Below are 72,089 nucleotides of genomic sequence, written 5' to 3' on the forward strand. Positions count from 1 at the left end.
GAAGCCAATCTGAAAATGCATTATAGTGTATGACTCCAACCGTATGACATTCCGGAAAAGGCAAAACGATTGAGTCAGTAAAAAGATTAACGATTGTCATGGGTTAGGGGAGAGGAAGGGATGAATAGGCAGAGCACAGTGAGTTTTTAGGTCAGTGAAACTATTCTGTATGATACTGTAAATATGGATACATGTCATTATACATTTGTCAAAACCCATAGAATGTGCAATACCAAGAGTGAACCATAATGTAAACTATAGACCTCGAGTGATAATGACATATCAGTATAGGTTCATCGATTGTAACAAATGTACCATTTGGGTACGGGATGCTGATAGTGGGAGAAGCCATATGTGTGGGGAGGGGATATATAGAAACTCTGTTTTCAGCTCAGTTTTGCTGTGAAACTAAAAGTACTCTGAAAAATAAAGTCTATTAAAAAAATTGAAACAGTTTCAAAAGATGGCATTAAAAAGCCATACATTCCTTAAATATTTCTCGTTGTCTCTTCTATGAAAGAAAGCAAGAAGCAGGAGTCAATAAAAATCAAGATTTATATGTCAGTGTAAAAATATCTTTACACTGCTACTTTAATTATAATCTTCCTTGCCATAGTTATAAAACATCTCATGTATATTACATATTTATACAAACTCTCATTTTCAGTGCAGACTTCATGGTAAAGGTGTTTTCACATACACTAGCTTTTTAAATATTTTCAACAAATTAATTGTGGTTTCCCAGTGTCACTTAGTTCTTATATGATAAAGGTGAGGCTCAAACTCGGGTTAACTGACCCATTTCTCATGAGGAACCATGTGAAATTCAGTTCAGACATAGAATCTGTCTCAGACTCTGGCAGATAATAGGTATGCAATAAAATTTCACTGTACTTGCTGAATACATTCAACTGTCTGTCTGTTTTGACTTTCTATATATGAGCCACAGGTGGACATTTGCTGGTAGATGAACATAATTTGGACACCTAAACTATGTTAATACATACATATGCCTATTAAGTTGTTTAGCATTTCCAAATTTCATAAATGCTAATTTTAATTAAATAATACTCTGAAGGAAAGTGAGTTCCCTTAGACAGCAAATGTTACAGTTCAGCTAGTTTTGAATATTATACAGAAGCTTTATAAAGACTGCTTGCTAAAATGTCATATTATTTCCCAAATTGCTGGTCTGATGCCAACTAGTATGACTTGCTACCATTTGGTTCACAAGCCTAGGGAAAATGTCAGATTCTCTCTAAATTATGCAGTTTCAATTCTGTAACTGCCTCCTTTACCTTGACATCAATTTTCTGTGCCATTATGTTGAAATCATTAGAAAATGAAACGTGTTACTTAGTTTTGAAGTCTCCACTGATTTTTTAACTAAAGAAATTCCTTAATTAAAAATCTTCATTCTTTCATGCCTTCAAATGATATATTATGGGTTATTTGACACATACATTATATGGTGGAATACATGAAAAATACCTCTACCTTCACAATCTAATAGAATTATTCAGAGATTAATGTCATGAACATTTATTGAATTCCTACTATGTGTTAAAGCACAAGTGTAGCATTAGCCCTCTACTAGGTAATTGAGGAAGCTTGGGTTTATAGCCAAAGGAATATTTAAATGTCTGACTGTGGTTGTAGGAGACCACAAGGGATAGTGCAAAACCTTCAAATTTATAGAAACTATGATATTTCTACCCCTGGGCCAAAAGGGATGTAGCAAAATCGGAAATCAGAAAGAGACAGTCATATCATAACTTGCGAGTCAAAATATGGTTTACACAGTTGCAATATTGGTATCACCTTGAAGCTAAATAGAAAGGAAAATTCTCAGGTCCAACCCTAAACCTAAGAATTAGAACTGCATTTTCATAAACTCCCAAGGTAATTTGTAGGCATGTTAATGTTTGAAAAATACTGGTGTATAGGATGCCCCTTTGGAAGTAGTAATCCCAGGTGACCTGGGACACAACCAACTCAAGGTGATCTCATAGGGAAAATACTGGGGAATAAGTATCTGACCTCACTGTCCCACTGAAGTCCTTTGATCCCTGATGGGGGTCCTCACTGGCCAAATTTAATAGGAAACAAAGAGCAAGGAGAACTGTCGTTGTGATTTATGAAGATCAACTACCCAGGGCAGAGGATTGAAGGGGGTGAAGCAGCAAATGGACTTGGAGTGGGAGCTGGAAAAGGTCTGGCACAACTAGGCGAAGCCCCACAGATATAAAGATGGATGATGTGGTCCCCTGACCTCAAATACCCCAACACAATTTTTGCAAAATCATTTTTTATATTACAATCACTCTTTTTTTTAATAAATTTATTTATTTATTGGCTGCGTTAGGTCTTTGTTGCTGCACGCGGGCTTTCTCTAGTTGCGGTGAGCGGGGACTACTCTTCGTTGCGGTGCGCGGGTTTCTCATTGCGGTGGCTTCCCTTGTTGTGAAGCACGGGCTCTAGGTGTGCGGACTTCAGTAGTTGTGGCACGTGGGCTCAGTAGTTGTGGCTCACAGGTTCTAGAGCACAGGATCAGTAGTTGTGGTGCAAGGGCTTAGTTGCTCCACGGCATGTGGGATCTTCCCGGACCAGGGCTCGAACCTATGTCCCCTGAATGGGCAGGCAGATTCTTAACTACTGCGCTACCAGGGAAGCCCTATTACAGTCAGTCTTAATATTGAAATTGTGAACAAAGTTGATACTATTCTAATGTACTGTCCAACAGACTATTCATCTTGAAGACATTTTACATAATCCTTTGGTTCTAAGTAAAGATACTAAAAATTGTTCTGTCAGAACTAGCTGGCCTGGCTAGGATTCTCATATATTTTTCTGTTCACCTTTACTATCAGAATCATAGCAAATTTTTCCCTTACCGTTCGGTAGCGAGTCCCTCATTACTATGTGATTTCTGATGTCCTGGATTTCCTGCTTTGTCTGAAGCCTATTATGTTAGATTAAAAATCTTACATAATTTTATCAAGTGAAATTGAAAGTCTGGTAATATGGTGGCATTTCCCACTGTTTGAGTTCAAGACTAATCAGTTTCTCAAAGACTGAATTTACTAAATGAGAGCTTTTGAAAGCACAAAACGCATCCCATAGTTATCTGTGCTAGTAAATTAGAGGTGGTGCTGCCCTGCTATGAAACCCTGGGGTCCCAGGCATACTGCTGCCCGTAATAAAATGTGGCTTTTGTACAAACCATAAATCCTCAGAAGCTGAGGATGAGTGGGAATGAGGTCCCAGTGAGGACTTACGTAATAAGACCCTGAGCCCTCAGAAGAATTGGAGCAGGTATCTGAACACCCTGTACTGCAGAAACGTAATGTTATAATAGGACATAAAAAATAACTACAGTATTATTGTGTGAGATTTATGTCAAGCACTGTGGAAAAAGCTTTATGTACATTACCTCTTATACTACTTAAAACAATCCTATGTTATAGGGACCGTCACGCAGTCAAAGGAATCCTAGAAGGACACCAGCAGCGTCTATGAGGGACCATTCTCACTTGGCTACGTTCACTTGCTTCTCACATTATGCTTATTCCATCCAGGTGCAGCTTCTTGCAAACCAATCAATCAATCCACGTTCGTAACAAAAAATAAATTTTCCTTCTACAAGATGGAATCAAGTTGAATTTTTATATATTTGTTTTTAGTTTTTGGGGAGCATTCTTCATATAGCATCTTGTTTGAACCGTATTCTCCAATGAATATAGCCATGAAGACTAGACTCTTTATCTTACACGGTCCTTGAGTGATGAAGAAGACCCTCCAGTCCTCAGCAAATTTTCCTGTAAAAAAATATGCATTATTTTCTTTTTCTTATGTCATTGTTATTCAAAAATGATAATAGAAAGTAATATAATGTGTTAGCCACATTTAAATTTTTAAGGGCAGTTCAGTACTCTTTTTCTCAGGGAGATGTTCAGGTAGAAAAAGTTTCCTTAAGATCAGTTAAACTCGTTTATAAGGTGAATGTATAGAGAACTAGTTAACTGATTAAAATAGTCTATTTTACAGATAAAGCACAGAGATATTAAAGTGAGTTAAGTTTCCTCATTTGGTAAATGAAAAATTTAGCTTTACTTTTGTATTAGAATATTTTGAAGTAATATTTACTTTAGAGGTTTAACAACGTACCTTCTGGAATTGTGATTATGGAATTATACTAATTCTTTCCTCCCTCTTCTTCTGTAAGAAAACTTTCTGGCAGACTGGTGGTGGTGGGATATGTATGAGAATGGTTACTGAGTTAGATGGTGAAAATCATTATGTTTGGATTTTAGAGAGTTGTCAGTGTTACCCTAAACACAATATCCATCATCACTGTTTCCTTGTTTTCTGATCCATTGGAATTATCAGAAAATTGAGGACTACAAAGTAAATGCATCATGTACAAGGAGTAAGGACAGAAAGTTCCGTTCACCAGTTGTTTATCCCAGAGATTTATTGTTTATTTTTTCATAAATAATAGACAAAGAGCAAAGATCTAGACACGAGAGGGAAAAAACCCTGTATTTCCCACTAAAAACATAATAAAAATAGGATAGTGGTTACGAGTCTGGGTTTAATGGCTTCTGATTATAGCTTTGCCATTTCCTAGTGATAAAACCCTGGACGTTGCACTGAAATTGTCAATACTGCCATTGTTTATATTTGAGTCTCTTGAAAACACTTGATCTTCAAGTAGTGGGCGCCTTCTTTGCAGCAAACGATAAGTATTAGTGGTGTGGCAGTGAGAAATCAAGTTCTCTGACTTATGGGAGCTACACATTTTAATGGAGGGAGAGATTTTGATATTTTTAATTTTCATCTGTCAGGTGGTGATAAAGGCTACAATAAGGCTAGTCAAGAAAGACGTTTCTGATAAGGAGACACCTGAACACATCCCTCAGCCCCGGTCTGGTGGCTGACAGCCTCCCCCATCTCAGGCAATGGGCCCTCATCGAGTACCATGGATGTAAAGGAACGGCAAGAAGGTAAGTTTTGCTGAAGCTCAGTACAAGCTTTCTGTGTTTTTAATTGCTTAATCTGGCAACCTTACTTGGAGGCTTACCATGCAGTAAGGGCCTTGACCTCTACTCTGAGTGAGATAGGGAGCTATGAAAGTATTTTTAGCGTCCTGTTTTGAAAAGATCACTCTGTGTCCTATTGACAGTAGTCTATAGGTGGTTAACCACAGAAGCAGGAAAGCATATTAGGAAACATGGAATGATGGCAAGTTTGATCAAGGTCTTGTCGTATATTTTGCAAGGGGATGGGACAAGATTTAATGATGGTTTGGCTGTGAAGTTGTGGGAAAATAAGGTGTCAAGGACAGTATCAATTAATTTGTTTGAACAGTTGTGTCACACAGTTTTCCTCACCTAACCACTAAACACTCTGCAGCTTTATATGTCGTGCTAGACCTTTTGCTCCCAGGCTGGAAGACCGTTCTCCTTTCTCTCAATTTCCTTCTCAAAGTTTTATGGTGTGAACCTTGGTATCTTCCTGTATAGGTTGCAAAAGTTGGGCGAAATTGGCCCAGCTATTACAAGATGATTAGTGGGCTGGAAAGGGTTAATGGTTGATTCTGTGGCTACTCTCTCTGTGTATATATATGTACATATGCATATATAAATATCTATCTATAGATATAGTTATAATTCTGTCTCACTTTCTTTCAAAAGTATTTTTCATACCTTCAGGAGGATGGTTGATTTTATCTAAAAATGAATATAAAAGTCTTATCTAAATATTTTTATTTCACTTATATTAACCCTCAAAATTATAGTCACTAACATGTTTGTTTAAATGCGATTGTTTTGTGTAAGTAGTAGCTGGAGTTGTTTAGAAGACTCTTTGAAGTATACATAAAAAAAATACAATAGACATACATATTTATCTGAAGTACTTATGGATGATTATAAAATACCTATCATTGAAGTATCTTCCAAGTGGCATTTCATGTTTAAATTAAAAGAAAACAGCATGGGTATTTGATAATTAACAACATACATGGATCTTCAGATTGGAAATAAGTTTAAATACAATTATTAGTATCACCGACAGTCATTCAAAGGTTGAATTCAGATGAAAAACAGTGATAAGCTATTGACTTCTCAGGAAAAAAGGAGAAAGAAGTTCCTGAAGAAGAGGGAGTATCTAAGGGTTGATGAGCTTGGGTTTTGAAGACCAGTAAGTCTCTGCAGGTCTCCCTTCAGTGAAGCTGAGTATTGTTTATCATTTGGGAGGAAAACTGAAGCCATGAGAATGCATCCTGCTCTCTGGGGGTTGGCTCAAGCTATCCCAGAGGGCGGGGGAACATTTCTAACGTGGTTGATACAGGAGTGTGGAGAAACGGTCATGCTTCGCCTCCTTCAAGGCGCATGGAAAGGGGAGAGAGAAGAAGAGAAGGGGAAGGAAATGAATAGCACAGCTTGGATTATGAAGAAATAGAGTTAACAGGCAGAGTTTTAGAGGGAACTTTGTGCTGATTGGCCAAATGCCCTGACCATTGTCCAGTATTTAATTATATATATATATGTTCTTTTCTACTGATAAAACTAGTTATTACAGATTTTATTTGATGGGTTGGTGCGGGGGGGGGGGGCTGGCTGTATCTCTCTTTATTTGCAGTGTAAGTGGAATTTTTTTTCAAGGGCACATCTCAAAAGAGACGATATTGGGTTTACTCGTTTCTTTATGTACCTATGTGTGTATACCTTCCTTTTACTGAAAACCGTATATGCCAGGTTCAGGCATTGTGCATGCAGGATTCAGTTAATCTTCACAACAATCTTAATGTGGAAGTCAGAGCTGTCTTTTTTACATTTATTTATGAAGAAGCAGAACCCCAGAGAAGTTTAAAACTTTGTCAAGATTATGCAACCAGTAAGTGGTAGCTAAAATTAAACTCAGGACTGCGTGACTCTAAGACCTAAGCAAATTCTAAAAGGCTGTACTGCCTTTTGAATGCTGTATACATTATTTGTGCTTTGTACAAAATGACCGTATAATTTGTATTTCTATCTGAGATATTTTTGTCCGGGACAAATACTAAAGAGGAGGACAACAGATGTGAACTAAGACCGTTCCCGACAAATTGGGATGTGCAGTCACCCTAACTGTATGTAATGAGTGTGTTACTGAGTAAGATAATATAATACACCCACTTGTAGGGTTCTTCTTGAACTATTACCTAATCTACATTTATAAAATGTAGTCTTGCATCCCATTTGCAGGAATTATTCATCACAAATGGTCGATTTCCTGCCTTTACTCAGATTTGTGTAAGTGACTCAATTATAATCAAGACACAGCAGAGCAGGCAGTGTAACTATGCAATCATCAGTATGGATCTCATGCTCTGATGGGACGCTTCTCTGATATTAAGTGAAAGCTGAAAAGAAGGCGGAGAGTAAATGAAGGATTTGCGCTTCACCATTTCTGAGAAACCAATAGTGCACGTTTTTCATTTCACTGGGCCAGTTCCCCATATTTGCTATCTTGGCACATCTAGGTATTTTGGTGAAAAACGTCAGTGTGGAAATAATAAATAGGCCCTGGTCGTGAACATTGCAGTTGTAAATACTTTAATGCACATGCGAAATAAGGCTCATCAGTAGTAGAAGTTGATCATTGGCAGATAGATTTTCCTCTGGTCGTGTTTTGGTGGCATCTTACAGAAGAGCTGAGAAAGCTGTGGTGGCCTAGCGTCAAGTCCCAGGTTGCTGCCTTCCTGTTGAGCCTTGGGAATATGACTTCCACTCTCTGGACTTTTATAAAATAAGGCATTCGTTCAGCAAGGAAGAGGGGTGCAACCTAGAAAACAGGCTGTCTGGACTGCTCTCATCCCAGGTGCCCTTATCCACGTGAGATCAAGGGTTTCCCAGTGCATGTTTTCTTCCACATCAAGATACCCATCAGTTGAAACAGGCACAGCAGTGTGGGTACAACTGCGGGATTCATTCGCTGTAATGACTGGCACAGAGCCAGCGGCTCTTCTCAAGGAGTTGGCAAATATGCAGGCTTGGATTTCTAAATTATACAACCTCCTCTAAAGGTTCTTACTCTGAATAGAGTAGAGGGAAGAAAGTGCTTCTTGCCAAATGCAATCTGCCTTGAGTACCACCAACATCTGTGCCAAAACCAGACTTGTAGTTACACCCCTTTGCACTAACCATGTCATACCAATGTAGGAGATGGTCTGTAAGCAACTTTGTAACTATAGGCTTTCTTCAGTTGCAACTTTTAGTATCCTTAAGGTCAGTTGTTACCAATTGGTATTAAAATCATTCTAGTTTTCCTCTCCCCCCCCCATATATATATACACACACACACACACACACACACACATATGTGTGTGTGTATATATATGCATATATATATATTTAGCTTTTTGATATACCCCTGTTTTTCTTACTTTTTAAAAAACTTCTCATTCATTCTAAAACAACCTAGGACCTACTTTAAATATATTTTATTTACTATTTGTGGGATGTTTACCTGAAAGAAGGAGATAGTTCCAAGATCCTTTCGGTCAGAGGATTAAAAACCCAGAGAGATTAATTACTTTGCCTGTAGGAACACAGTGATGGATGGCAGGTTTGGAATTGGATAAAATGTCAGGAGTCAGGATATTCCAGAAAGTCTGTGGGCTTCCTAACTTACCATGACATCTCTAGGTGCTGAAAGTAGGCCATTTCTTCTGATTCCTTTTTGGCTATATTCTTAGGACTAGAAAAGACTGTAGCATATGTGAGTGCTCAATAAATATTTGTTAAAACTGGAACAGTTTCACAGTGTCAGTCAAAAGAGGAATGCAAATGCTCAGATCACAAATAAGAACGTATTGAAGCAAAATGTTAGGAAGCTAATATAACCCCAAGAATATGTTCTTTTTTAATATTTGCCTTAAAGTTGAATGCATATTTTCTGGATACATATTTGTACATTTTTGCATACATTTCATAAAACATACTAACTATGAATATATTGTAATATCTGCAGCTTTCAAAAAGAATCCATCCTATAATGGAACATAGAGACAATTTACAATTTTACAGGTTTGTATTTGGGAGAAAAAAAATAAAAAGACCTGTTTCTTTCATTGGTACCATGTTTTATATATACGCTTATAAGCAGTTGGAGGGTAATGACAGAGACCAAAGAAGATAGTGTGACAGGAAATTTAAAAGGACTTGGGATGTATGGCTCTACCATGCTCCCCAGAAAAGAAATTAGCCTTCACCTGATGAAACTATACGACTTGGGGGTTTAAGAAGAAACTTCCAAATAATAACCAGAAGAAATTGTTTAAAAAAACTTAAAATTGATTCCTTCTGGGGAATAGATATATCTAGATGATTGATTGGAAAAGGGCAGAAAATTTCATATTCTATAATATGTTCTTCCTTCTATCTTTTATTTTTAGTATTTTAAATCATGTGTGTATATTGCAGTGATTAAATATATTTATAAAGTGTTTAAAAGAAGACTACAGAGTAAATAATTATTTCCACTGTCAATAAATGGTTCTTTTAGTTTAACTTAGTTTTTTGTGAAATTGAGTAGTGTATAGCATAGATCTAAAGGCAGAATCACCTCTCGTTAGTGACCAGTGAAAATGGAACTCTAAAACCTGAGAGAGCTAGTTCTGGACTTCTTCTCACCCGTAGCCTGGTTATCCTATGATATTTTTTTCATGTGAAGTTGGTTCCATACATTGGCTTGCACTTAGAGAGAAGTGATTCTTGAGCTCCAGGAAGTAGCTGAATCATAGTAGTGACCTGAAGAGGTTTTATTTGCAACACTTTAAGAAAAGACATCTCTCTGTCTCTCACCACTTTTCTCAAGGAATCGCTAAAGTTGATGCTTATTCAACTTTCCATACTCCAGCCTTTGCAAAGTATCTCTATACCTTTATGATATTCTTTTGGGACCTGTATGATGGGTTCTGTAGTAGGCTACTTCAGTACCATGAATCATACCCAAATCTGCTGATGCCCATACTTGTGTTCTTACGTTCATAGCAGTAGTTCTCAAACTTAACCATGGGTCAGAATCACCTAGGAGCCTTTTTAATATGCGTATTTCTGACTCCCATCTCCAGAGTTTCTGATTCTGTTAAGTCTCAAGTGTGGCCAAAGGATATGCATTTTTAATGTGTTCCTAGGTGGTGCTGCCGCTGCTTCTCTGGGGGGTCCCACTTTGAGAACCACTGGTTTACAAGATGCTGCTGTTCTTCTTAATTTTAATCCTTAGTATACTTGTAAAGGGCTTGTTATCTGTGGATTAGAGTTGCTATAATGGTTCTTTAGGGGACATGAGAGTATTATCATGATGCCTCGTGCCCACTTTCTCACCTGTGCCCGAGACATGGAAGCACTTCTCAGAGACATGCAGCATCTGCCTTAGCCGCTTCTGAGAAAAAGTTCAATGAAAATCGTTCAGCTCTATCCCTTTGGCAACAATGTTAACCACACACCCACCTCTGTCAGACTTCACTCACACTCAGCAAGCAAAGAATTTCTGTTTGTCTCATCTGGTATTTTTAAACCTTTAACACATATTGACTTCCCACTGTCAAGGACTTAAGAATTAAAAAGTCAATGGACAAACAGTGGGAAATCTATGTTCCAGAAATTGCCCAAGAAAAGCCATTCAAACAAGGTAGCCATGCCCTATAGAATAATGGGAATAAACAAATTATTTCCTGTAGGAGGAAAAACAGAGTTGGTTATATATCTTAAGGGGAACAGAAACAGCCTTGCTCTTTCTTAGGTAAGGAATGCAAAACAAATGATTCTTTATATCTCATCCAAAAGGTACCTCTCGACTTTCTATTCTATATTATTTTTATATTGGATAAATTTTCAATTTTTAACAAATTTATTGAGATATACTTTACTTACCACAAAATTCACTAATTATAAGTATATATCAAGGATTTTTAGCATGTTTACTGAGTCATTCAACATTCACCATAATCCAGTTTTAGATTTTAATCATGTCAGTTTATGATGTCTTCATTATCATCACTAGTCTCTAAGCAACTACTAATTTACTTTCTGACTTTATAGATTTGCCTTTCCTGAACTAAATTTTATACAAATTAAATGTACAGTATATGTTCTTTCATGTCTGGTTTCTTTCACATAGCGTGTTTTTCATGTTCATCCACCTTGCAGCATGTATCAGTACTTCATTCATTTTTATTTCTGTTTGATATTCCCAATGGTTATTTTAAATAAAATATTGTAATAGTAATATTTCCTTCTTCCAAAGAGCTTAATTTCTAGATTACTATTTCTCAGATTTTATTACCAAAAACAAGAGGTGAGGGAAGATAGGGGTAAGCATTTCACCCAAACTCCGTGCCATCTTTTTCAAGAGAATGTCCTAAAATGGCATTCCTATATTCTGCGCTACAGGAGGCAACAGGGTATCCTTTGTATGGATAAGGGATTCAGCCCAAAAGTTAGTGAGTGATAGAAAATGACTGAAAATGTACTCAATATGGTCCTGAAGGGTTTAAGTAAGAGGAGGTTGAAGCTTGTTTATCAGGGCTTCGTATCTTTTTTTTTTTTTTTTTTTTTTTTTTTTGCAGTGCGAGGGCCTCTCACTGTTGTGGCCTCTCCCGTTGCGGAGCACAGGCTCCGGACGCGCAGGCTTAGTGGCCATGGCTCACGGGCCCAGCCGCTCCGCGGCATGTGGGATCTTCCCGGACCGGGGCACGAACCCGCGTCCCCTGCATCAGCAGGCGGACTCTCAACCACTGTGCCACCAGGGAAGCCCAGGGCTTCGTATCTTATGTTGGGCAGGTCTTCCTCTACACATAAAGAGATTTTTATTCTATGACATTAGAAGCAGGAAGTTATACTGTGCTGCTCTTGAAGTCCCACCATGTTCCTCCCTCTGCATTTAATTCTCATCTTTGTTTAAAACCCACAATGACTCTCCATTGCATATTAGATACAGTCCCAAATCCTTTATGTGGTTTACAAGACACTCCATGTGGTCTAAGTCTCCAGAATCATTAGTTTGTCTCTCTCCACTTTATTCTTTCTGCTCACACCATTAGGAACTCTTTCAATTTCTGAACTCTTCCTTTCTGCACTTGGAATTATTAGTTTAAACACTGCAACCTGGTATCGATGCCAGTAGTCTGGATGTGATATCACATTACAGTTTTGCAAATTGTTACTGTTGGGAGAAACTGCGTAAAGTGTACACAGAATCTCTTTGTATTATTTCTTACAACTGTATGTGTATCTACAGTGTTCTCAATAAAAATTTCAGTTTAAAGAAGAAAAAAACCTGAAACCCTCACTGTGTAAACACGATGAGTCAGGGACTGCATGTCTCTTGCTCATTGTTATATCTTTACTGGTTGGCCCAGCACCTAGGAAAAGTTGTAACTCAAGTAATATTTGCAGAATTAAATACATAAATACTGGTGTACATAGCTAGTGTACATAGCTAGTTGGTGTACATAGCTAGTTGGTACCAAAGATGATTCAACTAGGCTCTGGTTCTAAAGAACTTGGTCTTCTGTTACAACTCTTTTTGTAGGCATAGATTTCTGATTTTTAAAACTCATTCATTTATTCAAAGTATCTGCCAGATTCTTGGGTAGGTCTGAGATGTAATGGTGAAAAAGATAAATCCCTGCTATATGGACTTGCAGTCTGATTGCAGAGCCATATCCATCACATATATGCCATAAAGAATATAGTACAGACTGAAATGAGTGCAGGGAGGAAATGGGACCAGAGTCAATGAAAGTAAATAGCGAAGGAAGTGACCTAGACTGGGCGGTGAGAAAGAAATTGCTGGAGAGTGAGACAAGTTAACTCAGATCTGAATATTGAGTAGAACGTAACCTTCCAGACAGAGGGAACTGCACGTGCAAGGACCTTCTGGCTGGAGGAAACAGAGAGAGAAAGAAAGCCACTGGGGTTGCCACACAAGTGTGAAGAGGAAGGTAGCTGACAGGTTATCGCAGGGCATCATGGTCCTGCCAACCAAGAACTTTGGTTTTGTACTGAGAACTATAAATTAAAGACTGTTTGAAAACAAAGACGATGAGGAATGCTTGGCATGATCCGTTTTCTATTTTAAGGTATTCACTGCGGCTTCTGTGGAGAAAATGCATTGAGGCGGGCAAGTGAGAGTGAATGCAGGGAATTTATTCGAATGCAGTTGTGGTGGTCCAGGTGAGAGATGGTGACGGCTTAGGTGGACCAGTGGTTCTCAACCGTGAAGTCTGGTTTATATTAAGACTTGCATAGTAGCTGAATGCTCTCTCAGAGTTACTCTAATAGGAGATGTGTTCTTGGCATAGCAAATCTCAGAGGGAGGACTTCTTCCAAGTCTTATCTTGCCCCCATTTTGCCTCCTGGATCTGCCACAGTAACATCAAATGCTACATACTGGGAAAGCACAGCTTTTGGAATCAGACAAACCGAAATTCAAATTACGTCTCCACCTCTTACTAGCTTTTTGACACGGGTCAGTTACTTTTCTGCACGTCAGAGTTCTTGGGGATAATAAGATCTAAGTCATAACTTTACTGTGATAATAAATTGAGATAAAGTAAAAATGTGTATAACACAGTGTCTGTTATCTCACAGTCAGTTATCCTATGTTGGTTGAATTTCGAAATGAGAAAAATAGCTAGCAAATCAGGTATACTACATGACTCTAACTTTGCCTGTATTCTTCCCAAGATCTTTTGACATCAGAGTACCACTTAGAAAAGTTCTTGAAGATGAATAAATATTTATTAATGGTACAGAACAGAATTTTAAAACTAAGTATGCAGTTTCAACCAGAGAAACAGTGAATTTCTAAGTGTCCATTTAATCCTCGTTAATAGGCTCATCATAGATATTTAAGGGAGAGGCAGTGTGGAAGAAAATCTTACTCTAGTGTATCCATCCTAACAGTTAGATCCGAGGATTCAATTTACGTCTCTGTTTATAAATGAATACCACACATTAAACAAAGAAGACTGTGGAGTTCACACTTTCTTAATTATGGGTTCATGGGGGTGCTAGATTTGACTATGCTAGATTCATTTTCATTACTGTGTGCTGACATTCTCCTGTAACCTCACCGTAGGTAAGTTTTCTTCCTAGTCGTGTACTTTTCTTCCTAGTCATGTTGCTAACCTAGACAGGTTAGGAACAACTCCAACTTCATGCTCCACTTTCTCTGCCTACTGAGGCAATTTGCTATCCCTGCACTTTATTTCCTCTGCTTTGTGGCTCCAACCTGTAAGGTGTTTTTTGATGGGAACTGCACTTTGAATACCAACACTTTCATTGCTCTCCTGGCTGAGTACTATCTATGCCACCTTAGGGGGAGGATGTTAATAGATAGGTCATCCTCTTAGATTAAATAGCTGGTCAAGACTGTGGGCTCAGTTGTTTTAAAATTGTATCTCATTGTACTTCCCGGGCTTTTGGCAGTTTACCATCATGATACTCTAGTTCCTCCGTGATCTGGCCTCTGCCCACCTCTTAAGGCTCACCTTCTGTCACTCCTTGATATTTATGATGGGGGATATTGAACTGTGTCGTATAGCCTAAGTTCACTATGCCATTTTGTGCTTCCGTTCCCTCAGCAGAGGTCATTCTCTCTGCCTGTAATACTCAGCCCTCTCCCGATTCTCTTTTCTTGCCTAAGTGCCTGCTCTGCTTCCAAGGTCCCTTTGGGTGTCGCCTCCACTGGGTGGCCTTCATCCTACTTTCTACCTCTTCACTCTCAGTGGCAGTGGAATTCTCTTTATACTCCCAAAGTTCCCTGGGCATCACTGTATCATAGAATCACTACACTGTTTGGAAGCTATCCATTTCTAAATCTATTTCTACACCTGAACAATAAATTCTCGAGTCCATGTCTAATCCATACCTGCATATCTAGCACTTCTATGCTTGGAGCACAGGCAAGTTAGTACATGCTTATTGAAATGACTGATGCATTTAAAGAAAGCAAAGAAGGGAAGCAAGGAAAACAGTCAAACATTTATTCACCCTGTTGCAGGCACTTTGTTAGGTGCTAAGAAACTCAGAGTTCTTAGCATAAGCATAAGCCTTGCCTCTAGCTGTTTAAAATCTAAAGGAAAAGAGAGATGTGAAAATTGGCCATCATAATTCTATGACGAAGGTAACTGTGGAATCAGGGAAGGTGCCCTGGGCAAAAACGTATAAGCTTTGAATTGCTACTGTTATTATTATTAATTACACTTAAATAACATTCAATAATTGTTACACTGGACTGGCTTACTGAGTGCTTACTATGTACTACACTCATTCGATGCATTCTCTATGTCTCACAGAAATCTTAGGGAGTGAACACTATTATTGCTATTTTAAGGGGGGGAGGGGACACTGAGGCATAGAGAGGTTATGAATCTGTTCCCAGGTTACGCATCAGGAAGGTGATATATCTGGAAACAGAATATGGTCCTTTCAAATGCCAAAGGCACTTCTGCTCTAATTGGTCTGTTACAAAGTGGACCCCCCCCCCACTATTGAAAAAACTGATCGGAGAAAGAAGAGAAAGAAACATACACAAAAAGTGAAAGAATCATCACGGAAGTGAAGGGCCATGCTCTATTTTGGGCAGCTGTAAGCAGCTCAGTGTTGCTGGGGAGTGCAGACACCATAGGAAGTGAAAGGAAAAACAAAAAGCCTCAGATACATTCCCAATTCCAAGCTTGCTCAGTCTCTCTGTTCAAGGGGCAGCCCTTACATTCCCAGGGGTAGCAAAATGTAGTGGGCAGCACTGAAGAAAATAACTATTGGTTTTCTTATTTAGAAAGTGCTACACTGTTCAGGTATGTTGGAAAATGACAAAGTACCTGGGCCCTTCATCTTCCTCCTTCACTGAAGCTAAAAGGGAGAGAATAAATAACAGCTGGGAGAAAAGATCAATGAAGGCCTTGCCTGCAATAACAGATAGAAAGTACCTGGCAAGGGGAAACCGTAAATGCTATAGAACCTCATTCTTCATCTTTGAACTAAAGGTCTCCTCTGACTAGAACATTACAGATCAACTGCAGCTGTTCCCTTGAGCACAGGTGTTTGCTTTACTTATCTTAATGCCCAGCTATTCGGGGTGGCTTTGAAAACCTTTCTGCAAATACAGTGAAGGCTCTTCCTGATGGCTCATCTATAAACTTCATAAATGTTACACTTATCTATCAAGACTCATGCTGTTGATATTATACACAATAGGACATTTACTGTCCCCTTCTTCCATTAGTAATAATCTCAAATATTATTGAGTTGGTGGAGACTGAAGTGCTCAGGACACCCATCCGGTCATCTTCCTGCCTTTCACTTGTGTTGGATGGAAGTGATGGTGTGTTTCATTCTGAGCTGCCTGGTTCCTGTAGACTGTGCTGTAAGATGACAGGGCTCTTGCCAGAGCAGTTTCTTGAGTATGATGGAGTGAGGTGGTTTCCAGCTGGGCCCAGGACCCTTTAGGAATTTGATGGAGGCTTGGGGTCCATTCTAGAGAAGGAGCTGAGCGACTGGGGGCAGGGCTCCAGAGGAGTCTCAGATTTTAGGTTTGTACTACCACATAGGCTTTTATATGAAGAATGATCTCTTCAAATAACAGACTTAAAATCTACCAGATTGTGAAGAGAAACATTGGCCTTGTAGACTGAGAACTTCTGTCAAAATTTGCTCAGTCGCTAATAGAGCTGGTGCCAGATCTAAGGTGCTTCTCTTCCTTTCAACTATATTAGTCCTATCTCTAAAATGGGCATAAGGATACGTGTTCACAGGAGTCTTAGGAGGGTCAGCTGAGATCTTATAAATACAAGCACATGTACGTTAAGTGTAGCATGCTGAGGAGCTGTTACCATTTTGGCGTACTCCTGTTTTTAATCTCTCTTAATTGACCCAGACATTCTATAAGATAGGTATTAGAGAACACAGTTACTTTACCTTGTCTTGGTTTTCTTATCTGAGTCATCGTGGAGTGTGTGTATGGGGGATGGTGGGTAGAAAGATGCTCACTCTGAAGAAAGACAGTTGCTGTATCATATGGACAGTCAAGAACCTGTGGAGCAACCCATGTGGGGAGAAACTGAGACTACCTGCCCACAACCAGCACCAATTTGTCATCCATGCTAGTGAGCTATCTTGGAAGCCCAGTCAAGCATTCAGAGCACTGAAACTCCAGCCAGCATCCTGACTGCAACCTCATGTGTGACTCTAAGCCGGAAGTACTCTCTTTTTTTTATAAATTTATTTATTTTATTTAATTTATTTTTGGCTGCGTTCAGTCTTCGTTGCTGCACACGGGCCTTCTCCAGCTGTAGCGAGCAGGGGGCCACCCTTTGTTGCAGTGCACAGGCTTCTCATTGTGGTGGCTTCTCTTGTTGTAGAGCACGGGCTCCAGACGTGTGGGCTTCAGTAGTTGTGGCACATGGGCATAGTTGCTCCGTGGCAACTAGGAGCAATGTGGGATCCTCCTGAACCAGGGATCAAACCCGTGTCCCCTGCATTGGCAGGCGGATTCTCCACCACTGCACCACCAGGGAGGTCCCTGGAAGCACTCTTTAAGCCACTTCCAAATTCCCAGCCCACGGAAACTATGAGATGATAGATGATTATTTGGTTTTCGGCTTCTCTGTTTTGGGATAATTTGTTACGTAGCATAGGTTACTAATAAACTTACTAGTTAATGCCCTAAAAACATGGCCAGAGATGTAGACAAACATCTGGGGAAAACATGAAGTAGAATTTCAAATGTGTCCCTGTCACCAAATTTCTTGTCACCAGGCCACATTTGGCTCTGAGAGGACATTCCATCCTTGGTAAGAGTATGGAGTTAGAATAAAAAGGCTTGGATGCAATCCCTGCTTTTTCTCTTGCTAGCTTTGCCAGTGAGTACGTTTATTAACCTCTCTAATACTTGATCTTCACTTTTGTAAAATGAGAAAAATAATCAAATCCTCACAGTCACCCTATGAGTTAGATTCTATGAGATGATGAAATAAGACTTTGCAAAATAATGCCTGATAAAGATTCACCATCACTTTTGTTTTATATTCTGAGTCTTCAGTGTGAATGTGGGTCGTTTTCTACATATAAAATATGTAACCGGAACGCCTATCACTCTCTGTTGTCATGGGGTTTGATTTCCAAATGCATAGTGGTGAGGAAGTGGTGATCTCCAATCTTTGCCATGCTGAGGAAGGCTATTCCACGTGACCCTAGATGAACAAAGAGGGACAGGGGGTTATCTGGATCTAACCTAGAGTGAAAAGCGCAAGTCATCTGTCTTCTTTGAGAATTCTCACAAAAACGATGTAAGGTAGAATCCTCACCAAAACTTAATAAAGTATATGATGTTATGCCTGTTTTGTAGAAGTTGAACGTAAGGATCAGTTTAAGCAATTTATGGAAGATCACACAGCTAAGAAATACTAGAACCAAGATTCCAATCTGTGCTATGTATTTCAGACTACATAGCCTCTCACATTAGATGACTATGCCAGGATTAGTCTAAATCGCTATTTTAAGACCTCAGGAATTTAAAATAAATATTACAATTATTTTTCTAGTAACCATACAAACTCATGGTCAAGTGAATGAAAATGTCTCTACCTCAGAATCTATTTTGATTTGTTTATTTATTTATTTATTTTTTTTTTTGCGGTACACGGGCCTCTCACTGCTGTGGCCTCACCCGTTGTGGAGCACAGGCTCCGAACGCGCAGGCTCAGCAGCCATGGCTCACGGGCCCAGCTGCTCCGCGGCATGTGGGATCTTCCCGGACCGGGGCACGAACCCGTGTCCCCTGCATCTACAGGTGGACTCTCTACCACTGCGCCACCAGGGAAGCCCATTTGTTTATTTTTTTACCCTTAAAAAAATAATCTTTTGATAAAGATTTATCACCATACACTCAGCCATTTCCATTTTTGTTGCAATGGTTCTTTCTTTCTTTCTCTTCTTTTCTCTTTTTTATTCTTTTTTCTTTCTGTCTTTTTTTTTTTCTTTTTGCCCTTCCCTACATAAACATTGATTATTTGGTGAGTCTGCACATCCCCTGACAAATATAGAACTCCTAAAGAAACTTACACTCTAATTAACAAGGCAAATTAACTTGTAACTTCTAGTGAATGTCATAATACAATATATTAATAATAACAGTAGGCTCTGGGATCAGATTGATTTAGGTCTGAATCCTGCTACCTCCTCTCACTAATGTGTACGAGTGGTGTGACTTTACTCAAATTATTTAAACTTGAAAGTTAACAATAGTCCTACTCATAGAGTTGATGAGCAGATTAAATTACATAATCCATGCAACAAGCATAGTAATGAGGTATGAAATGGCTGGCAAGAACTAACATTTATGAAGTCTTCCTGAGTCATATGATAGTTGTATACAGAGTCATTATCATTTCTTTCTGTTGGAGGAGTTTTAGAAACAATCAAAGAACTCATCCTGAATAATGAAACTAAGGACTAAAACTGGAGCAGCAAAAGCAGTGGGTTCATTACAATAACAGCATGGCTTTCCTGAAACTCTAGGCAGGGAACCCTAAATTGTGCTCAGTGCTAACTGCATATATTACTGGAATTACATTACAATTAGGTTGCTACTATAGCTAATGTCTCCGGTCACTGTGCTGGGTACTGAGTCAATTCCAGCTCTAGACTGATTTCCAAGGTGGCCTACGCTGGTTCAATGGAATAGGAAAACCATACCTTAGGGAATTAGAAAATGTGTTTAATTTCTGCTGCTAGAAATTAAACTGCCAGTTGATTGCAACTCTTGGTTTTTGTTTTTTATTTTTTTAAGATTTTTCACTGGGTTTTATTCAAGACTGCCTTTCAAGAAAATATTGGATTTTTTTTTTTTTTACAATATGCATTTGTATTTACACTATGCATTTATACTCTCATTTCATTGTGAGTAAATAGAAACCACCCACTTACAATAGGAAGGAGGTTTGGGGTATGCATCCCTAAAAAGAGTATCTGCAGTAGGACCAAGTTCTGTTCTATTGAAATAAAGTACATTAATGAAATAAAATCTGAATTAATTCCCTGTGCCTTGCCACCCCCTCTCCCCCACTCATGGATTGATTGCAGGGCAGTTCAACACTCTGTTCTAAAGAGATTTTCTTGAAAAGACACCAGTTAGATAAAAAAGCCAAATGTTCAAGCTAAGGCTTTCCTTGACTTGATCCCATCCTAACAATCCAGGCTTCCCTCTCACTAAATCAACGTATGCATCCTGTTCTTCCACCAAACTAACCAAGTTGCCAATATGTTCTGAACTTAACTTTCTTGCAGCTTTGCCCTGTGGGTTTTGTTTTTTTTTTTAAATTTTTATTGGAGTATAGTCAATTTACAATGTCGTGTTAGTTTCAGGCGTACAGCAGTGAATCAGTATACATATACATGTATCTATTATTTTTTCAAATTCTTTGCCCATTTAGATTATCAGAGAATATTGAACAGAGTTCCCTATGCGATACAGTAGGTCCTTGTTGATTATTTTATATATAGTAATGTGTACATGTCAATCCCAATCTCCCAATTTATCCCTCCCCCACCTTTCCCCCCTGGTAACCATAGGTTTGTTTTCTACATCTGTAACTCTCTTTCTGTTTTGTAAAAACAAATGGTACAAATGAAACTTATTTACGCTGTGTTTTTGCTGTTCCCTCTGCATCCAGCGTCTGCCATTCACCCCTAACCTGTTCTGGAGTTGTATCTATCAGCAAGAATGCCAGCTTCCTTCAGTCTCCTTTCCCAGAACCTCCTCTTTGCCTGACTCTTTGATGATGAGTTCCTCAGGGCCCAGTTTTAGCTCTTCAAATTTTATCCTCCTTGCCTAGATGATTTCATTCATTCTCTCAGCTAAATTACCATCAGTATGCTGATGACTCAAAAATGTATGTGTCCAGATCAGACATTTATAGAGCTTTATATCCAACTACTGACTTAATACAATCATCCGAGTATGTCTTCCAGACCCGTAAAACTCACAAATGTGACTCCTGGTGCATCTCACACCCCAGATCTGAATGAATGTCCACCTGTGGTCCTTAAGTCAGCAAAAGACACTTCCACTTACCTAGTAGCTCATCCTGGAAATGTGAAAGTTTTCTTTGATATCCCTTTTTCCTCACCCTTGTACTAAATCTGATTCTTAGAGAGGGAGTGTCCAACATATTTCTCACCCTCAGCCTCATTTCTGTATTCCACCAACATCACTCTAACCCAGGTTACTATCATATCTTATTTTAAACAGTTGAATGTACTAATTATCTCCTTTGCAATCTATTTTGTCTCCACTTAATCTGTTCTCCACAGGGCAGGGGATCTTTCTAAATACCTCTCTGATCATGTCAACCTCTGAATAAAACCTTTCAGTGACTTCATATTGCCCTTAAAACATGGTCTAAAATCAAAGCCAGAATCTGCAGAGTTCTACACAATCAGATCCTTCTCAGCTGGTCTGCATCCCCTGACACTCTTCCTTCACACTCTCATGCTGAATTCCTGCAATATGATACTCTCTCCAGCTTCCAGTCTTTTTATATGCTTTTCCCTCTGCATGGAATGTGCTTTTCCCCCTCTTTGTGTGTCTAATATCATGTCGTTTGGTCTTCTGGGGGCATCTTAAATGTTATTTCTTCAGAGAAGCTTTCTCTAAACCCTGGACCTAGAAAGAATGCCTTATTTTAGTTCCTAGAGTATTCTGTGCTTCGCCTAAGAAGGGCTATACTCTATAAACAGATCCCTTATAATAACTGTATTAAAATCTACCTTGCCCAGTAGACTGTAGCGTCTATGAGACCCAGAGCTTTGCCTAATCTGCTGACCATTCCCCACCCAGCACAATGCCTGTCCGATGATCAGCACATAATACATTTTTTGTCCCCGTCTTTAGGGTTGAATTGTGTCCCTTCTAAACATATATTGAAGTTCTAACCTCCAGTACCTCAGAATGTGACCTTATTCAGAAATAGGGTCTTTGCAGACGTAATTAGTTCAGATAAGGTCATATCGGAGTAGGGTAGGCCCTTAATCCAATGTGACTAGTGTCCTTGAAGACAAAGGAGAATAGAAGAGAGGCAGAGACTGAAGTGCTACAACTGCAAGCCAGGGAAAGCTGAAGACTGCTGGCCACCCCCAGAAGCTAGGAGGAGAACAGGAAGGCTTTTACTCAGGGTCTCAGAGGGAGCAGGACCTTGCTGACACCTTGCTTCCACTACGGAACACCGTCCGCTGTTCTAAGCCACTCATTTTGTGGTACTTTGTTACGGCAGCCCTAGAAAATGAATACACTGCTTATATTCATGCACTCATGCATTTATTTAACGCATAATGCATTATTCATCTCTGGGTCCTCCGTGCCTGGCACTGCCTGGAACAGAATATGTATTTAGTGACAAAATGCTAATAGAGTAATTATGTATAAACACAGTCGGAATCTATCCATCTGCTTACCTGCAGATAAAAACAAGTAGTTAACAGCCAAAAGTTAAATTTGCACTTATAACATGACCCCAAAATCTCACTCCTCAGTCTTTATCCAAAACAAAGGTAAATTTATATATACATGTGTTTATAGCAGCACTGTTCATAATAGCAAAAAACTGGAATCAAGCAAAATGTCCTTTAACGTGTGAATTTATGAAGTGTGGTATATTACCCAGCAATAAAGAGGAATGAACTGTTGATACACAAACAACATAGATGAATCTCAGGTGCCTTCTGCTGAGTGAAAGAAGCCAGACTCATAAAGTTATACACTACATGAAAATAAAAGTAAAATTCTCTGGGGGAAAAAAAAATACACAGGAAATGGACTCAGTATGACTAACAGGGACCCTAAACGAAACAGAGCCAGGCAACCATGACAGGCCTGGGGTTCAGTCATGTACTCTGTGTTCTCAGAAAAGCCACAGACTAGAACTGTATGAACTTTTGACAAAGTTCCTGCCTAGAATGCCCCCCATGGACAACCCAGGCAATGACCAACCACCAGGAACTTGCGCTCAAGTCATAAAGGTCACCCAAACCCCATCCAAGTTTCCCAGATGTGGTTTTTACCTTTATAAGCATCACTGTAGCTTTCATCTCGTGGAACACAGCTTAGTTTTATGATCGGGTCTGTGTCTCCAGAGCTGCAATCTTCATACACTCCTGAATAAAATTCCCTCTTCCATCATTTTGTTACTCAGAAGTTTTATAAGTTGACAACTGTATGAATTCATTTATGCAACGTTCCAGAAAAGGCAAAACTATAGTAACAGAGAACAGATGTGGCTAGCATTTGGGATGAGGAGAACGTTTGAATACAAAGATTTAGCACAGGGCTTCCCTGGTGGCGCAGTGGGTGAGAGTCCGCCTGCCGATGCAGGGGACGCGGGTTGGTGCCCCGGTCCGGGAAGATCCCACATGCCGCGGAGCGGCTGGGCCCGTGAGCCATGGCCGCTGAGCCTGCGTGTCCAGAGCCTGTGCTCCGCAACGGGAGAGGCCACAACAGTGAGAGGCCCGCGTACCGCAAAAAAAAAAAAAGATTCAGCACAATGGAATTCTTTGGAGTGTTACAGTTGTTCTGTATCCTGATTGTGGCAGTGGTTATATGAATCTAAGCAAATGTTAAAACTCTTAGAACTGCATATTAATTTAAAAGTTATAACAACAACAACAACGTGGGGGCAGTAAGGAAGCGACCAAATTAAATGTATGAATTGAATAATTCTTTGTACAGCTAAAAGCAATAGTGTTTACTGTGAAGTGGTTATTCTTCATGAGAAAATGGCCTCACATCTTAGGTGAATGTCTGTAACTTGCAAAGATGTCAGTAAGAGCCATAGACATCTAAGATGAGAGCTTGGTGTAAGCAAAGCATTTCTGCCTTCATGTATCATTATATACTTAACTAAGGAGAACATTTTCCTGGGATTTGTAAAACTACTTAAGGCCTTTTTAGTTCCTCACCACTAATCCAAAGCTGGCCCTGAGCAGAAGCGGCTGGAAGCCATCACTTTATAACAGTAACTTTCTTTTCTGTAGATTCAGTAAAGTGAGTGGATGGTTCCAGTCCAGTTCCTAATGGACGGGCATCCACGTATCGCAGATTGTGCCAGTTGTCACCCTGCTGTCAGATTAAGTGGATCCCTGAGAGAGAATGTGCCTCAGAGGCTAAAAGACTCTAAAAGACAGTCTTGAATTTAACAGCAATTTAAAAGACTTGGTCTGCCAGCCTTCTTGGTTGTCCACAGACCTTGCGTCACTAGCGCATCACTTTGCCATCCTTTGGCGAGGTCGAGGAGACATTAGTGCTTTTTCCTACATGCCTCCTATTCTGCCAGTAAATGGACTTCAGGACCACTGAGCCAACACCTGTTATACGGAAAACACAGAAATAACAATTTTGGGATGACTTCCCTTGTTTAATGACCCCTGGAGCATTTTGTGTGTGTGTGTGTGTGTGTGTGTATGTGTGTGTGTGTGTGCCCCAAGACCCAGGATAGAAGCTACATCTTTACAGGGCTGGTTTTACCCTCTTTCTGGAATGTGTGCCTCCCTGGTGCCTTTTGGTGGCTCCTGGGGCCCTGCCTGCTCTACACAACCTTCCATGTTTCTCCTCCTCCCTCTATCCTGGGGATCCGGGACTTCCAGCCAGAAGCCTCTGTCCTCAGACTGCTAGGTTCCCCTGTCCATGTCCCCTCGCCCTCCCCACCCCACCAGCCTGACTTTGGGGTGTCCAAGGAAAAAAAAAAACTAGTCTTTACTGACTATTTTTCAGGCCTCAATTTTCTCTGTTAGATTACCTGCTATTGTTTATTTTTTCTTTGACTTCCTGAAGCTGACATTTCCCCTCACTTCCTCTAAATGGGCATTGGTATTTTTTTTACACATGGTCCAGTGCTGGTGTCTTTTACATCACCTCTCCTTTCAATACAGTGTAATGGATGCAATCAGCTGTTTACCACGATCACTAGGGAAGGCAGACTGACTGTATATCAAGAAGATTTCTAGGGTGACATTATTTTATTTTGGTCACTCTGACCCAAGATTTAGCCATCAGCTTGGCAAGAAGTAGAAGTCAATATTGTCACTGTCCCCAGATGGCTAGGATTCAAGAGGCACATTTTACCAAACTACTTCATAAAAGATTTCAGCACAATCCAAAAAAAAATCCATAAAAGTAGCTTGTAAATATTCCATTAAAATTATCTTTTTGATTTGAATTCTGAGCTCCCTGGTATTTTCAACATTGCTCTTCCCTATGGTAAAAAGTATGTGGAAAAGCAGAGTATCTTCTGTGTTGCAAATGAAACATCCCTGCCTCTAATTCAAAGGCTATTTATAACGATCACTCAGTGAGAACATGACACATAGTCCTGATGACAGATGTCTTTTTAAATAGTTGAACTGTATTGTCGATCTCTATAAAGAAGGCAGTTCTGTGCTAAGTGTACGTGCATTTTTCCGATTTGAATCACTATTTTCTAATAAGTCTTTTCATATCACAGAAAAAGATCAACCCCTTGTGTATAAATATCAGAGCAATCCCCTCATGAGGGTATATAGTCCCACTGCCAATTACCCAGGGGAAGGTAATACTCAGGCACAGAGAATCTGAGAGGCTGGGAGAAACTCCTTGCTAAGTGTGAACGTAGGTGCATTTGTTATTCCTTTCTTGACACTTGGAAACTTGGCCTCTGCTTTATGGCAATAGAGACATAAATAACACCAAGCAAAGCCTAAGTACATTGAATCTAATAAACCAGAAAATCCAGTTGAATATTTCTCTGCTTATTCCACTAACATCCTTTTCTTTCACTTATTAGAATATTTAGTAAGGTTTTACTTAAAGTTCTGTCCTTATCTGTGCAACGGAAAAGGAAGAGAAAGGCTGCTGGGCTGGGCAGATGATCAAATGTGGTGCAGTCTCCCTGGGGCCATCATAGTTACGGCAGAATAATTACAGAAACATCTCCAAATGGGAGGTGAATTGGGGAGATAATTTTCTGCTGTAATACTTCAAAATGTTAAGGTCTGGGCAGGAGTTTCTTAGATTTGATGGCAGAGTTTTCTTCACGCCCTGATCTATCCATCTTAACACTTCAGCGCTTCAGCAGTCTAGGGTGGACAACTCCTACCAACATTCTCCTCTTGGGATTTCCCTTATTTGTGTTTCATCAAGAGATGCTCCTCTTTCGTTCACGTTGTCTTTCTCTAGACCCCATTTAACGCAGTTGTTGAGACGCACCCTTGCTAAGTTTCACCTGCATTTTGGTTCTGCCTTCCTGAGATTACACGTAGGTCACTTTGATTGGAACTGTGGCCAGTCACAATCGCTCACGCATACCTTTATAGGCAGACTTCAGTTTATTTCTACTGATGGCTTCTAGCATCCATTTTGTGTACATTTTGTTTGTTACATTCTCAATATAATTCCTTCCTTTGATTCATACAATTGATGACAGCATTCTCTCTTTGGGCAAGGCAGTCTTTCTAGGTGCTATGTATATGTACTCGGCATAGTTATAGGGACATTCCTCACCAATTCTAATTACATTTAATGTAAGAAAATCATTCTGGGGATATAATTGTTTTGTGTTATCACTCTTAAAGGCCCCAGGTATTTTTAGAATAAACATACCCTTTAAAAGAAATGTAAAGGAGATAGGACAAATTGGTTTGAGATTAAAATGTAAACATTGCAAGCATCAATGCTCCATATGAAAAAAAATACAGCTTTTCTATTGTTATTGATTTTTTTTAACATCTTTATTGGAGTATAACTGCTTTACAATGGTGTGTTAGTTCCTGCTGTATAACAAAGTGACTCAGCTATACGTATACATACATCCCCACATCTCCTCCCTCTTGTGTCTCCCTCCCACCCTCCCTATCCCACTCCTCTAGGTGGTCACAAAGCAACGAGCTGATCTCCCTGTGCCATGCGGCTGCTTCCCACTAGCTATCTATTTTACGTTTGGTAGTGTATATATATATATGTCCATTCCACTGTTTCACTTTGTCCCAGCTTCCCCTTCCCCCTCCCCGTGTCCTCAAGTCCATTCTCTATGTCTGCATCTTTATTCCTGTCCTGCCCCTAGGTTCTTCAGAAACTTTTCTTTTTTTTTTAGATTCCACATATATGTGTTAGCATATGGTATTTGTTTTTCTCTTTCTGACTTACTTCACTCTGTATGACAGACTCTAGGTCCATCCACCTCACTACAAATAACTCAATTTCGTTTCTTTTTATGGCTGCATAATATTCCATTGTATATATTGCCACATCTTCTTTATCCATTCATCTGTCGATGGACACTTAGGTTGTTTCCATGTCCTGGCTATTGTAAATAGAGCTGCAGTGAACATTGTGGTACATGACTCTTTTTGAATTATAGTTTTCTCAGGGTATATGCCCAGTAGTGGGATTGCTGGGTCATATGATAGTTCTATTTTTAGTTTTTTAAGGAACCTCCATACTGTTCTCCATAGTGGCTGTATCAATTTACATTCCCACCAACAGTGCAAGAGGGTTCCCTTTTCTTCACACCCTCTCCAGCATTTATTGTTTGTAGGTTTTTGATGATGGCCATTCTGACCGGTGTGTTATTGATTTTTACCTTCAACAAGGTGTACCATCATGAAATTGTAGACACCTGAGATAGAAAAGATATTTACAAATTCAGAAAGCACTGTGACACAGAAGAACATTGGGTTTTTCAGAGAACATCTCAAAGTCAGACAGTCATGGAACAAAAATACTGAACATGGAGATACTGATATTCAAATTATACTACTAAGCTTAGTCAAACTGTTAATCCAATGAAAAGGAGAAGTGGAGATAATTTTAGGTGTGCAAGTTCTCAAAATGAAATTCTCTCATATACCATTTATCAGGAAAATACTAGAATATGTGTTGCAGCCAAACAAAGAGAGTAAACCAACAAGGGGGAGGACAGGGGGTTCAGAAGTAGAAGCTGCAACATATGAGAGAAGTAAAGGGAGTAACCTAGAAAAGGGGAAGGCACATTCCAGGATGACAGTCATAATGAGACGAAGAAAGATACAGGCATAGAAAAACAGGGGGCTTCGAGAAGGATGAATCAAGGCTGGGGGTCAGATGGGAAGGGAGGGGAGAAATTGGTAATGTGGTAAATTACATATCTGCTGGAGTTTAGGATGAATTAATGATAGATGGAAATCAAAGTACAGATTTTAGAAAGAGGTGATCATTTGTTCATTCTGAGCAAAGCAGTATACTATGGTTACTTTATTACTACACTGTGAATATTGCTCTGTGAAAAGTGGCTTAACTCTTATTATTTAACTCATAATTGTAATATTATAATTAGGGGTTCACGTAAGGACAGAATGTTCGTATTTTATATTAGGAAGTTAATAATGTCTAACATTGATAAGACAGAAAATGGCACCATAAATACATATATTTTTAAATATAGAGATAACTATAAGGTAAAAAAAGTTTAAAGTAGTAGTTGTATTTATAAGCAGAATGGACGCTTTGTCTAAAAAACTATAGTTAGTATACTATTTAGTCTACATGAACTCTTTTATGTATAGATTATATTTTATAATATTGTAATGATTATGAAATAGGTAAAATATGTGATTATATTTAATATTTTATTAAAATATGTGTCATACCATTTAGAGTATATATTTATATAAAACATTTAATTTATTAAATATTGTATAATTTTTTAGACACTACCTTTTACCATGTTCATTCTTCTGAAAATAGCCAATTCCGTGATATGTTAACCAAATGTAAGGTTAATATTAAAACTCAGCTTCAGGCTTCATTGAGCTTTTGTCTGGACACATTTCCCTAAGTACATCTTCCTCTCAATGGGTCCAAGCTATGTAGTTTCTTCTGTATTCACTTAAGACGTCAAATTTATGCCTTGCTCGGAATTAATAGATGTTCCTATTTCTGTGCCTCTACTTTTGGAAAATGAGCCAATCATGCAATGTCATAAAGCAGGTTTGCCATAAAATGTCTTTGATAAACAAGAATAATTGTACAGTGCAAAAAGTCTTTCAAAGCAGAGTCACCCAGAAGCATGGGGATATAGAACTTGAATTTTATGGTCCATATCAATATTTTACTGTGGTTACAAATCTAACACAGATTCCAAGATACTTTATGTTGCCAAATGGTTCTTTTATTTTTCAGCACATGTTGTGTGTTCTATTTAGTAGTGAACACATCTGTTAGAAGTTTTTCTTTTCTCTCTCCCTGCAGTTTTGTTTTTTTTGTTTTGAGGGATTTCTTTTGGTTTGTTTGCAATTCTAGTTTCCTCTAGATACACACTCATACATCAGCCCAATGCATGTTTTATGACATATAAACATTGTTAAACAATGCCATCCTAAACAGTTGTGGGTTAGGAAATCACTGCTTTGGGAAAGGTATTTTTAGTGGCAAAAGCACTTTGCATTAACCTCAATTCTCCAGGTTTAGAATCAAGGAGAGCTTGATGACTCCAAAGGCAGCTGGATTTGGGATTCTCTTGGAAATATGCAAGTAGCACCAGGGCAGAAACAAACAGTTGGTGTGTGTGACGCCATTCAACTGGTTTTCCACCTGCCCTGTTTCACTTCAAGTTGGAATCACTTGCCAGTTCGGCAGAAGTTTGCTTAAAAGGCAAGGGAGGGGTTGCGATTGCCTTTTGTGCCCATGAAAATTAGGAGGTGTGTTGTTTTCAAGAGGCTCTGCCACTCCTCCTCCTTCAGCTGCACCCGGCCCATCTTCCCCACTGAGTTGAATCAGCATTTTCAGAAGCAGCCCCTCTGGAGTGATCAATGAGAGGTGTTGCTTGGACAGGAGCTGAATGATTTAGCACAGTGGGAAGGCAGCAGCAGATCGACAGCCAGCAGCAGGAGGCAGGGGACAGACTGACAGTGGCTTTTATAGCCCCTACACGTGAAAAATGGTGCATACTGAGGAGGAATGGGATAGCGCAAGAAAATTTGTGTAACCCGCCAGGCACAGACAAGCTTCCCCTTATTCACGGTCAATTTGGATGTTGTTTGCGGTTTAGATTTTGGGGAGATTAGCATGTGATGACTACAGTTGAGTCGAGCCGCAGAATTCCCTCAAGACAAGTAAAAAAATAAAATAAAATTTCAGAAAAGAGGGGTGTGTGTGTGTGTGTGTGTGTGTGTGTGTGTGTGTGTGTGTGTGTGTGTGTGTGTGTGTGTGTGTGTGTGTGGTGGTGGAGGGTGGAGAGAAGTCTGGTTATACCTATACCCCAATCTTCTCTTGCTTGGTTCACACAAATTTGACCTATATAGGTTTCAATTCAACCTTGCTTCAGTCAGTTTAACAACCTTTACCATTTTAACTGAGGCCCTTGAGACTTGTTTGCTTTTGTATTTTTTGGGTGTTTTGTTTGTTTGTAGACAATAGAAGTGGAAATAAGGCTTTTGCCTGCAATTAAAGTTGAGTTTACAGACATGCATTATGTAATTCTTAGTTGCCTTGATGAGGAGGAAATTAATGGGCAGTAGTTTGGTGTATAAAGATCGTTCAGCAGTTCTAAGCAAAGGGGCTGGTGGGTGGGGAAGGAAGCTGGCATTCTATTTTAATAACATGGTTACGGATCTTGCAAAAACAGGTTAACTGTAACTGTAACACTTCAGCTTTTACAAATGGGAATGCCAAATCTTTGGGTATTTTCCTTTTTCTTTTCTTAAAGGGGTCCTATCTTAAAACCCAGGCTAGTTGATTTTCTCTTTTACAGAGTAACACGCAGGCAACCTGCTCCATTTCAAATTCGGGTTACTGTGAGGCTTTAAAAAAATTACTTTTAATATTCACCATCTAGCTTTTGATACTAAAACATGTATGATTGTGGAGCCTCAAGGAAGAATTGACTCTAAAGCCATAAGTAATTAATTCATTCAGTTGCCCGCCTCGAGTAACTCTCCAAATTGTAATATTTCATTCCTAATAAACCACATTTACAGTAAACTCAGAGTTCCTAGTTATGTTGAAAAAGCTAAATAATTAAGGTCCTCTTAATAACTTTTACCTAAACAGTAGTTTGTGCTTCAAATTCAGACATCCATGGTACCATATCATAATCGATTCTCCTAGATTAATATCTTGTAAACTACAAACTTAATTCTTAGTAGAATGTATTCAACTGAGTAGCATACGTGGCCTGAAATACCTGTGAAACCTGAGGATAATGATTACTTATCAGAAACTACATTAAAATCCATGATATAGGACTGGAAGTTTACCTTACCTTACGGTATATTAGAATGACCTCAGTGGAGTTTAGCTTAAAGATTTGGGGGGGGGTGATTTATGAAATAAATGTAATATAAATAATACTGAGTAGAAATAAATCTATATTAAACTTATGTGTCATTTAACATATTGATACTGGTCCTCCAGTAACACAAACTCTGCCACTTTAGGCCACTTTAAAATTATTCACATTTGTCTTTTTATACTAATTTGCATGTTGTTATTTGCTTGTTCTAATGGATACTGCTTACTATAAGGAGGAGGGAAACAAACTAATTCCCTCTGTGATGCTGTCAGGATGATGAAAAATCCATTCTAACTTGTTGACTTGTAATTTTGAACAAAAATTAAATTACTAACATTTTCAGCATTGAAATTGGTGCCCTAAGGTGGGGCTGAGGAGATGTTTACAATGGTTTTATGTGAGTTTTCAAGATGTCCCTTTTCGAGATTATCATAAACTTTGAAACTAATTTAAGAGGGTTGGGACCTGTGACTTTTTTTTTTTTTTTTTTTTTTTTTTGCATCTGTACACCAGAGAGCCACCTGCTGGCTTTCAGAAAGAAACGCATCTCTGATATCTGTGGAAGGAAAAAGCAAAGGGGGGAGAAACCAGCGATAACACCAGTAAGCAAATCATTTGAAAAGAGTTGATTGACAGAAGACTATATGATTCTATCCATTTAATTTAGTGCTGACATTTATATTTTACATGACTTTTCATACTCCCTAAATGAATTGTTTTTAAAAACTGAATTAGATCCATATAGTGTGGAAATAAGCACTACCATGGTGTTTCAAAAGTGTTATTCACCTTTATTACCTTATAAAAGTGAGTATTATTTAGATTTTATAGTGGAGGGAAGGCAGAAAGAAACTAAGGCTGGCTGGTGTTCAGGTGAACAGGGACCCAAGCTATATATATGGCAGAACTAGGATTTCTGACAAAAAAACGGTTGTGTTTGTTTGGTTTGGTTTTTTTAATCCCACTCAGCTATCTCAAGCATTATTTTCCTTTGCACTATATTTCTTAATTGCATTTCACTATGTAACTAGTAGAGCATGGTTACTAACACTGTTTTTGTGACTTATTATGATGGTAAATTAAGATTGCCTTGCTAAATCCAGAAAGATGAACTGAACTAGAGAGATGGCTTAGGTATTCTTTGGAGGAGACCTTCGTAGTGTCATTCTGTTCTGTTTCAAAGGTTGTTTAACATTAGATTGAATATCTAACAGGGATGGCCTTACTACTTTTTAACATGTTTGAATTTGTTTCTATTAAAATGCATGTGATTTGGCTCTTAGCCCCATGAAAGTTCAGGTTTTTTCTTGCCTTCTGTATTAAATAGTTCATTTTTGTAATCTTTTTACTTGCTGTCAATAATTGGTAACTTTGCACTGAGTTACCTAGTCAGCCTGTTCTGTCCACTACTTACGTTGTTTTCTATTTCAAAAGAGAACTTCAGGAACTCTGAAGTCTAGAAATTTACAGTGATAAGTACATGAAATCGTTATGTGGTTTTCATTGTCCTCCTAGCTCCCTTCCTCACTAGCTGGATGTCACTGAAAAAGTTACTTAACCACTGTGAACCGTACCTCCTTCATCAGCAAATGTTAGGTTACCACCAATCAGCAGAGTATGTGTTGAGGAAATTTCTGTTCGTTATGGCGTACAGACTGACGGTGTATGTAAACATTCTTTGTTCAAAATATTTTATTTCACTCGACGCATATTAAGCACTTACATCCCTAATCCTATTTTAGGAAATTCTTCCCTTTAACTCTTTGTTCACCACTTGGAGGAAATGTTATTCTCAATGTATAGGTTCAAGAACTTGGCTGTTGTACAGATTGGGGCATTCAATTTACGGGAAACAATAATGTGATGAACTCTATAAACAATGAGGTTCTGTTATTCTGTCATGTTCTGGGACTGAAAGCTTAGTTGGCATGACTTCGGAAGAGCTGTTTATAGAATATGTATTATGCACAATACCTATTTATAGAATACCTGTTTTGCACACTCTCATATCATGTATAATTCTCATAATTGAAACATACATTTCCTCTTCAATAATCTGCCATTATATTAGAATAAAATGTAAGTTCCTATCTCTGGCCACTTAGGCCAGGTGTGATTTGGCCCCTGCTCAGCTCTCCAAGCCTTATCTCCTGCTGCTTTTCCCCAATGCTATTGGCCTCTTATTGGTGAAGTTCTCCCCAATTCAAGTCCTTCCTCACGTTTTTCTCTATTTTCATATACTCCATCCAGCCCTTTGCTTGCTTGATATGCTCGTCTAAGTTACTTCCCCAGGAAGACTCTGTTATTCTACCTAAGTATCCCCACCTTGCCCTTTAATCTTTGATATAAAGTATCTTTCACCAAACCTTTCACTTGCTTCACAAAAAGTTATCACAATTTGTAAGTGGGCTTCTGGATGTTGACAGCTACACTGATTGCCTTCCCCACAAATTCTGAAAGGCAGAAACCCTCTGTATTTATCAACCTATACCCACCGCCTACTGGGGTGCTTGACCCCTAATTGCGGTTCGATACATATTTGTAGATTGAATGAATTGACCCTGCCGTGGTGGATTTATTATCCCCATTTCACAGATGAGGAAACTTGGAGGTATTAAGCAGCAAATGTTAAACATGTGGTAATTGGCCAAGCTTTGAACTCAGGTCCCTGACCTCAAGTCTTCCTGTCACTCTTTTATACCCCAAATGTGCTCACTGATCCTCAAAAAGACTTTCCTATTGAGAAAGGTTGAAACACTGAGCTCTGGACTACATGCAGCAAACAGGCAAGGTGAGGGAGTGATTTTGAAAAAAAGTCAAATCCAAATTCTAGCAGAATTTCTCCCATCTGACAGCTCCTAGAGTGTCAGACCCACACCAGAGTCTCTGGTGCCTTGAGCCCCTAAAGAGGACAGAGGAGCTTGCCTCATCCCTCAGGGGAGAGAGGAGCTAGCTCCGCAGCAGGGAACCTTTAATACAAAACACTGACTTCATTGGCGATGCAGAGAATAAGCCTCACAGCTTTTTCTCAAGATTGAAAAGGGAAAATATTCTTGGGAAATCTACCCTTTTCTTACTGGTTTGCTTCAAGAGTTCCCTGGACATCTGTCAGTCTAATCACATTGCATGGACCCTGCCTGCATGACAAAATGCTTCCCAAAATTGGGGTCACAGAGCACTTAGGTAGGAATCAGGGAAAATACTCATGGAACACATAGAATCTAAGTGCATGCAACCGATCTCATAAAGCTGAATCCCTGGAATAGGCCTGCAGCCTGCATTTCAGCACACATTCTCAGTCATTCGCATGCTTTAGAACGACCCCTGGAAGTTGGTCCACTTTTCAGCCTTCTCTAGATGTGGTAGCTCATGCAAAAGCCAGTTTTCACATCTGCACAGAATAGTTACAATCTGTTTGTCTTACAGTTTCTCAGAAAATTTAAATGGCTTCCAATCACAACATACATTAAAGTGGTAAAGGAATTGTTCCTTCTGCCATCCCTCTACCAACATGCCCTATTCACATGAGAGATTCTCTTCCACCTTCCAGATAGACTTTCCACCCTGTCCACGGCACCTATATTTAGCTTTAAATTTTGGATAAAGGCACATATGAATATTTAAAAACCTCTCTCCCATTCTCATCGGAGACTTGGTATAATAGGTCACCACCTCACTGTCTGAACTTTTTCTTCTTTAAATTCCAGAAATATCAAGTTAGTCAGTTTAACTTTTCATTCATTCATGCATTCATTCATACTGTTACCCTATATTAATAATAATAATTTTCCTTCTGACCTTCTAGGTTCTTGACTGAGACCCCCCCCCCGTAATAAAAGATAGATTAACAGGAGAAAAACAAACAGAAGTTTAATAACATTCATGTCTCCTGTATTCATGGGAGATGCCCAGGAAAACTGAGTAACTCCCAGAAATGACCCAGGCCATCACCTTAAATACTATCTCCAGCTGAAGACACGATGTGGGGTAGGGCATGGAGGGGGGCAGGTTTTCAAACAAAGCACAGTAAACAAGAGTAAGGTTGTTAGGCAGAATTAAGTCCATAGATAAGAGTTTCTAAAGAGTTAGTCATTCTCCTCTTCCCGGTACAGAGGGGAGATACCCTTACAAATAAAGGATTTCCATTGTAAGTGTAAATTGCTCTTACAAAAGGGTAACTTCTAGTTGGCTTTCAGAGCTTCTCCCATGTGCACTATTTGTTTCTTTTAATAGATAGCTCGAAATAATCTTTATGCCAAAGAGGCATGTTTGGGGTGGCAAATTCTGCTTCCCTTAAGTGCCTTGCACATTACTGAGTTCCCAGGAATTAATATTATCCAAGTAAAAAGCTATCATAAACAAACAAGCAAAACAAAAAACCCATAACTGCAATAATTGGTTAAGTGCTGTGACAGAAATGTATATGAGAAACACTGGTGGCAAACAAATAAGCCCAAATAAATGTATTTCTCCACAAAATTGTAAACACTATGATGGTGGAAACCACATCTTACAAGTTTCTGAATCTAGTGCTTAATGGACCAGCCTATATATAGGAGGTTCTCAATAAACAGTGTATGAATGAAAAAAGTATAGGAAAGTAGAAGGAGGGATAATTACTTAACCAGCAAAATGGAGTTAAGGTCAAACCAATATATACAGATAGAAAACCATGTACAGAGACCAATAAGTATTTCAGAGCATTCCTACCAGGGCTTCAGAATTATGTCTGGGAATGGTTGGAAAGCAGGGTGTGTGAGTTTCTTCTCTATTTGTGTTTGATGTTTGCAATCATCCTTGGATTTCTACTGCTGCTGTATTCTATCTGGATTAGGACTCTGGATCAAACTGAGCTCTCTGTGGTGAGGGGCCTGTCCCATGCTGGGCAATTGGCACAATGATTCTCTCTAGACAGAAGTGGCCAGTTGTGTTCATTACTGGCATCCACAAAGACTTATCGAGACTTTTAAGACTGGCCGTAGATGTATTAGAGGCAACTCCCAGAGTGGAAATTACACTGCCCTGGTGACAGATACTTACTGTGGTTTGGATTCTGGCTATGCCACATGCATGCTCTTTTCTTGAACAAGATACCAAGATGCCATGATCCTCATTACTTCATTTGAAAATATGGGTAATAATACTTCATAAGGCAGTTAGAAATAAAGTGAATAGCAAGCAAATAAAGTTCCTGATTCATTATTTTTCCTCAACAATTGTATCTCCCTCCCCTTTCATGTTGTAAAATCAGTAACTCTGTTCCTAAAAGAACACTGCATGTCTGGTCCAATAATAGCAATTTTTCTATTGTTGTTATTTATAATTTGCTTTTTCTGTTTGCTTTGTTTTTTCTGTTTGCTCTGTTTTCATTTGCTTTTCTGTCCTTTCTCAGCAGTGATGTTAAATTTTCATTAGCTGAGCAGATTACCTGAAAATAACAACAGAAGTTCCCCTTGTTTTTGTATTAAAAAAAATCCAAAGTTTACTTTTTGCATATGTTTCTTTCATTTCATGATTAGAAATAGTCCTTCCACCGCCTCTATTTCAAAAGATATTTAGAATTTTACCATGTTAAATTGACCTGAGATGAAATTGAGACTGTTCTGTTTCATAAATCGGTAATTATTATGTACAGTATATATGTGTCCTATTATATTTGTATATTATATTTTTGTATATCATATTATTCCCGTGTCTAACCTTGTTCCACACCGGATTTATGGTGACACACCATAAAGCAGAAAGAAATGAAAAAGGAAATGCTCGAAGATATACCCACAAAGGTATACACACATTCATACACCCGCACACCAAAAGGATAACACTGTAGTGAAGACAAATTAAATATAAAGGCATGAAACAAACATAGATTCAAGGTCAAAATTCAAACCCTGTGCTTTAAGGCCCTCTACAGCAGCCAGAACTGGGCTGCCAATATTAAATATGAAATTCCAAGGATCCAGTAGGAACCAACAAGACCAGTTACAAAATTTAAATTCTACATGACACAAAAGAAAACAAGTTACTTAGAAAATCAATTCACTGATGTTCTTGTTATAAGGCTCTACCAGCAGTGTTCCCAACCTTTTTTATATCGTGGAGCAAAAGGAAAATGTCATATTTTTAAGGTACACAGTGATAAATAGATGAGGTTGCTCTCAGCCAGAAGGGACCAGCCCTGGGGGCTTGCTGTATGTCCCTGAAGACTGAGTGAACTAATAATTTGGCACACCTCCCAGTTCACCAGCGTGCCACAGACACTGGTTGAAAACTCTATTATGGAAGACATGTTTTTGACAAATTTTCTCAGGCTTCAATACAAGTAGATGCTAAGTTTTCCTGAGTCTACTTTTATAAATGCGCTTTAATGCAAGACCAGAACAGCAAAGACCAATTCTGTAAAAGCATTTCCATCAGAGGGTAACATATTATGGCCCAGGTACCTGGCTTTATGGTTAGATCCAAAGAGAGATATTTACCACATCTGGAGAAATGGATGGATTGCTCATCTTTCAGGCAAGTTAAATCCCTTCTACTTGATAAACCCTTGAGTAATCAGGAAATGAAGGAGACCAATGGATTCCCCCTTGATGAAAGTTGAGACCCACATGCAAGTCTCAGGGAAAGTGAATTTCCCACACCAAACCTGCTTGGGTAATGTAAATCAGGCCTAGAAGGCGCCATTTGTATGCAAGCAGACTTAAGTTAAGGACTTAGTGCAATTGCTTTCTGCCATCTGGATCACAAACAAGATGAACAGATTTAAAGGGAAAAGGCTTAACTATAAACCTGGTGGAAAATAGAGCTTGATCACTGTACAGAGAGCTGAAGAAACTCAAAGAGAAAAGCAAACATTTATTCCGTAGTTGGGCAAGGGGAAGATGGAGGGAGGCTTATTCCGATACTTGGTATCCTTTCCATCCCGATACTATCAATATTTAACTCTGTTTCTACAGATGACTAATTTTTAAATTGTTCACAGTTGTTTGCTCACTCACTTTTATACATAATCCAGGAGAGCAGCGCAGAAAGAATATTATAGGCATATACTCCAACGTTGTTTGGGCCATTGTGGTTTAGTCATTTGTTAATGTAACGCAGGAAAAATACATTCATTGGGCTGGTTATAAACTTTATGGTCAAAACTTCTCTATCACATGTTACTCGTAAGGTGTCCTAATTTTATTATCCTACCCAGATTTAAAAGAACAGAGATGTAGCATAAGTGGAGACATTTCATCCATGTTGAGTTTAACATTAGCCTCAGGATTAAAGCATTCTGCTTTGTGAGGACAAGTGAAAAGAAACTGGTACATAGGGTGGAGCATCTTGATGAGGAATCTAAGAACTGGTGGCAATTTTTGTGACCAAGAAGCAGGCCAAGAAGAAAAGGATAGGCAATAGGAAATGTATCTTCTATTCCACGTATGAGATCAGTAGATGAAATTGTTGGGGTTTTTTTTTTTTTTTTTTTTTTTTTGCAAGCGAAATAAAGTCTAATCCAAAATAAGCCACGTGGAGATTTGTTGGCTGTAGTAACTTACTAGACCAGGAATTATTATTCTTGCACCCTCCTTAGACGTCCATATAGGAGTGATAATTGTAGATTTCCATTGTTAAAAGAGCCCCACTACTTCAAATACATATTAACAGTACTGGTCCAACACAATGCTTTGAAGTTTCAATGATCCTAGCACGTCTCTATTTATAGTAAGTATTATGAATGTTGTTTTTCCTATGATACTCCCAGATACTCTCTCTAACCCCATGTTCTCCCGAAATCCATAATTTAGAGTTTGTTTGACAACGTTGATTTAAATGACCAGTGAAACCATTACGAGGATGGAAACAAGATTTGAAAGTCAATTATAATAGGTCAGCTCAAAGTGTTTTATTTATATATCGCTTGAAAAAATTATTCCTGCTCAATAACCTTCCTCTAATTCTCCACCCAATGAATAATCTTGAGTTCATTTTTCAGAATTTGCTGCATAGGAATATGAAATTAATCAGTCTTTTATAGTGGAAAAAGAGATAAACTCGACAGGGGTATATAAACTTTTATTTCAAAGCTAGCTTGAATTAAATGTTAAATAGTACTAGAAAAAAATCTGCCAGAAAAATCGCTGATTCTTAATTTATAATGAAAATGAACATTTCCACCATTATCCCCTTTTTCCTTCACTGAAGAGGCATTCCCTACACACTTACTAAATTTGTATCTTAAAAACATTTTTGGCTTTGATCTTGGAGACAGAAATGTTTGCCATTTCCCCCCATAGCAATGTGTACTTGAAGTTATGAATTTATATAAATCTCCTCCATCCCTTAATATTGATTTTGTAAGATTAAATCATAGAAATAAGTTCACATTCAGTTAAATTTTAGAAAAGGTACTATATTAAACCATGTTATTTAAATTATTTAGTGATTCACTGCTAAACTGATCTGGTCTCAAAACAATGACCTCATCTAAAAAATACATTTCCCTGGATTTCAATATGCACCCCTCTTCTTGATAACCATAATCCTGAAAAACAAGTAATGCCGTCACTTGAATCAGATTTCTTCCCCAGTTTAGGCGTTATACATTAGGAAGTCAAGAATCCAGTGCAATTACTTCATCTTAATTTACAAACTCTCAGACTGAACCTTAATGTACAATATACACACCTTCCAGGCACCATTGCATCAAGCAAACGTCAGTTGTCACTTGTTGGGGCCATTAACTAGACAAGTCCAAAATAAAACTCAGAACAGAGAGGACATGTCATGCATTCTATAAATTGTATGTTCTGAGACCCTATTAAAGCTGACAGGGAAGGGAGCCTGCGATTGGTGAGCACCTGATTACACCTTGTACTTTATTCCTTGTTGACTTTGGTTATGCCATACCTTTCCATTTCCTAGAGAAATAAATTAAAAGTCAGAAGTAATTTGCCTGACGGAGGGTGCAGGTGGAATTTGCTCAGAAGAGCCTTTGCATACTGTGAAATCCAATTTAACCCCTTGATGGGGGATAGCTTATTTTCTTTTGTTGACAGCTTTGTGGCAGCTAAAATAGGGACCTGATTAAATAGAGACAGTGAGAGATTGAGGTCTTGTTCTAACAGCAGGGGGATCAAGGCCTCTAATCTTATCTCCCAGAATGCAGAGATGAACTGAGGACAGAGGCAGAGAGATAAAGCCGGCTATTTTGTGCAGAGAGGGGAAAGTAGTAAGAGAACATGTGAAAGGAAATATGAACAGTTGTTAACAAAAAATCAGTAAACGAAAATAAGAAAATCTAAACTGTACACTGAAAGAGAAAAAGAAAAGAAATTCCTAAATTAAAAGTTTGTAAAGACTTGCTAGTTGTAATTTCATCCTCTGATATCCTAAAAAGTTGAGGGCTTTTCCCTAGTAAAATATAGTGAATTTTAAGTGTATTTCAGACACTACAATTTCATTTGGTTCTACTTATGTGTTGCTTTGTCTGATAAAGTTATTATTTGACAGATACATTTACCACAATTAAATGAAACCTCAATAAACCCATGATGTCTGCTTCATAAGTTCAAACATATTGTGCAATCACCAAATCCTATAGACAGTTTCCTTTTGGTATTAATATTGATTTTCCATCAATTATCTTGCCAATCTTATTCAGAAAGTAGAACATAAATTTTACAACTTGCTGATTGCTATGTGTTTTGAAATTTCAGTAGGTCTGAGTCTAATTAAGTGCTTTCATTGAAGGTTTAAGTCTAGAGTTAGAAGAATCTAACAATTGTCTCTCTCTCACAGAATATTGAAAATTCTATTTTACAATTAGGTATATATGATTTCTTTCTACCTGGCTTTAGCTTGCTGAAATTTTTGCCTCCATGTGCTTTCTGCAATATTTCCTTTATAAAGCACTTCCATCTACCATATCTGATTTAATCTGTTACTTGATGGGTAAGTGGTAGGATCAGGTCAGCATTGTTTACTGTAGGTTCTTCATAATACCTGTAGGTTGTGAGCAAGTATTATGTAGATATGGATATAGATGCAGATGCATAACACACATACACACACAAGTAGCTCTCTGGCGCATCAGTTTGAGGACAACTTTGTTAAATATAAGCATTTCCATTTTAAAGGGTCTACGAAGTCCTGTGGGATTGTGAGTACAACTCTTGAAAAAACAGGGTGGATGAAGTAGCATTTCCTTAACTAATTTTACCATGGAAATCTCTCTCAGATTTTAGCTCTAATATGTTGGAAACCATATTCTTCCTTATACTCAAAGGTCTTTCCACCTTGGTGATGTTCACGTTCCAAAATGGCCTTCTCTGAGTCCAGCCTCTGTTTGTGTCCCCTAATCTACACTTATAAGTCCAGGCACACACAGGTATTGGCATGTAGTTGTTGCTCAGCTGAAGGATACTTTGTGATAAATTTGCACTCTTCTCTAGTATACTTCCTACTCTCCAAGTCCCTTGGGCAAATCTTCTCTTCTCACATGGACGTTCAAGTGTCTCCATTTTAGCTCTTGTTATTTTCAGCTTTGCTTTTCAACTATTAATATTTCCAAAACAAGTGAAATGATTTTACGGGAAATTTACCTTTCTGAAGATTCTCTTGTGGGAATTTGGAAGTATGCATACATTTCATTGGTTTTGTTCAGTGATTTTGCAAAAGGGCAGATTATGTACCAGATGTAAACTTAGCTTCACGCTATTGAGCCAGCAAGAGTGAAATACATGTCGGGGTATCACAGACAGTGTTTCCATAACTTCACCAGAATAAGTGGGCTAAGGTCCCAGAGTATCAAGTGGTCTGAGATGTCATAAAATGGAATAAGTAGGGATTTTGAAATTAGACAGTGTTTTGAATTTTGAGAGGTTGTGACACTTGCCCAATCCTCAGTTTTTTTCATTTCTCCAATGGGGGTAGTCCTTACCATCTCATGTGGCTGTCACAAGCATTAAGTAAAGTGACTTAATGTAAAGTGTACATATTATAGGGGCTCAATACTCATTCATTCTCTCTCTTTTTTCCATTATATTTGTCAGTCTGATTAAAATCCATTTTCTGTTTATACCAAAGAATTTCTATAATGTGAATATAACCTCTGAATGTGTTTAAGATTCCTGTGTTTTCTTCCCAGGCTTAATTACAGAAAAGGTTATACACACATATTTAATATATTTTACTTGAGAAAGGTGGATACTAAAAATCAACTAGCTTAAATTACATTTTATCCCTCTCCAAGCATGTAGAGGTGGAAAAGTTAAAACCTACATTTCCCAGATTCCCTGGCAGACAAAGGTGCAACTGTGTTTAGGTTCTGCCAATCAAATAAACCTGACTTGTGTTTAGAACACGTCAGGTGGGTAGAGGCAGGATATGGTATATTCATTCTTTTCTGTCACAGACCAGGTGAAGGTGTGTTTCTGGAGCCAGTGACCAAGTTAGCAACTTAACAGATAACTTTCTCATTTTGAAGCTTCCTGATTTTGTCTAGGGGTAGCAGCTCCTTTTGTAGCCTGCAGGATTGTGATTTATACGAAAAATATACATGTGGTCATTCAGGTGACCAAAATATATTTCTCATAGAAGTTTGGTCTTTGTGTCCACAATTCCTGGCTCACAGCTCCCCAAACCCTTGGAATTTCCTAAGTGGTGTGGAGAGTGACAAAGGTGTCTTTTTTTTTGTTAGTGAGGGGACTTCTGGAAAGCAACTAAGATTGGGGGCTGGTTGTCAGTGGAGCCAACCATGTGATTGAAGGGTTGGAATTTTTAGTTCCTCTCCCTGACCTCCAAGGAGGAGATAGAAGCTGGAGGTTGCATCAGTTGCCGGTGATTTAATCAGTCATTTCTCTGTAATGGTACCTCCTTCAGAACTCCCCAAAAATGGGACTTGGAGAACTTTTGGGTGTGGACACATGGAAATTTGGGGAGAGTGATAGACTTGGAGAGAGCATGGAAGCTCATCACTCTTTCCCTGTACCTCGCCTTATGTGTCTCTTCCATTTGGTGTTCCTGAGTTATATCCTTTGTAATAAACCTGTAATCTAGTAGGTAAAATGTTTCTCTGAGCTCTGTGAGCTATTCTAGCAAATGAATTAAACCCAAGGAGAGGGTTGTATGAACCTCCACCTTTTATTTTAATATATTTAGCAATAGTATGATTTGAATCTTTCTCTCTGGTGACATTTAGGGTTACATATCAATGAATCTAGTTAAACAAGATACTCATGTAATAATAAATATAAATAATAAAAATTCTTAAACTCTATATGTCACTTATGTTGAATTAAATATTGGAGTTTGATCTTTGAAATTAAATTTGTTTAGAGGATTTCTCTTTGATTCATTTCATTTTCTAAAATAATATGGAAGAAAATAATATAAAAGTGAGCAAAATTTTCGGCCAAATGTCACAAACACCCAAAGTCCACCCATGAATGTGTCAAGACTTCTAGATTTTAAGTGTGATACACCTCAACTCTTAGTGTTCTTGTCTTTCATGACTTAGCATCTTGCAACAACACAGCATAGACAATTCAGTCAGGAATATTCTAAAGATGAATTGATGGCAAAAGGATTGCTTACCTCAAACATATTTAATCAGTTTTCTGGCATGGGTGTATCTACTTCCTTCATCTTGCAGAAATGGAATTCATTTTCAATAACTGGTACAGAAAGAAGAGTTGTAATCATATCAGTTCTATGTCTCATTTAGACTAAGGATTTTAAAATGTATTTCCCAAAATATTATAATTGTTTAAATTTTTTCATTTCTTGTAAGATTTATTTAGAGTGTAATTACCAAATGGCTTAATACCTTTTCTCATATGGATGTCTTTTTGGAAAGAGAAGGCCTTTCTTTCTATGCTATAGAAACTCACTCAATGAAATGTTGATTGTTTTGTCCAATTTCATCTTGGAAAAAAAAAATATGCATAAAACCTTATTAGTAGAAAGAAGATATTTAAAAGACAAAACAAGTTAATGTACTTCAGTGGTTGCAAAACGATGCCCACAGGCTGAATCTGACATACAGGCATATTCGTTTCACCAGTTTCTCGGGGCTGCTGTAACAAAGTACCATAGACACAGACTGGGTGGCTTATAAACAAAAATTTATTTCTCAAAATTCTGGAGACTGGAAGTCCAAGATCAGGGTGACACATGGTCCATCATGGTGAGAATCCTCTTCCAGTTTCTAGACTGCTGACTTCTCTTTGTATCCTCATGTGTTGGAGAAAGAGATAAATACTTCTCTGGACTTGCTTTCATAAGGTTGCTAATCTCCTTTGTGAAGGCTCCATCCTCATGGCCGAATCACTTTCCAGAGGCCCCACCTCTTAATGTCATTACATTAGGGCTTAGGATTTCAACATGTGTATTTAAGGAAGACAGAAATATTCAGTCCATGGCAACCAGGAAATGTTTTTTTAAAAAATGAATTTTGTTGACATTTTAAAAATCTGGAGATTTCATGTAAAATATGGAGATTTCTGTTTCTCTGAAAATTTTAGAACATCTGGTAAAATTAGGTTTGATGTGCGTTTCTCCACAATGATAGTCTGTTGGGAGTAGTAGCAGTCTTTCTCTTTAGGTAGGTGATTCTAGGCTGTGCATTGTAATCAGCTGCAGAGGTCTGAAAAATACAAATCCCTGGTTCTCACCCCCAAAGACTTCAGTTAATTAGTCTGGGATCTGGCCTTTTGAAAGGCTCCCAGATGATTCTAATACACACTCAGGGCTAAGAATCTACTGTTTTAGATGGAAAATGATTTCTCCGGTTCTTTATTTTTCACTTGCCTCATTTACATTACTTACCAACTCCCTCTAAGTATGTGCATTTTCCAGACATGGTCTTTTAGCAAATGAAAAGTGGCATCTGTTACTTAAAATGTTGAAAAAAAAAATAGGTAGTTTTTAAGGAGGTAACCGGGAATGGCCAATCAGATGGAAAAAAAAAAAAAGAAGCACTAGGGAGCAAGTCTAAGGGGAAGTTATAGTAATTGGAGTTGGGCTGATGGGAATGTGATAAAAAAGGAAAGGTACCTCCATGCAGAGAAGTGGAAAGTGCGCTGGACTTGGAGTCCATTCACAAATCCACCACTACTTAGCTAAGTGACCTCAGGAGGTTTTCTATTCTTCTGTAGGCCTTCGTTTCCAAAATGCAGAATCCTGTGGCTGCTCTAACAAATTACCATAAACTTTGTGCTTAAAACAACCTAAGTTTATTCTATCACATTTTTTGCGTGTTGAAGTGTAAAATCAGTATCGCTGAGCCAGAAAAGAGGCATCAGTAGGGCTGCACTTTTTCCAAAAGCTTTAGGGTAGGATCAGTCCCTGGCCCCAGCTGACTTGGCTTGTGGCTACCTCACTCTTACCTCTGCCACCAAGTTCACATTGACTTTCCTCTCTGTACGTGTCCTCTCCCTTCTGTCTGTGTGGTCTCCCTCTGCCTCTATTCTATAAGGAAATGTTTGATAACATTTAGGGCCCACCTGATAATTCAGGTTAATTTTTCCATTTCAAGAACCTTAGCTTAATCACATCTGCAAAAACTCTTTTCAACCGTATGGTGACAATTATAGGTTCCAGGGATTAGGACTTTTTTGAGGAGTATTTTTCAACCTTTCACAAAAACGATTAAATTTAAAGGGATCAGAGATTTTCAGACTGTTTTCCTCAGAGACCTTCCAAGGATTGCTTTGGAAGTTACTAGAAACAAGTGGGGGATCATCCCTCCATTGCCACTGCTTCAGTAGCCCATTTGTGATAGTTAGTTTTTTATATGTCAACTTGACTGGCCATGGGGTGTCCAAATTAAATGTTATTTCTGGGTGTGTCTGTGAGAGTGTTTTCAGATGGTATTTGCATTTGAATCAGTGGACTCAGTGAGGTAGATGGCCTCCCCAGTATGTGTGGGCACATTGTCCAATCTATGGAGGGCATGAATAGAACAAAAGGACAAGGAGGCAGGAATTCACCCCATTTTCCCTGCTTTACTGCATAACCAGGAACATCTCATCTTCTTCTTCCCTTGGACTGAGATCGGTTCCTCTTTTTCTGAGCCCTTTAACTCAGACTGAATTATACCACTGGTTTCCCTGGCTCTTCAGATTGTGGAATTTCCCAACCTTCATAATTATGTCAGCTAATTCCTCATAATATTATATATATATATATGATATATATTCTTCTCTCTTTTAATTTAATAATGTGCTCACCTGAATATAAAAACCTTTTGAGACTCAGGGAGTTCACCAGAGTTGCTCTAGCTCCGCGATCATCAGCGTTAAGATGCAAACACACAGTTTTCTGATTCCCAGGCCTGAGTAAACTTTCCATCGAAGCAAAGGTTGCTATGAAATACACACAAGGATGTATAAAACTGAGCAGATTCAGGGATATTCTTTTATGGAAAATAAAGTCTCTCTCTGGGGAAGAGACTCACTGATTTTAAATGGTTGCAAAAAAAAAAAAAAAAGGACCTCTTACAGTTATTAGTCATAACAAGGTCACAAGAGCAGAGTTTAAAGTCCAATTCCAATTCCATATTGTAAACTTTACCGTGAGCAATAGCTTCTGTCATCAGTAATTTTTTTCTCACGTTGCCATTTTTTTCCTACTCAAAGGAGTATTTTCTACGTTTGTTCTTTAGGCCTTTTCAAAATTTGCTTCCAGGGCAAATTTTCCCCAAGGGGAGTGAGGATAATAACTACTCTTGTGGCCGCATGTTTTAAAAATAGAGAAACATTTGCTTTGTGGGTTTTGTTTTTTAAAACATCTTTATTGGAGTATAATTGCTTTACAATGGTGTGTTAGTTTCTGCTGTAAAACAAAGTGAATCAGCTATACATATATCCCCATATCTCCTCCCTCTTGCGTCTCCCTCCCACCCTCCCTATCCCACCCCTCTAGGTGGTCACAAAGCACCGAGCTGATCTCCCTGTGCTACGCGGCTGCTTCCCACTAGCTACCTATTTTACGTTTGGTAGTGTATATATGTCCATGCCACTCTCTTACTTCATCCCAGCTTCACCCTCCCCCTCCCTGAGTCCTCGAGCCATCCTCTAAGTCTGCGTCCGCTTTGCGGTTTTGATAACCACACGTGCTACCTGTGCTGCCAGTTATTCTGGCCTGTGGAGAAGGCAGGTCGTGTTTAACGAGAGGAAAAGCTAAAAACGACACTGTTTTACTACTCTTTCTCCAACATGTCAGGATGGGAAAGGAGAAGAGAGGAGGAATGGTGGTAAGAAAGCCATGGGACGCTATTCTGGAGAAAAAATAGTACGTGCCTTATGATGTTTCATGTTAACATCCACTCAGCAGATTTGAGTGCTTTGCAGAGTTCCTGCCACAAGACTTTCTGGAAGATTTTGACAGTTTGGTGGCCAGAGAAAAATCGCTTTCCTGCAGCAGCCCTTCTGAAAGGAGCTCTTCAAAATGAACCCACTTACCGCTTCTCTGTTAACCAGTCATTGAGTGCTAGATAGGTCCAAATGCTGATGAGTCAGAAAATTCTAGCCTGAGATAGAAACAGCAGTCAGACTCCACGGAGCAGATTGGCAGCAGGTATTCCTTAGGAACAGTCTACTTACACTTCATCGAGTAAATTACAGGGAAGCTCAGGACTTCCCTCACAGGGAAGCGAGGGCAAAGATGGTTCTCCTTAGATGTACCATCAATTTATGGTCTTGACCTCTTGATTTTAATGGTCGATGTTAACAGCAGAGTAATACTGATGTTTATTAGTCATTATACTAAAATTTTATACAGATCTTTTTCCTTACTTTTTAAAATTATCTCAGGATGTAGATATTTTGATTCTCATTTTTATAGAAAAGAACTGAGAAAAATGTAATTTATGCAAGGTTATAGCAAGTAATGGTGAAGAGGCAACAAAACCCAATTCTGTCTGACTCTTTTTCTGTAAGCTAAAGAACGTAAGAAAATAGCCTTTTAAGTCTCATGTGAAATCATTAACAAGTTTCTACTCTATTTGTCTCTTTGTTGGTGGTGTTATTTGGTTTAGCTATAGTTTTAAATTGATTTCTTTATTTTTGACATATTTCCCTCCCCCTTTCACTCTGTACCCCTCCCAAAGGCTACAATATTTGACAGATTTGTGTGTATCCTTTCAAAAGTGTCCTAAGCACGTACATGCATATATGTCAGTAACATTTTTTACACAAATGGAAATATACTGTACATGTTTCTTAAATGATTTCCCAAAAGTCACACAGCTGAGGCTTGCAACCAGGAAAACGTAACACTCAAGTCTGTGTTTTTAGCTGCTATGTTAAACTATTATAAATAAAAATAAAAGGAAGTAGCATATTGTATGTGACCCTTAGAATAACTGTGTTGAAGTAGCAATAATCACCTCCTCCCTTTTATGGATGAGGAACTTGAGATTCACAGGGGGAAATAAACTCCGCAGGTCATACTCTCAATAACGGTAGACCTGGAGTATAGACACACTGCTATGTAAACTCAAATGCGACTGCATTGTGTGACATTCCACTCCTGATTGCCAAAAAAAAAAAGTGTTTTCTTTTATGTCTGCCTTCCTCCATCAAACAAAAATGAAAAGAATAAACACCTTCTCTCATTCTTTAAAGCCAACTTGGTTTGACTGAGGTTCTTAAAATTAGAAAACACATTGATATTCTTAGTTTTCCTAGTAAATCTTCATGTCTATTGCTATAATATTTAGTAGCAAATTCTGTTCTTTTCCCTGTCACATCCCTTATCGAGGCTAAAGAGACAAGATGGGAATGACAAACCACTTCAGGTACCTCTCCAAGCAACATACATCTTGAAGATTATAGACTAAGCTATATACAAAATCAATCTGTTTTTTTCAGCATTACTCTGTGGATTTGTCTTTTCTGGTAGAGGTATTAATTGGGCCAGAGGGGCTCTGAGGAAATGGCTAGTGGGACCTAAAGCCTATCCATGAATATTTATTGAGTGCCTGCTTTATAACATACTGCCCTGTGCACATCTTGCACAGTTCTTCCTGTGTTGTTAAATTCTTTCAATTTAATCTCTTCCCATCTATAATACATACGAATACATACATTATTCGTATGTATTACAGATGGGAAGAGATTAAACTGAGAAATTTACTTTTTATTCTAACTACTGCATTCAGTGGATACAGAGCTCAGTATCAGTGACTTTAAGAGTGTGGCCCTATAGCTTGGTGGAAGGAAAGAAGAGAAGCAGTTCATAGAGAAAAGACAGTAGAAGCAATGTAAAAAAAAAAAGGGAGAAGAATAAAGTAATTTTCTCAAAATGAGGTTTTAGAAGACATTCGCTGTGTGCCTTCTACCATCTATTTCCTTCATATAAAGCCCCACACTCTTCTATGTCCATCCCATGCTGGTTGGGTGGAGCTGCAGGCCTGGAGCATGTGACCAGGCCAGGCATAACAGAGACCCAAATACGGCTGGCCACAGAAATTGATTCAGTGATTGACTGTAACAAAACTAGAATGAAACTCATAACGTTTGGAGAAACTAACAGAGAGAGGGTTTCCTTTATGAGATGTTCTTTTACCTGGGAGGATTTGAAGATCATGCTTCTGCAGTCATCTAAACACAGTTTACATCCAGAGAATAAAGTCAACATACAGAAAAGAGGGATAGTGAAGCATATATGGGTATAGAGCAGTTCCTAATACCGTCATCTGAGGTCCTGAATCTAGCCCTAATCCTGAACTTTTTAACCCCAGTGGCCAGTAAGTTTTTTGTTTTAATTTGTTTTTGTTTATTTTCATTTAGGTTGATTTTCTGTCACTTGTAACTAACAGATTAGTAATGTATACAGGGAGAACAATGATTAGAATACAAATCCAGCAAGATGACCAACCCAGACCAGTCCCAGATAAGTTCTAACAGATGAACTGAAGCACATTTTCAGAACTGCACTGTAAAAGTAGAGTGAAGGTAGAGGTCAGAGAGGGAACCTCCCTCCAGAAAACATTCTGGGGATGAAAGGTCAGCCTTAAGACATGAATCTGTAAGGAACAGGAAAGAAATAGACCCTCAGGTACTCCACTGAGATCTTAAGCAAGGACCTAATTGGGACATATACTGAATGCTCTGTGTAGTAAGTTAGAAGTCCAGGGATTTACAAGTTATTGTTACACATATTTTCAAACCTGATGACACTGTGAAATCTAATATTGACTCTGTATTGTTTCCAGAAGAGGGGAATTATTGGGTTTTAGAGGCAGGGAATACTTGGATACTGCCTTTGGAATAAAAGGTAAGATCATGAAGGGGTTTCACACATACAGTTATCCAAGTGATGGTAAAACTGCATGCATGGACAAAAAATAGAGGGGCTGTGTTTTTGTTCCTAGAGTTGAAGGGGGAGAAAAGAAAAGCGAGAAGAATGACTAAGAGGTTCTTTGAGGTTGGGTCCATCTGGGAAAGTGGCCGGTAGAAATTTGCTGGTGGGTTAATTTATATCCTCACTGGTTAATATTTAGCTCAGTCTTCTTGATTGTGCTTTGATAAAATTTCTTTCAGTTTTACCCCAAATCATAACTTAGTCTGCTTTGCTAACAAATGCTTTGTGGAGATGTCATTTCTCTTTATATTTGCCCCAAATTTATACTTAGTTCCTTCCTCACATAGAAGAAATTGAGAACACAGAAGCAGATGGGGACATGGTGATTCTAATGTACCACAAAGAGGTTTTTGGCAATCCTTATCCATGAAATAAGATTTAAGCTAGGGTGATAGCATGTCCTAGTTTTCCTGGGACAATTCTGGTTTGATTCTGTAGTCCTAGAAACTTAATAACAATGTCCCTCTTCACTTTTGCATTTGTTGCAGTTTGTAAAATAAACAATATGGACACCTAGATTTAAGCCCATCTTATTAGATTTCAAGGGGCTGAGAGGGACCCCCTTAAAAATCTCATGTAGAAAATATTAAGCAGAATGCCCGGTACATAATAATTTTCTTGACAATAATAATTGCATGTGATATTTTATCACTCAAATTCTCTGAGGTTCAAACTCTTCATTTGTTAGATGGGGGTAATAATGCTACTGACCTTTTAGAATTAGGCAACAGCTTCAAGGACAGTTGCCCATTCAGTTATAATATATACTGACTAGCATGTTCACTCGGTCACTCACTGATAATCTCGCTCTCTCATTCTCTTTCCAGCAATTCAAATAATTATCAAGAGACTGCTCCATGCTTGGGAGAATCTTAGGGTCTAGGGATAAAAAGGTTAATCCAAAATAGCTCTTGCTTTCAAGCAATTCATGGTATAAAGGGAAGGCAGATGAGTGGAGAAGTAAATTGAAATGTGCAGTGCAACAAATTTGCAGAACAGATGATAAAAGAAAGAACAGCATTGATTCCAAGACAAATTAAATATATTTGGACAAAAGTCAATATCAATATCAAGAACAAGAACACATGTGTCACGGTTAATTTCTTTTTCTTTTGTAATTTAACTACAGCTTTCAATGAGTTTCTGTTTTCCAGTAAAGGGACATACTGGCAAGGCTCAGTATTTTATTTCCAAAGAAGTAAAAGGTATAATTGTTTATTGTTTTCTGAATACTCAAAAATGAATATCGCATGGTTATGTCAAAGATGGCATTATTTCTGATGCTGATATGAAACAATATCCTCTGGAGTATATTTTAAGTCATAACAAAAGGCAGATTGTAGCAAAAATTATAGATGTTTCATCCCCCCCTTCTCTGAATTGACCACTTATATACAGCGCGCACACACACACACACACACACACACACAATTAACCAAGGAGGTTCAAGGTTGAGATCATGGGTTGTGGCACATTTGGCTTTAATCAGTCGTCGGCCCATGGAAATTAGAAAAACGCATTTTACATGGCACATGAAAGAGTCTTTAAATAATTCATCAAAATTGGTAGTACAGAGTGTTTACTTAATACATATTTAAATGAATGAATGAATGATGAAATCTTAGACATTTGACTTAAGTGGCTTGCTGCTCTGTAATGACACAAATTTTATCAAACCTCTGTGAGGCTACGTTTCATGATTTTTAAAGTGAGCATGTAAAGATATTGCTTGAAAGATCCTTGTGTGTGTTTGTGTGTGTGTGTGCTTGTGTACTGGACATGTACTGGATATGATTCCTGGGACAAAATATATCCTCAATAATTGGGAGCTGTTGTATAAGGTTAGCATTTTTACTTTTTTTTTTTTTTTAATAGAGAATTTAGAGATTCCAAAGATAGTGTGACATGGACACAGGCCAAAGTCTAAACCTTCCTTTGGTCCTAGTGCTATATCAAGTTTGGTTTATCAAAGAAATCACTAAAGATTAATGTCGTGGTCTAAAGCATTTAACTTTCTGTTAAAAGGGCTAGGTAAGGAAATGATTATTAATTTGATATCTAGAAATCCAGTGTTTTAAAGGATTCTTGACTTGGTTCTGGCCTTGTCTTGTGCTCTACCCCTTCTGCCTGTCCAGTTGCGCTCTCTTCATAAATTGCTTCACACCTTTTCCCCTTGGTCCTTATAATTTCCTCTGGGTGGAATGACCTTTCTATTTTATTCATTGAGATAAACACAAAACTCCTATTTGTCCTGTAAGATGCTGTTCAAACATTATTGCTTCTACAAAACCTCTTGTAAATCTCTAAGAAGAGACAATCACTGTTTTGTGCCCAAAATGTCCCTTTAACTGCCCCTGCGATAGTGTATGGTTTCTTGGTTTCTTGGTTTCTCCTCCTAGTTTCTTGCGTTTTCTGCTTAATGGTGAACTTTTGCAAGGTAGTGAATGTTTCTTGAAGTTGATTCAATCCTTTTTAATCAAATGTGTTTCAGATTTATCACAGCAAAACTTTTAAACATTTATGTTCTGAATTCAGCACCGCAAATTCAAAATCTTGATTAATGAATGTAAGTGAATGAGTGGTCACCATTGTAAGAAAAGCATCTGTTGAAAGTGTAGTGATATCATTATAGCTACTATTTTTCACTAAACTCAAAATGCTGTTAATTGTAGGAAGCACCATTATTTTATATGCCAATATAAATAAATACATTGCCAATTATACTCTAACCATGCTTTCTTATCACTTAGAATAATGTTAATAACTTACTATTGAAATTTGTTGACTTTGTTAATTTTTTTATACCTATCATCTTTTTGTGTGTGGGGGAGGCAGAATTAAGGTATTTATAAAGCATTCTAATATTCAGAGGCAGACCCTTTGAAGTTTTTTTGTTTGTTTGGTTTTGGTTTTTTTTGCGGTACGCGGGCCTCTCACTGTTGTGGCCTCTCCCGTTGCAGAGCACAGGCTCCAGACGTGCAGGCTCAGCGGCCGTGGCTCACGGGCCCAGCCGCTCCGCGGCATGTGGGATCTTCCCGGACCGGGGCACGAACCCGTGTCCCCTGCATCGGCGGGCGGACTCTAAACCACTGCGCCACCAGGGAAGCCCCCTTTGAAGTTTTTTTGAGAAGTTATTTAGAGTTGTTAATGTTCATTTTTTACCATTTGGTGTCATCTTTTGTGCAGTCGAAAGTGCTGATGATGTTGTATTTTCTAAAAGAGGGCACCTCTAGTAACTCTGAGATTTGCTTCCAAGCTGCTGACATTAACTTTGTATTTTTAAAAATTGAGGTGAAATTCACATAACATAAAATTAACCATTTTAAAATGTACATTCAGTGGCATTTAATATTCACAGGTGCTGTACCACCACCTCTGTCTAGTGCTAAACCATTTTTATCACCCAAAAGAAAACTCATATCCATTAAGCAGTAACTCCTCATAGTTCCATCTTACTTTCTGTTTCTATGGATTTATCTATTCTGGGTATTTCATATACAAGGAACCATAAGATGTGTAACTTTGTGTCTGCCTTCTTTCAATTAGAAAAGTGTTTTCAAAGTTCATCTGTCCTGCGCGTCCGGAGCCTGTGCTCCGCAACGGGAGTAGGCCACAACAGTGAGAGGCCCGCGTACCGCAAAAAAAAAAAAAAAAAAAAAGTTCATCTGTATCATGGCATGTATTAGTATCCATTCCTTTGTATGACTGAATGATATTCCATTTAATGTACATATAATTTATCTATTCATTGGTTAATGAATATTTGCATCATTTTTACCTTTTGGCTATTTCACCTATCATGAATAGTGCTGCTATAAACATATGTGGAGAAGTATCTAAATATCTGAATAATTGTTTCTATTTCTTTTAGGTAGAAATGGAATTTCTGGGTCATATGGTAATTTTATGTTTAATTTTTGGAGGAACTATGGTACTATTTTCATGTGTGACTGCACCATTTTAGGTTCCACCAGCAATGTACAGGTGTTCAAATTTCTCCACATCCTTGCCAATACTTGTTATTTTTCTTTTATTCAATTATAGCCATCCTAGTGAAAATGAAGTGATATCTCATTGTGGTTTTGATTTGCATTTCCCTAATAACTAATGATATTAAACATCTTTTCATGTGCTCATTGAGCATTTTTATATCTTCTTTGGAGTAATCTCTATTCATGTCTTGTGCCCATTTTAAGATTCTATTGTTTGCTTTTTTGTTATTGAGTTGTGCTGTATATATATTCTGGATCATGCACTCTTATCAGATATATGATTTGCAACTATTTCTCCCATTCGTAGATAGTCTTTTTAATTTCTTGATAATTTTCTTTGACACTCAAATATTTTTAATTTAATGAAATACAATTTATCCCTCTTTTTAAATTTTATTGCTCATTCTTTTGGTGTCATATCTAAGAAGAATTCATTGCCCAAATCCAAAGTTTACTGCTATGTTTTCTTCTAAGAATTTATGGGTTTATATTTATAATATTGATCCATTTTGAGTTAAGTTTTTTTAACATCTTTATTGAGTTAATTTTTGTATATAACGTGAGGTAGAGGTCCAACTTTATTCTTTTGGATGTGAATATCCAGTTACTCCAGCACCACTTGTTGAAAATACTATTCTTCTCCCATTAAATGGTCTTGGCATCCTTGTTGAAATCAGTTTTCCATAGATATATTGGTATATGGCTGGACTCTCAATTCTTTTCCATTGGTTTATATGTCCATCCTTATGCTAGTACAATGCTATTATGATTACTGTAGTTTTGTTGTAAGTTTTGAAATTGAGAATATGAGTCTCCACTTTGGCCTTCTTTTTCAATATTGCTTTGGCTATCAAGTACTCCCCTATAATTCCATATGGATTTGAGGATTGGCTTTAATATTTCTGCAAAAACAAACAAACAAACACAAACAAAAATCTTTTGATCACTTTAGGTAGTATTGCCATCTTAACAATAGTAAGTCAACTCTTAAACATGTGGGGGGTTTTTTGTTTGTTTGTTTGTTTAATTATATCTCCTTTATTTCTTTTAGCAGTGTTTTATAGGTTTTAATATACAAGTCTTTCACCTCCTAGCTTAAATTTATTCCTCAGCATTTTATATTTTGGGGTGTTATTTTAAATGGAATTGTTTTCTTAATTTCCTTTTCAGTATAGAAGCACAACTGGCTTTTGCATAATGATTTTGTACCCTGAAAATTTGCTGAATTGATTTATTAGCTCTAACAGTTTGTGTGTGTGTGTGTGTGTGTGTGTGTGTGTTGTGTGTGCACCTGCGAGTGTGTATTATTTGGGATTTTCTATATATAGGATCATGCCAATTACAAATAAAAATAGTTTTACCTCTTCTTTTCTAACATGGATGCCTTTTATTTCTTTTTTTCGCCTAATTGCTCTCACCTAAAGGCTGGGACTTCCAGTACAAGCTTGAGTAGTAGTAGTGAAAGTGGGACTGTCTGTTTTGTTCTTGATAATAGGGAAAGCTTTCAGATTTCACCATTAAATGTGATATTAGCTTGAGATTTTTCATAAAAGCTCCTTATCAGTTTGAGGAAATCTGTTTTTATTCCTAGTTTGTGGAGAATTTTTCTTATGAAAAAGTGATGGATTTTGTCAAATGGCCTTTCTGTGTCAATCAACGTGATGATAATGTGTGGGTTTTTTTGCTTTTTTTTTTTTCGGTACGCGGGCCTCTCACTGTTGTGGCCTCTCCTGTTGCGGAGCACAGGCTCCCGACGCGCAGACTCAGCGGCTATGGCTCACGGGCCTAGCCGCTCCATGGCATGTGGGATCTTCCCGGACCGGGGCACGAACCCGTGTCCCCTGCATCGGCAGGCGGACTCTCAACCACTGAGCCTCCAGGGAAGCCCGATACTGTGTGTTTTTTCCTTTGTTCTATTTATGCACTGTATTACACTGATTGAGTTTTTTTTTTAATTTTGAAACACCATTGCATTGGGTGTGGGGAATAAATCCCACTTAGCCATGGTATAAAGTCCTTTTAATATACTGTTGGATTCAGTGTGCTATTATTTTTTGAGGATTTTTGCATCTGTAGAAGAGATATTGGTCTGCTTTTCCCAGTTTTTGACATTTTATCTGGCTTTGCTGTAAGGGTGATGTTGGCTTCACCGAATGCATTAAGTAATGCTCTCTCTTATTCTGTTTTTATATTAGTTTCAGATGGATTGATGTTCCTGCTAAATATTTGTTGGAATTTATCTGTGAAGTCACCTGATCCTAGACTTGTCTTCGTTGACAGTTGTTGGATTACTGATTCAATCTCTTCACTTGTTACAGATCTATTTAAATTCTCTACTTCTTCTTGAGTCAGTTTTGGTAATTTGTGTGTTTTTAGGAATTTGTTCATTTTATCTAGTTTATCTCATTTTTTACATGTAGAATTATTCATAGCATTCTTTTGTGTTTCTTTTTTATTTCTGTAAGGTCAGTAGTAATTTATCTGCTTTTAATTCAGATCTTTTCAACTTCTCTCTTTTTTCTTAGTCAGTCTGGTTAAAGGTTGGTAATTTTGTTGATATTTTTAAAGAATCAAACTTTGGTTAACTGTTTTTCTGTGTCATTTTCTCTATTCTTTATTTAATTTATTTCTACACTAATCATTAATTTTTCCTTTCTTCTAGCTTTGGCTTTAACTTACTCTTCTTTTTCCTACTTCCTTAAGTTGTAAAGTTAGATTATTGATTTGAGATTTTTTTTTTAATGTAAGTATTTACAGCTGTATATAGATTTCCATCTGTGCACTGAGTTCATTGCTTTTCATACATTTTGGTATCTTGTGTTTTTATTTTCATTCATCTCCAAGTATTTTCAAATTTCCATTTTTATTTTTTGACCCACAGTTTAAGACTACATTGTTTAATTTGCACATATTTGTGAATTTTCTAGTTTTCCTTCTGTTATTGATTTCTATATTTATCCCATTATGGTAAAAGAAGATATTTTGCATGATTTCAATTTTTACAAATTTATTGAGACTTCTTTGGTGGCCTGACATATGGTCTTAGTGACTATTCCATGTGTACCTGGACACTTCAGAAGAATGTGTCTTCTGTTTCTTGGGAGGTGGAGTGTTCTCTGTATGTTAGGTTTTGTTGGTTTATAGTGTGGTTCAAGTCCTCTACTTCCTTATTGACCTGCTGGGTAGATATTCTAATCATTACTGAAAGTGGATTACCAAAGTCTCCAACTATTACTGTAGACCTCTTTCTCTCTTTAATTTTGTCACTGTTTTCTTTATATATATTTTGGGCTTTTTAATTTGTTTTAAATATGTTTATAATTGTTTGGTTGATGAATAGACCCTTTTATCAATATATAGTGACTCTTTGTCTCTTTAACCATTTTTTTTTTTTTTTACTATAATTCTATTTTGTTTATTAGTATAGCCATTCCACTTCTCTTCTGGTTACTATTTGTATAAAATATCCTATTTCATCCTTTCACTATCAACCTATTTGTGTCCTTGGATATGAGTCTTTTTTTTTTTAATGAGTCTCTTGAAGACAACATATTGTTGTATAGTATTTTTTTATCCATTCTGTGTTGTGTAAATCGTAAGCCATTTGCATTTTTTAAAATTAATTTATTTATCTTTGGCTGTGTTGGGTCTTCGTTTCTGTGCGAGGGCTTTCTCTAGTTGTGGCAAGCGGGGGCCACTCTTCATCGCGGTGCGCGGGCCTATCGCTGTCGCAGCCTCCGTTGTTGCGGAGCACGGGCTCCAGATGTGCAGGCTCAGTAGTCGTGGCTCACAGGCCCAGTTGCTCCATGGCATGTGGGATCTTCCCAGACCAGGGCTCGAACCCGTATCCCCTGCATTGGCAGGAAGACTCTCTACCACTGTGCCACCAGGGAAGCCCCCATTTGCATTTTTTTAAACTGTTTTTGGCTGTATTGGGTCTTAGTTGCAGCATGCAGGCTCTTTGTCAAGGTGCATGGGCTTCTGTCTAGTTGCGGCACATGGGCTTCTCTCTAGTTGTGGCGCACGGGCTTCTCTCTAGTTGTGGTGTGTGGGTTTTCTCTTCTTTAGTTGTGGCACATGGGCTCTAGAGCACGTGGGCTTTGTAATTTGCGGCACACAGGCCCTAGAGCGTGTGGGCTCTGTAGTTTGTGGCACACGGGCTCTCTAGTTGAGGCACGTGAGCTCTGTAGTTGTGGCATGTGGGCTTAGTTGCCCTGTGGCATGTGGGATCTTAGTTCCCTAACCAGGAATCAAACCCATGCCCCCTGCATTGGAAGATGGATTCTTTACCACTGGACCACCAGGGAAGTCCCTCCATTTGCATTTATACTGGTTTCTAATGAAGAAGGAGTTTCTCCTGCCACTTTGCTCTTTGATTTCTATGTCTTATGTCAGTTTTCATTCCTTAATTCAATATTGCTTTCTTTTCAAAACTCTTTCATAATATATTATTTTGATTCCCTCCTCATATCTTTTTCTGTCTCTTAGTTATTTTCTTTTTGTTACCATGGGATTAAAATAACATCCTGAATTTATAGCCGTTTAGTCTGAATTGATATCAATTTAGCTTCAATAGAATACAAAATCTCTCCTATACAGCTGTGCTCCCACTTTATATTAGTATGTCACAAATTATATTTTTATACATTGTGTGTACATTAAAATATTTTATAGTTATTGTTTTGTGCATTTGGTTTTAAAGTCATACGAGAAACAGAAAGAGGAGTTAAAACCTCCCCACTTCCCAAAGTAATAGTGGCTTTTATATTTTCCTATATACTCACTTTTACTGGAGTTTTTTTATTTCTTCATGTGGCTTCTAGTCTAGTTACTGTCTGTTGGCCTTCCATTTTTGCCTGAAGGACACCTTTTAACATTACTTGTAGGGAAGGACTACTATTGAAGACCTATCTCAGGTTTTGTTTATCTGGTAATGTCTTTACTTCCCCATTTTTGAAGGTCAGTTTTGTCAGTTATAGAATTTTTGCTTGATTATTTTTTTCAGGACTTTAAATTTGTCTTCCCAATGCCTTCTGGCTTCCAAGTTTTTTGATTAGAAATTGGCTATTAATCTTAATTAGGATCCATTTTATGTGAGGAGTTGGCTCTCTCTTGTTACTTTCAGGATTTTCTCTTTGTCTTTGGCTCTCAGGAGTTTGATTATAATGCGTCTTGTTGTAGCTCCTTTGAATTTATCCTACCTGTTGTCCATTGAGCTTCTCAAATGTGTAGATTCATGTATTTCATCAAATTGTGAAATTTTCACCCATTATTTCTTTAAATATTCTTTCTGTCCCTTTTTCTCTCTCTTCTTCTGGAACTCCCATAATGCATACATTGTTACACTTGATAGTGCCTGACAGTTACCCAAGTCTCTGTTCATTTTTCTACATTTTTTCTTTCTTCTTGCTTCTCAGACTGGATATTACTTGTTCTGTCTTCAAGTTTGCTGATTCGTTCTTCTGCTTGCTAAAATTGCTATTGAATCACCCTAGTGAATTTTTCATTTCAGCTTTTGACTTTTCATCTTCAGAATTTTTATTTTGTTCTTTTTTACAATACCTATCTCTTTTTAGTCTCTGTGTGTTTATATATTTTTCTCGTGGTTTCCTTTAGTTCTTTTCTCATGGTTTTCATTAGCTCTTTGAGCATATTTAAGACCTTTGATTTAACTATTTCTCCAGTAAGTCCAATGTCTGGGCTTCCTCAGAGTTAGTTTCTGTCCATTCTTTTCTTTTCCCCTGTGACTGGGCCATCCTTTCCTTTTTCGTTGTGTCTTTTATAATTTTGGTTGAAAACTGAAATTTTAAATATTTAAAAATTTTAAATATTTAAAATTAAATTAAATATTAAATATTAAAAATTAAAATTAAAATTAATTTAAAAATTAAAATTTTAAAAAATTAAATATTTAAAATTAAAAATTTTAAATATTTAAAAATTTAAGTATATTTTGGTTGAAAAGTGAAATTTTAAATATTATTATGTGATAAATCTGGAAATCGAATTCTCCTCCTGTCTTCCCCAGATTTTTCTGTTGTTATGGTTTTAGCCATCCATTTGTTCAGTAACTTCTCCAAACTTTTTTTTTTTATGTTTGCAAATGCTTTATTCCTTGTCATGTGAGACCACCAAAGTCTCTGTTCTATTATTTCAGCAGTCCCCAGTGACTTGACAGAGATTTCCTTAAACTGGGAGCCAAGAAAAAAAGAAAATGGTCTCTTGGTCCTTGCAGATTAGCTCTGAGCTGGGGCACTTGTGAAATGCTTATTCTAGATACCTACGACTCTGACTTAATATTTACCTCCTGCTTGCATGGACCTCAGAGATCCACCAGAAGTCAAGCTTAGGGTCCTCTCACCTCTTTTCTGAGCACATGCCTGGCTCTGACCATCCCATACTCAGTATCCATAAAAGGCCCCCTTTTTCCCAAGTATTTTCCTCCTCAGCCTTCTCCTTCCCAGGATTTTCAGTCTATCTGTTTCTTGCCTTCCATGCCACCCGCCTATATGTTTTTCTTTGCCCCAGGCAGTTATAAGTGATATGTGTCTTTAAACATTTTGATAGACATCAGTCTGAGAAGCTGCTTCCACCAAAGGAGGGCAAAGCGAAGGCAAGCCTCTATGCTGGTCCCTTAGGTAATCACCAGACAAGTCACAATACCTAGGCACAATATTTTGATAACACGGTTCGTATTTCACCTTCTGGCACCAGCAAACTGAATCAAGAATGCAATCCACTGTTTCTATGACCACTGTTGAGTTGGGGAATGGGGGATAAGAGGCAAGGAAGCAAAATAACCACATCACTTTTTAACCAAAATTTAGCAATTTCTTTCTTCATTAAACACACCCCTTGTTGCTCTAAGTTTTTTGCTTAGATTCCAGAGTTTCCAGAAACATTGATTCTATCAGTATTTGTCAATGTAATGGTTGCTTTGCTGAAGGGAGCAGGTCTTTAAGCTTATTACTCCAGTATTTTCTGTAACATCTATCTCAGGGTTTTTTTTGCTGGCTCTTTCTTGATCTTACCAAAGAATAACAATGGAATGTTGTCAGACAACTCAGATTCATGTCCTTTTCTTGACTGGTTTGATATTTTTGGTTTGTTTATTGAATATATAGGGGTTGCCATTATTCAGTTATGCCCTCAGGAGTTGCAACCAAGAAACTAAGGGTACGGTGGGGAAAAAAATTCTTAACCTTGGAATCAGACAGCTTTCACCCTGTTGAGAGTGACTGTATGGAGCCATCTAATATATTACTCATTTTGATTTCAGAGATATTAAAACGTAAAATAAATGTTCAGTCTGAGTTGATGAAATACAGAAGGTATCATGTCTGCAAATTAACATTATTTGTGTTTCCACTTATATTTGTTCAACTTCTAACATTCATTATTTCAAAACTACAAATTATAATTTTTTTTCCTTAAAACACCAGTGTTCCCTAAGTAACTCTAGTTTCTCATCTTTTGTTATGGTATATCTGTGTAAAGGGATCTTTTAATTTCCACATATAGCCAGCCATTTTCCCCCTTGGGTAAATGTATAGAGTCACTGTGAGCTGTTTAATCTGAAAAATTTGCACTTTAATATTTTGTTTGGTTTTATAAGTGTATTTGCCTTATTCTTTGAAGAGGTGCTTTTTTTCTCTACATCTGTTAAAATTGAGAAGGGTTTGTGGCTTACTACAGTAAGATGGGTTTACTTTGGAACCGAAAACAGAAACAAAACAAAAATCAGATTTTAATAATGGCTCTTCTTCTTAATCTAGCTAATACGTGATGTAATTTAAGACCCATGTTCCCTCCTGTAAAAGGAAATTGCTAATAGTACCTCTTCCCTAAGCTTGAAGTAATGTAAGTAAGATGCTAAGAAGTCAGTAACTGATAAGTTGCTTCTGCTTTTTCTCTTTCTCCCTTTCTCTCCTCCTCCTCCGGCATTGTTTCCTTATTCTAGACCAAGCTTCAGTCCCTAGACTGATTTTTCCAATCCTGCTGACCTGGTATAAAGGTATTGGTTAGCAACACACTGCTTGTCAACTAGTTCTGTACGTATAGATCTTGGATTTGGCCTGATGCTGGGATGGTGAGCTCTCTCATCTGTAAGCTACTGGGCCATGAAAGTGAAACTATAAATTCTTTATCCTTTCTGAACCTATGTGAATGTTAGATTGAATATATATAATTGTTAGTTAACGCTGATTAAATTTCCCCAGTCTCCCATCTTATTTTAAAATGATAAGCATATTAAACATCACAAAGAGGCATCACATCATGCACTGATGATTTGCCACAAAGCCAGATGAACTTACCCATGTTTTATAGAAAAATGTAGAAAAGGGATATCCCTAAGTGTATATAAAACAACTAATGGCAAATAGATATCAAGAAAACCACCATCAGGATGCCTCAAGAGGAGTATAATATTGTTGTTAATGTTACAGTTAGTGTGTGCTGTCCATATTAAGTGATTTTATGATCATATCAAAAAAAATCTGTAAAGGCTTTTATGTGGGATGCTTTACTCAAGCATATATTTTGCTATGCTAATTGTTTTATATAGATAAGGTCCTAAATTTCTTGATCCTAAATAACTCTACATGAGGTTTTTAAGGAGCCTAACTCCCAGATTCGGAAGCACATTTTGTCTGTGACCAAGCCAGTGCAATCTGGATTTTTATTTAATCGAATAGTTTATAACAATCTTGAGCATGCATTAGAATCGCCAGGGCAGTGAGTGATTCTGATGCAGGTGGTCTGTGAACATTTTGAGATGTGTGCACAACAAGAATAATGTCTCTAGTGGAATAATGAGGCGAAAAGAAAAAGATGAATCTTCATAGCAGTGCATGGTACAAATCTACTTACTTTTTTTTTTTTTTTTGCGGTACGCGGGCCTCTCACTGTTGTTGTGGCCTCTCCCGTTGCGGAGCACAGGCTCCGGATGCGCAGGCTCAGCGGCCGTGGCCCATGGGCCCAGCTGCTCCGCGGCATGTGGGATCTTCCCGAACCGGGGCACGAATCCGCGTCCCCTGCATCGGCAGGCGGACTCTCAACCACTGCGCCACCAGGGAAGCCCCCTTACTGCCATTTTATAAGCAAGGAAACTGCCTCTGAGATATGAAATATTAGAGAATCTTAGGTAAGAGTGTCAGTAAATGAAGAAACCTTGAATCAAAGAAAGCCAGGTCTTCCCAAATCAAAGATTCTGTACTTTCTGCTAGGTATCTGTGATACAGGCTATAATGAAGACACTGAGACAATGACTCAGGCTGTTCTTCTCAATCTTTAAAAAAAAAATTCAGATGTGGAAATAAAGGTGCATTGCTGGTCCAGCAACAGTTTGCCATCGGTACTTTTCCCTGGGGTGTGTACACCACTGAGTTCTAACTAATCAATTTTCTGTCAGCTCTTCGTGATCTCTCTCTGAATTAGCAGAAAATATGTCCCTGCTCTGTGGAGGCCAGAGCCTTTCGTGCTGGTCTCCTGGCTGGGGAGGGAGTGCTGTGATAAGGAGTTGAGAGAAGCAGATGTTCTTGGTGTGGAACTGAGACAGGCGCTTCCAGAGTGTGGCAGAGCAACACCATCTGCCCTTCTGCAAGTTCCCAGCCCAGCTGCTCCTGAGGAGGAAGAAAAAGCAATTTAGAATGTTAGTTTGGGGCTTCCCTGGTGGCGCAGTGGTTGACAGTCCGCCTGCCGATGCAGGGGACACGGGTTTGTGCCCCAATCCGGGAAGATCCCACATGCCACGGAGTGGCTGGGCCCGTGAGCCATGGCCGCTGAGCCTGCGCGTCCTGCGCCCCACCAGACTCATTTCATTAGTCAGATTCTTAGAAACACAATTGTGAGGTGTGCTGAAGCCATTCAGGAATGATGCAAACTAGAGAATTTTCTCTATCTATTATCATTAGAGATTTCCCCAAATCCTTGAATTGCACTAAAGCTATCACATTTTAGTCTTTCAACAAATATGATGTACCTACTCTTATTAGGAGCTGTGCTGGTTTGGGGAATGAAATAGAGAATAAAAGAGATGATAGTCACTGTCTTCCTGGAGAATTAGTCTATTGGGGGAAAGGGACAATAAGCCTAACAACCCCCAGATAAATAATTGCTATTAAGAGATGTGCAATTATCTGCCACACGCTGGTGATACAAACTATATAACAGAACCCCTTATCCAGAGGGATATATTTCAAGACCCCCAGTGAATGCCTGAAACCATGGATAGTACCAAACTTTATGCAGGCAGACGTCGAAGATTGTGGTTTCAGTTCCAGATCACCACAGTAAAGTAAATATCACAAAAAGGTGAGTCACGTGAAGGTTTTGTGACTATAAAATTTATGTTTTTGCTATACTGTGGTCTATTAAGTGTGCAATAACTTTATGTCTAAAAAAATAGTGGATATACCTTAATTAAAAAATACTTAATTGGTAAAAAATGTTAGCTATAATCTGACAATGCAAGGTTGCCACAAACCTTCAATTTTTCGAAAATGCAAGGCCTGTGAGGTGCAAAAAAGTGAAATGCAATAAAATGAGGTATTCCTATATACGTACTATATTTACTCCTGTACTAATGAGTAGAAACATATACAGTGAGAGCACTCTGGACAAAGGGATGATTCATCTCCCAGGCAGGATAGAGTTGGACAGTATGAAATTTCATCATGTTACTCAGAAGGACAGTGCACAATTTAAAACATATTAATTGTTTATTTCTGGAATTCTCCACTTAATATTTTGGGGTCCTGGTTGACTGTAGGTAACTGAAACCATGGAAAGTGAAACTGCAGGTTAGGGAGGAATATTATAATGTCAGCCCTTCACACTGTTCTTATTCCCACCCAAACGAGACAATGGTAGGTTCCTTAGGTTTGTTTCATTCATTTTGTTTTGATTTAGGGGAAGAGACTGGTCATTGGCCAGAGTATGTGTTAAGTAAGATGGGTGGGATATATCAAGGCAAAGAGGAAAAATAATTTGGGACAGGAGAAACTTCTCAGTCCAAGTTACAAAACACCAAAGAGAACTGCGTGCTTTTCTGTAACTCCAAGCTGCTCCTATGTCTGGAGGGTAGGTGAACTTTGGGAATAAGCACATGAGGCTGTTTCATGTGAGGTTTACCAGTAGCTTTCTATAAGATTTGTGGATGAAGATAAATATCATTTAAAGGTAATGCCTTACATAAAAATTTATGAAGATAGTATCTTTCTCAATCTTTCTATATATCTCTCTTCATTTCTCAGTCACAATATTTCTATTAGTCTCTCTCACACACACAATGACTGCACAATTGCATGAATAATAAATATTTGGAATTGTAAAGGCTGGCATATCTTCCAAATTTTTATGTTTAAAACAGTGGTTTTAAGGTAGTTGTGAGAAACTGGGTGATGTTTCATTGCACCACAGGCACTGAGCAATCATAAAGCAGTCAAAAGGACATGAACCGTGGAGTAAAACTGTCTTGAATTTAAATCCTGGTTCTGCCATCTACCAAATGTCTGAGCTTAGGCAAGTCACTTAGCGCTTGTATCTTATGTTTTGTCATCTGTAAAATGAGGATAATAAAACTGCTACCAGGCAAACCTTCTGCATGAATTATATGAGAACACATGTGTCAGGAGTCCTAAATCCATTCCTATGGACCCTAGAATTTTATGCAAAATATTATATTTATATGCATTTGGGGGATATAAGTATTCATAGAACTTACCAGATTTGTCAGATTGTTTGAGTCATTAATCTCAAAGTACCCAGGGCTCAAAACAAGGGCTCCACAAAGATAACTTCCCTTTTCCCTTACTTTGAAAATATTATATTATGATTTCTCAAATAGTATATATATATATATATATATATATATATATATATAAGTGGATATACAGTCAGGGTAAATTACTGATTGATTTCCCCAGGCAAGTGTTCAGAATTCTAGTGAGGAGGATTTATTCATCAGGCTTAGAGTGGTACATCATAATGTTTAATATCTTGTTCTCTAAAAGTCACGAAATCCGAGTTCAACACTCAGTTTATGCCCCTAAAGGCAGCTAGCATTTACGTAAATATTGTAGCTAGTAACCAATAAATCTTATTGTATTAAGCCACGGACATTCTAAAGGTTGATTTCTTGCTTAAATAAAGTGTAATGGGTGGCTAAGGGAGTTTGTAGGTTGCACACTCTTCAGTCGGTTCAAGACCCAGGCTCTTACTCTTTTGTGGCTCCACCATTTTCAAACGGCCTTGGTGTGTTCTCGATTCAGCCCCGGATTCGGAAAGGCCCCATGTGGCAGACCACCACTTCTTAAACATATTCACCTGGAAGCATGCTATTTCTGCTCATATTCTATTGGCCAGAAGTTAATTACATTGCCATGCTTAATTGAAGGAAAAGTTGGAAAGTGTAGGTTAGTACCCCATAAATGAAGAAAATGGCTTTTGATGAACTCACAGTACACTCAGTCACACTGCCTTTGTGGAACTGGGCAAGTCACTTCTTTTCTCCTCTCTAGGCCTCACTTTTCCTATCTTTATGGTAAACAGCTTAATACTTTCTTCACGGGGTTGTGAGCATCAGATGTACTCGTCAACGTGAAGCTTTCACGCTGTTCCTTGCGTAATGTAAGTGTTTGCCGTCACTATGTATATTATCATTTCTACAGCAGCCTTGACTGAGAGAAGTTAATGCTATCTGGGTGGATATAGGGTCCTCATTTACAAAGATTCAAAGGAATTCAGTGCCTCGAAAGGCTTCCATTAAATAATAATAATAATAAAAACAAAAAGTCTCGACGTCTAATGCTTAAAGAGAGTTTGGTGATCTCTTGATCCAGTTCACGTATGAGCTTGTCTGGAGCTCCTGGGATGACATAGAATGGATCCAAATTGTACTCTTTGAAAAAGTGGTTGTCATCAGGCCTAATTGCTCTAGGCACAATTAAGTGTGAAATAAATTATCACCCAAATGCCTTTTCATTTAGCTTTGTAGTTTATGACTTTGCCACCAGCTTCAGGTATCTGACCCCCGAATGAAGAAAAAAAGACACGGCACCTGCTGGAAACCAGGACGCGCGTAACCACAGATCGTTGTGATTTCAAAGGGTAATCTGGGTCCATTAGAGGGATGTAAAATGCAGGCACGTTTTCCCTGGCAACTTCAAGCAGAAGTGAATGTTTGCAAGACGTGTTTTAATCTGGCACGGCAGAGCCGTCTTTGCTCTTGGAATGTTTTCGTTTGTATAATCTGGCTCCTCTTTCTCTTCCTTTCGATATCCTTCCTTCCCACACAATCGATTATTAGGTCTTCAGATCATCCATAGAACATCTTAATCATTCGAAAACAGGAGAACAAAATTAGGGCCATTTAGCAAATATTAGATAAAAAACAAAACCAAAGCAAGACTTTAAGCTGATTGTAAGATATTAACATTTAGAATTAGAATCAAGAATTATAAAGCCAGAACTCTACATGAGGAGCTGTTGCCTGTTTATTTTCTTTCTGGGAAACAGGAGCTTGACTTCCACAGTAAGGTGGGGTCCATGCAGACTTGTATATATATCTATTGATTGATCAGTGGATCAGTATACACACACACACACACATATATGTGAATATATATCAATCAATAGATATATTTAGATATATCTATATCTATGTATATATACACACACGTACACATACATATCTATTGACTGATAATAGATATAGGTAGATAACTGGGGAGGTTATTTAATTAACAAAGTAAGAAAAATGAGAGAAAATATTTGATGGGAGTGGCTTAACCATCACTGTGTAATGAGAACTCCATATATTTTACTGTAATAATAACTGATGTTGATTTAATTTCTACTTTGGATCAACCACTTTGCCACAAACTTTGTGTGTACATTATCTTGAATACTCACAGTAATCCCATAGAATGTGTTTTATTATTCTGTTTCATAGATGAAGAAACTAAGTCTTGGAAAATTTAGTTTGCCCAGTTTCACCCAAGTATTAACTGGCAGAGCAAGCATTTGATTACAGATCCTTCACTGCTTTTACCATAAGCATTAAAAAAATTGTATATAGCATACTAGTCACTGCTCTCTGATCTCACCTCACTTTTTATTTTCTCTGCACTTATAAACTCTAGGGAATTGTGTGTATGTATGTGTGCATGTTTCTTTCCAGCTCTAACATATCTTTTTAAAAAATTAATTAATTTTTGGCTGCGTTGGGTCTTCGTTGCTGCTTGTGCGCTTTTCTCTAGTTGCGGCGAGCGGGGGCTACTCTTTTGTTGCTCTGCAGGGGCTTCTCACTGCAGTGGCTTCTCTTGTTGCAGAGCACAGCCTCGAGGTGCACAGGCTTCAGTAGCTGTGGCACACATGCTCAGTAGTTGTGGCTTGCGGGCTCTAGAGAGCAGGCTCAGTAGTTATGGTGCACGGGCTTAGTTGCTCAGCGGCATGTGGGATCTTCCCCGACCAGGGCTCGAACCCATGCCCTCTGCATTGACAGGCAGATTCTTTTTTTTTTTTTTAACATCTTTATTGGAGTATAATTGCTTTACAATGGTGTGTTAGTTTCTGCTTTATAACAAAGTGAATCAGTTATACATATACATATATTACCATATCTCTTCCCTCTTGCATCTCCCTCCCTCCCACCCTCCCTATCCCACCCCTCTAGGTGGTCACAAAGCACCGAGCTGATCTCCCTGTGCTATGCGGTTGCTTTCCTACTAGCTGTCTATTTTACGTTTGGTAGTGTATATATGTCCACGCCACTCTCTCACTTTGTCCCAGCTCACCCTTCCCCCTCCCCATATCCTCAAGTCCATTCTCTAGTAGGTCTGTGTCTTTATTTCCATCTTACCCCTAGGTTCTTCATGACCTTTTTTTTTTTTCTTAGATTCCATATATATGTGTTAGCATATGGTATTTGTTTTTCTCTTTCTGGCTTACTTCACTCTGTATGATACGACCCAGCAATCCCACTACTGGGCATATACCCTGAGAAAACCATAATTCAAAAAGAGTCATTTACCAAAATGTTCATTGCAGCTCTATTTACAATAGCCAGGACATGGAAGCAACCTAAGTGTCCATCATCGGATGAATGGATAAAGATGTGGCACATATACGCAATGGAATATTACTCAGCCATAAAAAGAAACGAAATTGAGATATTTGTAGTGAGGTGGCAGGCAGATTCTTCACCACTGAGCCACCAGGGAAGTCCCTCCAGCTCTAAAATATCTTACTGATGAAAAGTGCCCTTCATTTATCTTCTGTCTCTAGCAATTATTGCTGTTCTGTTGGCCACGTAGTGTGATTGCAAAGAGAATCTATACCTCATGATGGTTTTGGCCTCTATCTTCAGAAACTGAACATTATCAGCTCCTTTGATGTCCCTCTATTTGCCCACTACAGAGGAGACCACCATCCTGTAAGCCTGTGCATCTCTTCCTCTCTCTCTCCCTGAAGACATTAATAGTTGTTTTTAAGTTTTCTTCCCCTTCTATAGTTTATTTCCTCCAAGTAGCTTTTGTCATTTTTTACCCTCTGTCCTATCTATCTTTATTTGTTTTACTTGTTTTGGCTTGTGATACTCACGTTAGAAAATTTTCACAAGTCTGATGATTGTTGACTTTTTTCTCATATGAGGGCTAGAGCAGTGAAAAGCTGATGGGAAGCTCTGGGAAGGGCTTGTTTAATGTGAGCCACACTGTAGGGTGATCTGGTTGATCCATTTCACTGTGTAACTTCAGACACTAGTAGTTTTAGATTTTTCACTGGAGCTGGTTAGATTCCTCTGACAAGATATTTATAGTCTCCAATGTGGCAGAAGAAGTCTTTTTGCCAGTGTCCCAAAAGCTATTAGAGAAAGGCTGGGGAGAAGCTCTTAGAATTCAACATGTAATCTTTCACTTAATCACTCCCTCCCAACTAGTAAACCAGTTGCTTGCCTTTGGTTGTCGTCCCTTTATTTATACTATACAAGTCTTTGAGGAAGAGAAACTTCATGCATGTGTTGAGTTGACCAACTCTAAACAAAAACATCTTCATTACGATTTTAATTTGCATTTCCTTGATTACCAGTGAGAGACTATATACACTTATCTTTTATTTTTTTAATATTTATTTAGTTATTTATTTGGCTGCACCAGGTCCTAGTTGTGGCATGCAGGATCTTCGTTGCTGCATGTGGGATCTTCATTGCGGCATGCAGGATTTTTAGTTGCGGCATGCACGTGGGATCTAGTTCCCTGAGCAGGGATTGAACCCAGGCCCCCTGCATTGGGAGCACGGAGTCTTAGCCAGGTTTCCAGGTTGTATATGGTAAGAAAACAGTCAAACCCAAATCTGTGTTCACAGGGCGGTGCAATAGCCTTTCAAAAATGCTTTCCATGGAGAAGAGACCAGAATCAAAAGCAGGATCTAAGATTGCAGGTGAAAGGGTAATTACTCACTAAAGTATGTACCGCAAACCATTTCTGAATAGGGGAAGGACTCCTAAGAACTCTGCTTTTGATCATCTTGACCTGTTGGATAGTGGCATATGCTGTATTTAGAGAACGTAAGATATTGAGTTAGAATTCATTCATTTCCCAACTTTACTTCTTTATAGGTTTAATGATTTGGGGGAAAGTCAATAAATTTATGAGCCTTAAATTCTTCACCTGTAAAGTTAGGGGGGAAATCTCTACCACATGTCATCCATTTTACAAAAAAGTATACAATCACATGAATGAGCTTTGTAAGCAGTAAAACACTACACCAATTAGATTATCATTAGTACTTTGATTAGCTAATCTCTGTTGCTAATTATGCTGCATCAGGTGAACTTTGCTCAAAGGTTTAAATACTTAACCACCTACATGACTCAATAATTCTGCACAATGGATCAAAATCATGGCATCTCTTATGAGTTCGGGAGGCGATGCTAGAGTGGAAGTCAGAGTATGAGTTACACAAACTGTAGTTTCATTCCTTTGCCTGTTAGCTGTGTGTCCTTGGGCAAGATTCTGAACCTCTCTGACTTCTGAATTTTTTAATCTGTAAAATAAGGATACTCATTTCTACGTCTAAGTGTTACGATGAGTAAATAATATGATAAACACTATCCATGTAAAGAGTTCTTGGAATTTACTAGAATTTAAGTAACTCCTATGCTTCTCCTCAAACCCATTTTATTCTAAACATTGTCTGAATGTTCAGAAAACATATCTGGGTCGTTCTTATGTTGGATGAAGAATTAAGTGCAGGGAGGCACCTGAACTTGGAGAGAAGGGTAGTCTGCTGACTCACTGAGAATGGCAAATCCTCTATCTAGATCTGATCATATTATATGAAAATGATAAAGTCCAAATGCTAAATGGTATGATATTTGTATTCGTTTTTTA

Source organism: Grampus griseus (genome assembly GCF_964374135.1).
Source record: "Grampus griseus genome assembly, chromosome: 19".
Lineage (NCBI taxonomy): Eukaryota > Metazoa > Chordata > Mammalia > Artiodactyla > Delphinidae > Grampus > Grampus griseus.